Below are 72,089 nucleotides of genomic sequence, written 5' to 3' on the forward strand. Positions count from 1 at the left end.
ACAGTGACCCAAGTTGCTTTCTTATATAACTTGTGATGGAGTTAAACATTTTTGTATGTATCTTGGACAGTCAGATTCACCGCTGTATTAGGCATATTTTTGGTTGATTTGTCTTCCTGGCTTTAAAGTTTCTAATCAGTTTTTATTCAATATACTTTGATAATAGTAGTTAGCTTGGAGGCTCTGAGATGAAACATCAGCGTTTCCATTTATTCATAAAATCTCCATGTGTGCTTACTGATCAGTCTGTCTGAGGCCCACGTGGAGTCTGAGTCAGGGTGTCAAGATCTCGAAGGAGTCTTCTTCTATTCAACTCGAAACATTAAGTCTGCTCCTCTTGATTGGTGCTGTCAGACCGGCTGGATATTTCCAGAATTTTCTGTTCTTTACTTTTCTTTGTGTTCTTTTGCCAATTATCTTAAATCTGTGAGCTCTGTTTGTCAAACCTCCTGTCAATGGAAACAGTTTAATATATTATCTTGTACCCAGTCATGCAGAAATAAAGTTGGATGTCTGGTGGGAGATTTTATCTTAATTACCCCCATCCTTTCAGAATATAAAACCTCCCATTCAGTAACCACCATACAAATATCACCCTCCTTGATTTCATCACTGACTGACGTGTAGCTCAGTAATATGTTTAGAAAAAAAACAGTTTGTGCGCTGTGTGAAATTCAGAGAATGAATGAGAATACACAGAGTCAATATTCTAATATTAACACTTTAATGTCTGCAGCAACTTGCACCAAAAATATTGGAAATTTTGACGAGCTATCCACCAAACTGAATTGAGCTACATTAGAGAAGAAAAGGCCGAGATTCAGACCTTGTGAACATACATATCAACAGACAATCGAATTGACATTTTTGACTTTGAAGCTAAAGGATGAAAATGCAAAGTTCAACATGTCAAGGTGAGACTAGAGGTTAGAGGCAAGTACTCCCCATGTCAGACTCACCCATACTCATACATCAAGCTGCACACATGTAAATTATAATCACAGCATCAGCCACAAATCATTAAATCATTGAAAAGAATAAATGCCCCCCGAGTCTGATGATACTAAGATGAAACATACTTGGAGATAGAGATGAAGATGTTGGGCAGGACCTACTGGACGTGTTGCGCCTGAAAGACAGCGTAGATGCTGGGAGCGCCCACTTACGGGATCTACCCAACTCGCCAGGCCTCGCAAGATCTAACCTGAGATTGCGGACATCGTTTTTCTGCAAAACTGCATATTAGAGTCAGACAGCTAATCTCACTCTAATATATGTTCACAGATCTAAGAAAGGCGTTGGGATCTAACTCCCTCGCCTTGGACACCTTGGACCAATGCCGTTCAGTACTGGTCTTCACAAATGGGGACGAGGCGGAAAGGCACTCATAGGGATCTCGCAGGGGATTGGAGGCCCCCAGATGCATGCCCTCTAGGTAGGCTGGCACCCTGGCACTGCTGGTGCTGCCTGGGTGCCAGATTGACACTGAGGACCCCCTTATGGTGAGTTGGGGCTTGGGAGGCGTTCGGTTGTCACGTCTGGGGATTGAGAGATCGGGATGCCAGTTAATCATAGAAAGTACAGTGCAGAAGGAGGCCATTCGGCCCATTGAGGCTGCACTGGCTCTTGGAAACGGCTCCCTAACTAAGCCCACACCTCCACCCTATCCCCTTAACCCAGTAACTCTACCTAACCTTTTTTAAACACTAAGGGCAATTTAACATGGCCAATCCACCTAAGCCGCACATGTTTGGACTATGGAAGGAAACCAGAGCTCCCGGAGGAAACCCACGCAGACATGGAGAGAATGTGCAGACAGTGACCCATGATGGGAATCGAACCTGGGACCCTGGAGCTGTGAAGCAACTGTGTTAACCACTGTGCTACCGTGCCGCATTGGCGTCCCGATCTCTCCCTGCACTGAGGGGTTCCGGCGAGTGGAGGTCCTTAGTAAAGGTAATGGGGCTAAGTGCCGCCTCAGCCGCGCATTTCCCGCCGAGGCCCCCAATCAACCAGATGGCCGTTAGATAACGGGAACATCTGGGAAACATCCGGTTGATTGCACTACAGGACTCTGTCCCCATTCAAGTAGATCGCGCCTGTGGTTTATGGATCATGATTGTGCTTAAACTAGTAAACTCATAGTGCAGTAAGTAACCCTCGCAGCAAGAAAGTTGAAAAGCAGTCTGTGAATTCTGGAGATTTCCATTGAACAGAAACTGAACTAGACTAGCCATATCAATACAGTGACGACAAGAGCAGGTCAAAGACTAGGGTTCCTATGGCGAGTAACTCACCTCTTAAACCCCCAAAGTCTGTCCACCATCTACAAGGCACAAGTCAGGAGCATAATGGAATACTCTCCACTTGCCTGGATGAGTGCAGCTCCAACAACACTCAAGAAGCTCAACACCATCCAGGACAAAGCAGCCTGCTTGATTGCTACCCCTTCCACAAACATTCCAACCCCCCACCACCGCCAAACAGTGGGAGCCATGTGTACCATCTACAAAATACATTGCAGGATCTCACCAAGATTCCTTAGACAGCACCTTCCAAACCCACAACCATTACCATCTAGAAGGACAAGAGCAGCAGATACCTGGGACCACCACCAGTGTATTGGTTCTACTGTAACACTCCAAGTCACTCACCATCCTGACTTGGAAATATATTGCCGTTCCTTCAATGTCGCTCAGTCTAATTCATGGAATACTCTCCCTTTTAAAAATTGTTTTTAGAGTACCTAATTCTTTTTTCCAATTAAGGGGCAATTTTGCGTGGTCAATCCACCTACCCTGCACATCTTTAGGCTGTTGGGGTGAAACTCATGCAGACATGGGGAGAATGTGCAAACTGCACAAGGACAGTGACCTGAGGCTGGGACCGAACCCGGGTTTTCGGCATCGTGTGGCAGCATTCCCTCCCTAACAGCACTGTGGGTGTGCCTAAACTTCAGGGACTGCAGGGAACGCAGCTCACCACCACCTTCTGAAGAGCAACTAAGAATTGGCAATAAATGCTGGCCTAGTCAGCGATGCCCACATCCCGTAAATTAATTTTTAAGAAGATTGCGTTTGGAAAGCAGGGACAAACTTTATATACCTTTCCCGTTGGTCAAAGAGGTTGAGTAGTGCCCATGATTAATGAGCCAAGTTTTATCTTCTCATTCTATGCTTTTTACGTGCTCATAGTTAGGTGGCAGGGGTTTACTTCATTGAAATAACTTTGTGAATGCAAAAATGATCTCCAGCTGAACACCTTTACTCAATGTTGTGACATTCCAACGAATAAAAATTAGTTGTGTTCCAGAGGCGCCACTGTTTCTTTGACATGATTTTGTTTGTTTCATATGTTGAAAAATATTGCATGAAAAACTAATGGGTGTCAACATTCAATACGTTTGGCAAGGGGTAGTTCTAATATAGGGGCTGGTTTAGCTCAGTGGGCTCGACAGCTGGTTTATGACGCAGAACAAGGCCAGCAGTGCAGGTTCAATTCCTGTACCAGCTTACCTGAACAAGTGCCGGAATGTGGCGACTAGGGGCTTTTCACAGTAACTTCATCCTTGTGATAATAAAAGATTATTAATATTATATAGTAAAATGAATGGTCCATAGATTATTATACTGGCAATGATTGGCATGCATTAAAACTGCTGACTTAAAGTTCCACATTTTAGTTTTCGACAGAAAAATCATCCTTTTTGGTTTCTAAATGGACATTATTCAACTGTTTATTAAGACTCAGTTATAACACTCTTTTCTTGTCTGCTAACTGAACCTTCAAACATTTTAAACAAATTACTCATGGAGATCTTAAGTAATGGAGTTATTATTTTATTGAAAGTAATTGGTCAAAGTTGCAAAGTGCTCAGAGTAAATGTTTTGAAGCTGTGCCAGTTCTGAAGTAATTGTACATGCACAAGGTAAAATCCATGTTCAGCACAGTACAGAACAAAGCATTATGTACTGACCTTCCCTTATACACAGGAAACCAAGGGAAGGTGACATGCTACTGTCTGATTTGGCCTCTTGCCTAAGTTACATTTTACCAGCATAATATTTTAAGGTGCAGCTATTTAAAGCATCACCCACTAGCCAGTTTCTAACATGCTTGGGATAAAATAGGTTGTGGAACATTTGAATCTCAACAGCCTTGTGGTAATGGTGGAATGGTAGATTTTGTTACCGTATTGTATTAAACTGGATGATATTTGCTTATACACCTAAGGCAAAAAAGTGAGATTTATTCTTGTTCATGTCTGAGGGGCAGGCATGAAGCATTTAATATTACCTTTTAAACATTATCAAAACAGCATAACACCTTTTTCATCCAGATGGATTAACAATGGTTTATTGCTTAGATGTGGAATAACAAGATAACATTTGAAATTCTCCGGCCATTGGGATTCCCTGTTCCCGCTGGTCGCGCTCCCCCGACCTGTGGGTTTCCCGACGGTGTGGGGTAGCTTCTATGGGAAATTCCATTGACAAGTGACAAAAATACAGAATTCCTCCGCCAGTGAATGGCATGCTGCCGAGAAACACGCACTGGAGAATCCAGCCTCAGTTTGCTGATAATAAACCCAGATTTGCCAAAAGGCAAGACCCTCTCTTTTTTCCATAATTTTGTTACTAAATCGAAGAGTGAGGCCTTTCTTAGAACCTCTAAAAGGTCACACTACAACAATGGTTTGTCGGGACAAAATGTTTACCTTTGGAACTTGGATTTAGATGAATGAGTGGAGATCAAATTGAGGTATATAAGATAATAAAAGTAATATGGATAAAGTAGATGTGGAGCGGATACTTCCTCTTGTGGGGCATTCTAAAACGAGAGGTCATAGTCTCAAGACAAGAGATGAGGAGAAATTACTTCACCCAAAGGGTCGTGTATCTGTGGAATTTGCTATTCCAGCATACAGTGGATGCTGGAATTTGGTATTTTGGTAATTTGGTAATTTGGTGCAGTGAGGTCATCTGGAAAGGTAAGAGGCAAATCTAATTCTGCTGTTTTTCAGTTAAAAGTGCAGTGTGTAGATTAGTGTCTGATTGGCTGAAGCTGCCCCCACCCTAATTGCTGAGAGGCAGTTATCTGTCAGTCACCTGAGGCCAGTTTAGGGACACAAAGGTGCACATTGTATTCTTCTCCTTGAAGCTTAAGTAGTGTGAGTCACCCTGGTTAGCTGAGGTCTGTATAAAAGACAGACAGAATGTGCACTCAGTAAGCTTTGCGCAAGTCGAGGAGACACAACCAGAGTGGGAATTTGGAACTTGGTAATTTGGTTCAGTGAGGTAATTCGGTGCAGAGTGGGAGAAGGTGCTTTGCCCTACTGTTTTGTTTTCTCTCTTTCTTCTGGCCTGCAACTTTTAATCTGCAGGGAGAGAACCAGAGAGCATCTGAGACCCTGGGTGAGTTCTCCCAGTGAGCCAGAGAAGACACAGCCAGAGTGAGGCACAACCAAGAGTGAGTTTGGGAATTTGAAGCTGGGTGGGAATTTGAAGCTGGGTGGGGAGGAGGTGCTTTTTTAACCTGGTAAGTGACTGGTAATTAGTTTTTCTTTCCATTGTCTAATTTATTTATTTTTTCTTGTTTTTTGTAATTGTACTTGTATACGTTTACCTAAGGTTTAAGACATGGCAGGAGATCCCAGACCCATGTCATGCTCCTCGTGTGTGACGTCCACTGTCCCTGGCTCCTTCACGTGCAAGAAGTGTGTTCAGTTGCAGCCCCTGTTAGACCGCTTGATGGCTCTGCAGCTGTGGATGGACTCACTTTGGAGCATCTGCGACACTGAGGATGTCGTGGATAGCACATTTAGCGAGTTGGTCACACCGCAGGTGAAGGTTACTGAGGGAGATAGAAAATGGGTGACCAAAAGACAGAGCAAGAGTAGGAAGACAGTGTAGGTGTCCCCTGCGGTCATCTCCCTGCAAAACAGATATACCGCTTTAGAGGCTGTTGAGGGAGATGGCTCACCAGGGGAAGGAAGCGGCAGCCAGGTTCATGGCACCGTGGCTGGCTCTGCTGCGCAGTAGGGCAGGAAGAAGAATGGCAGGACTATAGTGATAGGGGACTCAATCGTAAGGGGAATAGACAGGCGGTTCTGCAGGCGCAATCGAGACTCCAGGACGGTATGTTGCCTCCCTGGTGCAAGGGTCAAGGATGTCTCGGAGCGGCTGCAGGACATTCTGGGGGGGGGGGGGGGTGAACAGCCAACTGTCGTGGTGCACATAGGCACTAACGATATAGGTAAAAAATGGGACGAGGTCCTGCAAGCTGAATTCAGGGAGTTAGGAGTTAAACTAAAAAGTAGAACCTCAAAGGTACTGTTCTCAGGATTGATACCTGTACCACGAGCTAGTCAGAGTAGGAATGCCTGGATAGATAGGATGAATGCATGGCTTGAGAGATGGTGCAAGAGGGAGGGATTCAAATTCCTGGGGCATTGGAACCGGTTCTGGGGGAGATGGGACCAGTACAGTACGGACGGTCTGCACCTGGACTGGACTGGAACCGATGTCCAAGGGGGGGGTGTTTGCTAGAGCTGTTGGGGAGGGTTTAAACTAATGTGGCAGGGGGATGGGAACCGATGCAGGAAGTTGGAAGGTAGTAAAACAGGGACAGAGCAAAAGGATGTAAGGGGGAAAGTGTAAGGCAGAGAAGCCATAGTCAAAAATCAAAAAGGGCGACAGTACAAGGTACAGTGACTGAGGGGAGCTCAGTGAATAGGCCCAGTATTACAAAAAGGAATAAAACAGGAAGTAAAAACATTAATGGTAAGTGACACGGCAAGGTGTCATGAAGGTGTCATGTTACATGAAGATATGGGTTCAACGACAAGGAAAATTAGGAGAAAAGTTGAGAGGAAATATAACTTAGGAGAGGTTACTGATCAAGGTTTTAAGTTTCAAAACAGAGGTATAAAAGCCAACATAAGTGTACTTTACCTGAATGCTCGTAATATTCGGAATAAGGTAAATGAGTTGATGGTGCAAATCATCGTGAATGACAATGATTTAGTGGCCATTACTGAAACATGGTTAAAGGATGGTCACGACTAGGAGTTAAATTTCCGAGGGTATCAAACTATTTGGAAGGACAGAGTGGATGGTAAGGGAGGTGGTGTAGCTCTGCTATTTAAGGATGACGTCCGGGCAATAGTAAGGGATGACTTCGGTGCTATGGAGGCTAAGGTTGAATCCATTTGGGTGGAAATCAGGAATAGTAAGGCGAAAAAGTCACTGATAGTAGTCTATAGGCCACCAAATAGTAACATTATGGTGGGGCAGGCAATAAACAAAGGAATAACTGATGCATGTATAAATGGTACAGCAGTTATCATGAGGGATTTTAATCTACATGTCAATTGGTTTAACCAGGTCGGTCAAGGCACCTTGAGGAGGAGTTTATAGAATGTATCCACGATAGTTTCCTAGAACAGTATGTAATGGAACCTATGAGGGAACAAGCAGTCCTAGATCTTGTCCTGTGTAATGAGACAGGATTTATTCATGATCTCCTAGTTAGGGATCCTCTCGGAAGGAGCGATCGCAATATGGTGTAATTTAAAATGCAAATGGAGGGTGAGAAGATAAAATCAAATACTCATGCTTTGTGCCTAAACAAAGGAGATTACAATGGGATGAGAGATGAACTAGCTAAGGTAGACTGGGAGCAAAGACTTTGTGGTGGAACAGTTGAGAAACAGTGGAGAATCTTCCAAGCGATTTTTCACAGTGCTCAGCAAAGGTTTATACCAACAAAAAGGAAGGACGGTAGAAAGAGGGAAAATCAACCAATGGATATCTAAGGAAATAAGGGAGAGTATCAAATTGAAGGAAAAAGCATACAAAGTGGCAAAGATTAGTGGGAGACGAGAGAACTGGGAAATCTTTAGAGGGCAGCAGAAAGCTGCGAAAAAAGCTATAAAGAGTAAGATAGAGTATGAGAGTAAACTTGCTCAGAATATAAAAACAGATAGTAAAAGTTTCTACAAACATATATAAAACAAAAAGAGTGGCTAAGGTAAATATTTAGAAGATGAGAAGGGAGTTTTAATAATGGGAGATGAGGAAATGGCTGAGGAACTGAAAAGGTTTTTGGGTCGGTCTTCACAGTGGAAGACACAAATAACATGCCAGCGACTGATAGATATGAGGCTATAACAGTTGAGGACCTTGAGAGGATTGCTATCACTAAGGAGGTAGTGATGGGCAAGCTAATGGGGCTAAAGGTAGACAAATCTCCTGGCACGTGATGGAATGCATCCCAGAGTGCTAAAAGAGATGGCTAGGGAAATTGCAAATGGACTAGTGATAATTTACCAAAATTCACTAGACTCTGGCGTGGTCCCGGCGGATTGGAAACTAGCAAACGTGACACCACTGTTTAAAAAAGGAGGTAGTCAGAGAGTGGGTATGAGATACCCTCAATTATGACACATGAGAGAAGATAGGTAATTCAAAGGCTTTAATCATCTGAGAACTGAACAGCAGCCGAGAAGTGTGCTCATTACATGCTGCCGAGTGAGCCTCATTTTATATACTGTTTCCTGGGGACGAAGCCAGAGGCGGAGACCCCAGGGTTCCAAGCCCGGTCTTAAAGGGCCAATGCATTAAAGGTAAGGTACCGTGACAGCAGCTACTGATAACATTCATCACATTCACCCCCTGTTTAAAAAAACACATAGTCCGTCGGGGGTGAAGTGGAGTTATATGTTCAGTCTTGTGGGTGGTTTGACCGTCCGTGCTGACTTTCTCCGCTCCGGTGGTGGTGCCGTGGGATACAGTCAGTTTTGATGGTGGTATATCCGGGAGCACGGTTGACTGAGCCTTTGCCCGCCTTGGAGCGGGGGGGGGGGGGTAATCCGGGGTGACTAAGGTGATCGGTGCCAGTGCCAGCTGGGGGGCAGGGGGCACTATGGGGATCGCTGTCGGGGTCGGCAGTCGGTGCGGGGAGGGGAGCGTCAGTAGGGGGGGTCGGTGGGGGAAGCGTTGGGGTTGGTGGGTGAGCCAGCGGGTGCCAGATCTCGCAGGGAGACGGTATCCTGCCTTCCGTCGGGGTGCTCGACGTAGGCGTATTGAGGGTTCACGTGTAGCAGTTTGACCCTCTCGACTATGGCTCCTCACCTGTCTCCGGAGTAGGACTGGTCCCGGAGTCATCAGCTAACGTGGAAGCAAGACCCCAGAGGTGGACTTCCTGGGGAAGACAAACAAACGATTGTGAGGGGTCTCGTTCGTGGCCGTACAGAGGAGCGACCTAATGGAATGTAGGGCATCGGGTAGGACCGCCTGCCAGCGGGCGATTGGGAGACTCCTTGACCGTAGGGCTAGGAGGACAGCCTTCCAAACTGTCGCGTTCTCCCTCTCCACTTGCCCGTTTCCCCGCGGAGTATAGCTCGTCGTTCTGCTCAAGGCGATGCCCTTGCTGAGCAGGTACCGACGCAGCTCATCGCTCATGAACAATGTACCCCGGTCGCTATGGACATAAGCGGGGAAACCAAACAGTGTGAAGATGCTGTGCAGTGCCTTGATCACGGAGGCCGAGATCATATCGGGGCAGGGGACAGCAAAAGGGAAGCGGGAGAACTCATCGATCACAGTGAGGAAATAGATGTTGCGGCTGGTGGAAGGGAGGGGCCCTTTGAAGTCCAGACTTAGTCGTTCAAAGGGCCCAGAGGCCTTTATCAGGCGGGCCCTGTCTGGTCGATAGAATTGCAGTTTGCATTCCGCACAGATCTGGCATGCCTTAGTCATGGCCTTGACCTCCTCTGTGGAGTAGGGTAGGTTGCGGGATTTGATGAAGTGGACAAGCCAGGTGACCCCCAGGGTGGCAGAGGTCATCGTGGATGGCTCTCAGCCGGTCATTTTGCGCGTTGGCGCACGTGCCGCAGAACAGGGCATCTGGGGGCTCGTTGAGCTTCCCCGGGCGATATTTAAAATCGTACGTATAGGTGGAGAGCTCTATCCTCCACCTCAGAATTTTGTCATTCTTTATTTTGCCCCGTTGTGCGTTATCGAACATAAAGGCGACCGACCGTTGGCCGGTGACGGGGGTGAACCTCCTACCGGCTAGGTAGTGCCTCCAGTGCCGCACGGCCTCCACTATGGCTTGTGCCTCCTTCTTGACTGCAGAGTGCCGAATTTCCGAGGCGGTGAGGGTTCGGGAGAAGAACGCTACTGGTCTGCCCGCCTGGTGAGGGTAGCAGCCAGGGCGACGTCTGATACGTCGCTTTCTACTTGGAAGGGAATGACTTCGTTCACCGCGTGAATGGCGGCCTTGATGATGCCGGCCTTGATACGGCTGAAAGCCGACTGGGCCTCAGCCGTCAGGGGAAAAACCGTGGTCTTATTGAGTGGTCGGGCTTTGTCCGCATATCTGGGGACCCACTGGGCATAATAGGAGAAAAGCCCCAAGCACCGTTTGAGTGCCTTGAGGCTACGGGGGAGGGGGAGTTCCTTAAGGGGACGCATGCGATTGGGGTCCGGGCCTAGGACCCCGTTTTCCACAACGTAGCCGAGGATGGCGAGCCGGGTTGTGTGGAACACGCATTTCTCTTTGTTGTACGTGAGGTTGAGGGCTCGGGCAGTCTGGAGGAACTTCCTCAGGTTTGCGTCGTGGTCCTGCTGGTCATGGCCGCAGATGGCGACGTTGTCCAAGTACGGGAAGGTAGCCCGTAAGCCGTACTGGTCCACCATTTGATCCATCGCCCTCTGGAAAACGAAGACTCCGTTTGTGACACCAAAAGGGACCCTGAGGAAGTGAAACAGCCGACCGGCTGCTTCAAAAGCCGTGTAGGGGCGGTCCTCTGGGCGGATAGGGAGTTGATGATAGGCCGATTTTAGGTCGACCGTTGAGAATACCCGATACTGGGCGATTTGAGTCACCATTTCTGCTAGGCGGGGAAGTGGGTAAGCATCGAGTTGCGTAAAGCGGTTTATGGTCTGGCTATAATCCACTACCATTCGTTGTTTTTCTCTGGAGCGGACTACCAAGACTTGAGCCCTCCAAGGGCTGTTGCTGGCCTCTATGACCCCCTCTTTTAGTAGCCGCTGAACCTCTGACTTGATAAAAGTCATGTCTTGGGTACTGTACCGCCGACTCCTGGTGGCGACGGGCTTACAGTCGGGAGTGAGGTTCGCGAAGAGGGAGGGTGGCGTAACTTTGAGTGTCGCCAGGCTACATACCATGAGCGGGGGCAGGGATCCGCCGAACGTCAGTGTCAGGCTCCGATGGCTGCACTGAAAGTCCAGACTGAGCAGCAGCAGGGGCGCAGAGTTGAGGAAAGATGTAAAGTTTAAAACGGGTGTATTCAGCGCCTTGAATTGCGAGGTCAGTGACACAATACGCCGTGATTTGAACCGAAAAGGACCCAGAGGCGAGGGCGATGGTTTGGGAGGCGGGGTGGGTGCGCAGAGAGCAGCGCCTTACCGTGCCTGGATGGATAAAGCTCTCCGTGCTCCAGGAGTCGAATAGGCAGGGAGTGTCGTGGCCATTGATTCGCACCCGCATCATTGAGTTCCGCAGGTGTTTCAGCCGTGATTGATCGAGTGTGATCGCTCCTAGTTGCGGATAGTCAGAGTCCTCGGTTAAGTCGGACTCACAAAATGGCCGCCGCCGTCGGTCGCATGTGTCGGGGTTCGAAGATGGCCGCCGCCAAGATGGCCGCTCCCATGAGTCGCACGAGGTCGATGGCGCGTCGGAAGTGGGCGTGTCCCGCCACCGAGCGGCCGCTTTGCGGGGCCTGTGATGCCGGGAGCTTGATTTCTGGGCCTGGTGAGGCTTTTGTTTGTGGCCTTTGGGGCCAGCCAGGCAGACGTTAGCGAAGTGCCCTTTCTTCCTGAAGTCGTTGCAGATCGCGGGCCTGGCCGTTAAAAACGTTGCCGTGGGTGCTGACCTTGCCCACAGAAATAGCACGGGGACCCCCCGGAGTGAGCGGATCGCTGCGTGGCGCAGGGCTGTAGCGTGGCCGAGTCTGGAGGGGATCGAGAGGGGTTTGCAAGGTCCGCGGAGTATGTCCAGAGGTTACGGTGGGCCGTTTCTAGGGAAGAGGCGAGCGTTACCGTGCCTTGGAGTTCCTTTGCCCCGTCTTCTAGGAGCCGAACCCCGACACATGCGACCGACGGCGGCGGCCATTTTGTGAGTCCGACTTAACCGAGGACTCTGACTATCCGCAACTAGGAGTGATCACACTCGATCAATCACGGCCGAAACACCTGCGGAACTCAATGATGCGGGTGCGAATCAATGGCCACGACACTCCCTGCCTATTCGACTCCGGGAGCACGGAGAGCTTTATCCATCCAGACACGGTAAGGCGCTGCTCTCTGTGCACCCACCCCGCCTCCCAAACCATCGCCCTCGCCTCTGGGTCCTTTTCGGTTCAAATCACGGCGTATTGTGTCGCTGACCTCGCAATTCAAGGCGCTGAATACACCCGTTTTAAACTTTACATCTTTCCTCAACTCTGCGCCCCCCCCTGCTGCTGCCAGATGATGCACGAGGACCTGATACCGGACACAAAGGCATCGCGAATATGAAAGTTCATGTGGGCTTCTGCCGTCACTGCTTTATGGTTGCAGTTCCTTGCGAGCACAGTGAGTCTCTCCACGTACTCGTCCAGAGTTTCCCCGGAATGCTGGCTGCAGGTTGAGAACAAATGTCTGGCCTATACCTCATTAATTGGCTTCACGAAGCGTTTCGTCAATATCTCAACTGCAGCTTCGCAATTTGCAGCATTCTCGATCATGTCGGAGAGTCGGTGGCCCACCCGGGCATATAGTAAATGCAGCTTGCGAGCGCCGTCGACATCAGTCGCTGAGGAGTCAATATAGTCCTCAAAGCACCGGAGCCAATATTTAAAAATTTCCGGGGCTTCCGGGACCAAGCGTCCAGGTTGAGTTTCTCCGGCTTTAGAGCGCTGTCCATCTTGATGTGTCAGATGATTAAATTGAGATACCTTAAATCACGACACAGGAGAGAAGATAGGTAATTCAAAGGCTTTAATCATCTAAGAACTGAACAGCAGCCGATAAGTGTGCTCATCACATGCTGCCGAGTGAGCCTCATCTTATATACCGTTTCCTGGGGGCGGAGCCAGAGGCAGAGTCCCCCAGGGTTCCAAGCCCGATCTTAAAGGGCCAATGCATTAAAGGTAAGGTACCGTTACAGCAGCTACTGATAACATTCATCACAGGGTAATTACAGGCCAGTGAGTAGTAGGGAAGATCATCTATTATCAAGGAAAAATAACGAGGCATCTGGATAGAAATTGTCCCATTGGGCAGACGCAGCATGGGTTCATAAAGGGCAGATCGTGTCTAACTAAATTAGTGGAATTTTTTGAGGACATTACCAGTACAGTAGATAACGGGTAGCCAATGGATGTGGTATATCTGGATTTCCAGAAAGCCTTTGACAAGGTGCCACACAAAAGGTTGCTTCATAAGATAAAGATGCATGGCATTAAGGGTAAAGTAGTAGCATGGATAGAGGATTGGTTAATTAATAGAAAGCAAAGAGTGGGGATTAATGGGTGTTTCTCTGGTTGGCAATCAGTAGCTAGTGGTGTCCCTCAGGGATCAGTGTTTGGCCCATAATTGTTCACAATTTACATAAATGATTTGGAGTTGGGGACCAAGGGCAATGTGCCCAAGTTTGCAGACGACACAAAGATGAGTGGTAAAGCAAAAAGTGCAGAGGATACTGGAAGTCTGCAGAGGGATTTGGATAGGTTAAGTGAATGGGCTTGGGTCTGGCAGATGGAATACAATGTTGACAAATGTGAGGTTATCCATTTTGGTAGGAATAACAGCAAACGGGACTATTATTTAAATGCTAAAATATTAAAGCATGCTGCTGTGCAGAGAGACCTGGGTGTGCTAGTTCATGAGTCACAAAAAGTTGGTTTACAGGTGCAACAGGTGATTAAGAAGGCAAATGGAATTTTGTCCTTCATTGCTAGAGGGATGGAGTTTAAGACTAGGGAGGTTATGCTGCAATTGTATAAGGTGTTAGTGAGGCCACACCTGGAGTATTGTGTTCAGTTTTGGTCTCCTTACTTGAGAAAGGACGTACTGGCACTGGAGGGTGTGCAGAGGAGATTCACTAGGTTAATCCCAGAGCTGAAGGGGTTGGATTATGAGGAGAGGTTGAGTACACTGGGACTGTACTCGTTGGAATTTAGAAGGATGAGGGGGGATCTTATAGAAACATTTAAAATTATGAAGGGAATAGATAGGAAATTAAATGAAAATGAAAATTGCTTATTGTCACGAGTAGGCTTCAATAAAGTTACTATGAAAAGCACCTAGTCGCCACATTCCGGCGCCTGTCCGGGGAGGCTGGTACGGGAATCGAACCGAGCTGCTGGCTTGCTTGGTCTGCTTTAAAAGCCAGTGATTTAGCCTGAATTTAGATGAGCTGAAGGGGTTGGATTACGAGGAAAGGTTGAGTAGACTGGGACTGTACTCGTTGGAATTTAGAAGGATGATGGGGATTCTTATAGAAACATATACAATTATGAAGGGAATAGATATGATAGATGCGGGCAGGTTGTTCCCACTGGTGGGTGAAAGCAGAACTAGGGGGCGTAGCCTCAAAATAAGGGGAAGTACATAGAACATAGAACATAGAACACTACAGCGCAGTACGGGCCCTTCGGCCCTCGATGTTGCGCCGACCTGTGAAACCATCTGAAGCCTATCTGACCTACACTATTCCATTTTCATCCATATGTCTATCCAGTGACCACTTAAATGCCCTTAAAGTTGGCGAGTCTACTACTGTTGCAGGCAGGGCGTTCCACACCCCTACTACTCTCTGAGTAAAGAAACTGCCTCTGACATCTGTCCTATATCTATCACCCCTCAATTTAAAGCTATGTCCCCTCGTGTTGGTCATCACCATCCGAGGAAAAAGACTCTCACTGTCCACCCTATCTAACCCTCTGACTATCTTATATGTCTCTATTAAGTCACCTCTCAGCCTTCTCCTCTCTAACGAAAACAACCTCAATTCCCTGAGCCTTTCCTCGTAAGACCTTCCCTCCATACCAGGCAACATCCTAGTAAATCATCTAGGACTGAGTTTCGGAAGAACTTCTTCACCCAAAGGGTTGTGAATCTATGGAGTTCCTTGCCCAGTGAAGCAGTAGAGGCTCCTTCATTACATGTCTTTAAGATAAAGATAGATATTTTTTGAAGAATAAAGGAATTAAGGGTTATCGTGTTCAGGCCGGAAAGTGGAGCTGAGTCCACAAAAGATCAGCCATGATCTCATTGAATGGCGGAGCAGGCTCGAGGTGCCAGATGGCCTACTCCTGCTCCTAGTTCTTATGTTCTTATGTTCTATGTAAAGGTCGGATGATCCTAGGTGGGAATTTCCGGTCACTGGGAAGGTGCAGCTGAAGAATCCCACCTAGGGTCGTCAGGCAAGATTGGGAAGGAGGTAAAAGAGGAGGGGTGTCACAATTTTGATCATGGAATAAATTACAGCAATAAGGAGGGATGACATGTTAGCAGGCTCTTCAACTGAAGCCATATGGATGGTATTTAAAAACCAAAAAGGAGCAATCATATTGCTGGGAGGTTTATATAGGCCCCCCAACAGCCAAGAGAAATAGAAAAGCAAATATGTAGGCAAATTTCAGAAGGTTAAAGGTTATAGGGTAGTGATAGTGGAGCATTTCAACTTCCCAAATATCAACTCGAGTAGCCATAGAGTGAAAGTTTAGAGGGAGCGGAAATCTTAAAAGAAATCTTAAAAGGGAGAGCTTTTTAAACCAGTACGTAGAGGGACCTAAAAGAGAGGAGCGGTTTTGCACTTAATTTTAGGTGAGGTATCAGTGGGAGAACATTTTGCAGACAGTGACTATGACTCCATTAGATTCAAGGTTATTATGGAAAAGGACAAGGATGGGCCTGCAATCAAAGTTCTGAACTGGGAAAGGCCGATTTTAATAAGATCAGAGTGGACTGCAAGCAGACACCTTTAGGTAAATCTGTGACATAACAGTGGGATACATTCAAGAAGGAAATAGGGAGAGTACAGGGCCAACATGTTCCAATCAAGAAAGTGTCGAACCAAAAAATGCAGTGAACCCTGCATATCAAGGGATATACTGCATTGGATCAGGAGAAAAAGGGAGGCTTATGGCAGAAAGCGAGGGTTCAAACAGCACAAGCCCTGTGGGGTATAGAATGTGCAGGAGGAAACTTAAAAGGAAATTAGGAGACCAAAAAGGGGACGGTAAAATAAAGGAAAATCCTAAGTTGTTTTCTAAGTATATTAAGGGTGATGCACGATCAATAATTCTCGAAGCGAGATTGTAGGACAATTGAAGGCTTTATTGAACTAGATGTTTCCCCCAGCAGCGCAGGAACAGAATGCAGCAGCTAGGGAAACACAAACTCTTATACTTCGCCTTACTGGGCGGAACCAGCAGGTAGGCTTCACCAATCATCTTACTGTCTCAGGTACCTCCAACACCAATGATCTTGCAGCATCAGGTACCTCCAACCTAGGTACCATAATACCCCTAATACCAATGACCACAAAGGGTAAAATGATAACTAGGGAAAGAGTAGAGCCCATTAACGGCCACAGTAGTCATTTGTGTATGGAGCTGGAGGGTGTAGGTAGGGTTCTAAATTAATACTTTGTGTCAGTGTTCATTTGTGAGAGGTACAGTGTCGGTATAGAAATCAGGGAGAAGGACTGTGATAAAATTGAAGAGGTTAACAAATACAGAGAGTAGGTTCTGAGTGGTCTGAATGGCTTAAAAGTAGACAAATCTTCAGAGCCAGATTAATTGTATCCCAGGCTGCTGAGGCAAGGGAAGAAATAGCAGGGGCATTGGCAATCATTTTCAATTCCCCTCTGGTCACAGGAGAGGCGCTGGATGACTGGAGGATAGCCAATGTGGTAACATTATTCAAGAAGGGAGGAAGGGATAAACAGGAAACTACAGGCCAGTCATTCTAAGTGGGGAAACTATTGGAAACAATTATGTTTTTAAATTATAAATTTAGAGTACCCAATTATTTTTTCCAATTAAGGGGCAATTTAGCGTGGCCAATCCACCTATCCTGCACATCTTTGGGTTGTGGGGGTGAAACCCATGCAGACACGGGGAGAATGTGCAAACTCCACATGGACAGTGACCCAGGGTTGGGATTCGAACCTGGGTCCTCAGCGCCGTAGGCAGCAATGCTAACCACTGCGCCACCGTGCTGCCCATATTGGAAACAATTATGAGACAGAATTAATCTGCATTTAGAGAGGCAGTGATTAATCAAGAAAAGTCAGCATGGTTTTAAGGGGAAGTCATGTCCGACCAACTTGATTGAATTTTTCGAGGAGGTGACCAGGTGTGTAGATCAGGGCAATGCATTTGACATAGTCTACTTGGACTTCAGCTAGGTAGACTGAGAGTGAAGGTGAGAACCCATGGGACTTGAGGAAATTTAGCAAATTGGATCCAGAATTGGCTTTGTGGCAGGAAGTAGAGGGTGATGGCCGTGGTCTGTTTTTCTGGCTGGAAGCCTGTGTCCAGTGGGGTCCCATAGGGATCTATGTTGGGGACCTTGCTGTTTGTGGTTCATATAAATGGCTTAGGTATGAATGACAGAGGGTTGATCGGTAAGTTTGCGGATGATACAAAAATTGGTGGGGTGATAAGTAGTGAGCAGAATAGCCTTCGATAACAAGAGGTTATAGGTGGGCTGGTCAGATGGGCTGATCAGTGGCAAATAGAATTTAATCTGGACAAGTGTGAGGTGATGCACTTGGGCAGGACTACAACGCAAAGAAATACATGAATAATGGCAGGACCCTGAGAAGCATCGAGGATCAAAGGGATAATGGTGTGAATCTGCACCGGTCCTATAAGGTAGCAGAGCAGATGGATACAGTGATTAAGAAGGCCTTTGTTAGCCGAGCTATAGAGTTTAAGAGCGGGGAGGTTTGTGCTGGAACTGTATAAAACATTGATTAGGACACACCTAGAGTATTGTGTGCAGTTCTAGAATCCATATTGTCGGAGGAATGTGATAGCACTGGAAAGGGTGCAGAGGACATTTACCAGGATGTTGCCTGGTCTGGAGAGATTTAGTTATGAAGAGAGATTGGATAGACTGAGGTTGTTTTCCTTGGAGCAGAGGAGACTGAGGGGGGGGGGGGGGGGGCGGGGGGGGGGGGGGGGGGGGGGGACATGATTGAGATGTATAAAATTATGAGGGGAATAGAGTAGACTGGAAGAAATATTTCCCCTTGGTGGAGGGTTCAATGACCAGGGGGCATAGATTTAAAGTAAGGGGCAGGAGGTTTAGAGGGGAGGTGAGGTATAATTATTTCACCCAGAGGGTGTTGGGAATTTGGAATTTGCTGCCTGAAAGAATGGTGGAGGCAGAGACCCTCATAACATTTAAGAAGTATTTAGATGTGCACTTGAGATCCCAAGCCATACAAGGCCAAGTACTGGAAAATGGGATTGGAATAGTTAGGTGGTTGTTTTTGACCGGCACAAATGCGATTGGTTGAAGGGTCTTTTTTATCCTGTCTGACTCGACTCTATGATGTCATTGCTGGGTGGAGCTAAGGGATTCAGAGACATTTTGAGAAATCTTTGGAGAAGAATTGAAGTCTGATCTGGCAATTCTTGTTTGACCACAAGTAAAGGCAGTTTTCTCTCCCTGTAGGATCATTATAAGAAGAGTAACAATATTTAAAGCAGAGCAGTCTTGTCTGAGAACAAAGAGGAAGAGGAAACACGGCAGGTGAACCAGCTTTTTGAAGACATCCAACCAGAGTCTGACGAGGTTCTGACAGGAGCCAAATCTGTTTTGTAAAGCAAGTATTACTCTGTGTCATGCTGATGTTAAGATGGATTGAGAGTTATGTTTCTTTTCTTGTTGTTTAATGGGGAATTGAGTAGTAGTGTTTAAGGGGGAATTGTAAGTTGTTTTTTTTTCAGGTGTGAAGTTAAAGAGTTTATTGTATTCCTAATAAAGTTTTGTTTTAAAAATAGCAAATCTCTATTTCTTCATGCCATTACTCCTGGAGCGAATCATTCTTTCCATACAGTCTTACAAAATAAACTAAAATATTAGAGTTTCGGTCCACTATCCTAGCCACTGTTGGGGTCTGGTCTGGGATTGTAATAAATAGAAAATGCTAGATATCTACATCAGGTGAGTCTGTATTTGAAAAAGAAAGTTAAGTCAGAATTTAGAAAGCCAGTACTATGTTTCAAAATATGTTAGCTTTGAGCATCATCTCCTGTTCTAGATCTACATGCAGCATGGTTTTACTATGGTGGTGCGTTGTCTCCTGTGTGCTATTGTTGTGTTGCACAGTTCATTAGAAGAGCTCAAAGATACTGATGACAGATATAACATTAAAAGATGTTCCAACTTTTTAACTATGGCAGTGGATGGGAGTTTTGGAAGTGGCCAATGTTTGATTGGACTTTATTCTTGGGGCTGTGCTGGAAAGAGCCAGAGGGCACTTTGACCATTATCCAATCAGACAGATTTCCAGTGCAGATTTAGCTTGTGGTCCAAAGGAAGGCTTCCAAAGAGTCCAACATGATGCTAATTCCAAAATGAATGTGATAATGAGAACAATCTGCAATGGAACTTCTGTCTGACTTCAGACTTCTTTGACCCACTCTCATACTGTCGCCTCCCTAACCTTTATTAACAAACAAGACATGTCTCTCCTAAACTTTGCCATGAATATGTAACCTGAGGATCATACTCTGACCATTTCGTAGAATCCCTACAGTGCAGAAGGAGGCCATTTGGCCCATCGAGTCTGCACAAACCCCCTGAAAGAACACTCTGTCCCCGTAACCGTACATATTTGAGTGCACATTTGGCTGTTTCTTTTAACCTCCTTTTTCTTCTTTTATCTTTTGTGTTTTTCTGTTCTCCCCTTCCTGTCACTGAGTCATGCCACTATTTATTTCTCCTCTGTTGGCCACTTTGCTCGCCTAATCCCTAACCTCAGCCCATCACTACATCTACTGCCTTATATTCCTTGGTCAACTGAGATCTACCTTCTGAACCTATCTCAACATTCACTAAAAGAAGCAGCGAAGCACACATCTCTACATTCACATGAGCAACCCCAGAAGCCTCACATTCCTCTCGCCAAACTTCTCACGACAGCATCTACCACCCCACCTCTCTGACCCACCTATCCACCGATTCCTCCATTCCCAAGGATTTGCTAAACTTTCATACATATGGTCAATTCTGGGCAGCAATTACAAAGGAATGCAAGTAATTTAAAGGTTTATTTAAATTCCAATTAATGTTGAATGTCTAATAAAGGGATAGCAGATTATGTCTGAAAGCAAACAAGACTTACAACATGAAAGTAACTTCCTGCAGATGCTGAATAACTGATATAACAGAAAACGCTGGAAATACAGGTTAGACATTATCCGTGGAACGAAACAGTGGTCATGATGACCCCCTTCATCAAATTGTCTTTGCTCAGTTCTGCTGAAGGATGATCACAATCTGAAACATGGGATTCTACAGGGTTAACACATCATAAGACACCAACAAATTCTACATTTAGAGATTCACATTCAACCAATGCCGAGTGGTGGAAATTATTCACTGAGAGTTTTATCCTATTAGAACATAGAACATAGAACAGTACAGCACAGAACAGGCCCTTCGGCCCTCGATGTTGTGCCGAGCAATGATCACCCTACTTAAACCCACGTAACCCGTATACCCGTAACCCAACAATCCCCCCATTAACATTACACTACGGGCAATTTAGCATGGCCAATCCACCTAACCTGCACATCTTTGGACTGTGGGAGGAAACCGGAGCACCCGGAGGAAACCCACGCACACACATAGAACGATACAGCGCAGTACAGGCCCTTCGGCCCTCAATGTTGCACCGACATGGAAAAAAAAAAAAAAAACGAAAGGCCATCTAACCTACACTATGCCCTTATCATCCATATGCTTATCCAATAAACTTTTAAATGCCCTCAATGTTGGCGAGTTCACTACCGTTGCAGGTAGGGCATTCCACGGCCTCACCACTCTTTGCGTAAAAAACCCACCTCTGACCTCTGTCCTATATCTATTACCCCTCAGTTTAAGGCTATGTCCCCTCGTGCTAGCCACCTCCATCCGCGGGAGAAGGCTCTCGCTGTCCACCCTATCTAACCCTCTGATCATTTTGTATGCGCAGGGAGGACGTGCAGACTCCACACAGACAGTGACCCAGCCGGGAATCGAACCTGGGACCCTGGAGCTGTGAAGCATTGATGCTAACCACCATGCTACCGTGAGGCCCCTCCTTTTCTTTTTCATTATAATCCAGCTGGAGGGGCAGATTGGTGTCATTTCCATAACCCATTACTCCACTCCCTGCAATGAGTAGTTCCTTGATTAATAAACCTACTGGACTAGAACATTAAGTTGGCCAACGTTGTGCAAACTGTTTTGTTCACCACCTTGGCAGCTCCTCACTAGCGATGAGGAGCAATTCTTAAACCGGTCCCGCAGAGCAAATCCCAGACATCACGCAGCCATGCTACCACGCAGACCGGCTCCGCGATTCAGAAATGCCAACCTGGCCAGACTGATGGACGCGGTGGAGTCCAGATGGGGCACCCTGTTCCCCCAAAGGGGTTGGAGGGTCAGCCACAGATTGGCCAGTGCAGGGCAGGCAGTGGCAGCAGCCATCAGCTTGGGGAGTGTCGCCAGGAGGACCGCCATCCAGTGCTGCAAGAAGCTCCACAATCCCCACTGGGCTGCACCACCAACAGCCCTGATCCTAGCACCTCAACCCCTCCAGCTAAGGCCATAACGTACGCCAGCACACCCTTGCACCCACCAGCACACCACACCCATGCCCAGGAGTGATGCACCTGCTTGTCCTCCGCCATGCCCCACCCTCCCCCACCCCCGCAATGCATGAAACTCACAATGCCCCATTTGAGTCCCTGCAGGAGACGTTGGCCCACGGAAATGGACCAAACAGGCGACAGATTGCCGAACCGAACAGTCACCCTACGGGGAATGGGCCCTGGATGTCTGCGGGGTGCACGTGGGCAGATCAATCACCGATGTCAAGATCAGCCTGTGCCGCAGAGGTGAATATCCATCGGCCTACACCCAGATGACCTGTCAGGGCATGATGATCCTCCCCTCCAACTAACCACATGTCCTTCCTCCCACAGCATCTCCATCCGATGGAGCCGGCCCAACTGAGGTGCCCCCCTCCCCTGCCATCCAAGAGAAGACCTCAGATTGGTGATCCGAGAGTCGCTGGGTGTGACTATACTTTCTTGTTTCCCCGCGTCTTCCCCCTCTCTCCTATTACATCGTGGCTACCTTGTTCCAGCTCCTGACTACTTAGTTGTTGGCCACAAAAGTCCCAGAACAATCGGGTGAATGGCTCCCATGTTTTGTGGAAGCCATCTTGTGACCCACCGATGGTGAATTTGGAGAAATTCTGATAGGTCGGGCAGCCAGTCTGTAGCTTTAGGTAGTGCAGCTGATTGCCAGCCTAGCAGAATTCTACAGCGGTCAATCAGGGAGGCAAAGGCAAGGGCACTTGCCCTCCTCCCCATGAACATTTCTGGCTGGTCTGATATCCTGAAGACTGCCACTCTTTCGGGCATTGCTCCACCCTCATCCCCACCACTTTGGATATTGCCTCGAAGAAGGCTGTCCATTACCCAGCACGTCTGGGGCATGACCAGAACATGTGGGCGTGGTTGGCTGGGCCTCTTTGTCAGCGTTCACATCGGTCCTCCACCTCTGGGAAGAACCTACTCATTCGGGTTCTAGTCAAGCGGGCTCTATTTAGCACTTTTAGTTGCGTTAGGTTGAGGCTTGCACATGTGGAGGTGGAGTTGACCCTGTGTAGTGCTTTGCTCCAGAGTCCACACCCTATTTCAAACCCCAAGTCTTCCTCCCACTTCCTCCTCATTGCGTCCCATTTGGCGTCAGCCCTCTCTATCAGTCGTCCGTACATGCCACTACAATTCCCTCTGCCTAAAATGCCTGCGCGCAGTAGTTCTTCTAATAGTGTCAGTCGCAGTGATCATGGTTATGTCCTTGTTTCCTTCTGTAGGAAATTTATAAGCTGCATGCGTTGCCCCCTGCTAATTGAAATCTTTCTGTCAGTTCATCCAGTGTTGTGACCCTACCGTTGGTGTATATGTCCCTGACTGTCAGTGTCCCCCGTCCTGTCTCCACCTTTTAAAGGTGGTGTCTGAGTGCTGGCGTGAACCTGTGCTTGTTGCAGTTGGGGCCTTATCAGACATTTTGGTTAGGCCGAATTGTTGTCATATCTGGTTCCAGGACTGGAGCGTAGCTACCATCACTGGGCTGCTTGAGTACTTCTTGGATGGGGATGGGAATGCCGCCACGGCGAGGGCTCGGAGGGAGTTCCCCTTGCAGTAGGCCTCCTCCACGCGCACCCACTCGGCTTCGGGCTCCTTTATCCACCCCATTACTCTTCTGCTGTTGCTACCCAGTGGTAGTACTGTAGGTTTGGGAGGGCTAGTCCCCCCCTGGATTTTGTTTTTTGTAGGACCTTCTTTCGGATCCTTGCATCCCCCCCGCCCTCCCACACGAACGCCATAATTAATTTGGGCAGCACGGTAGCACAAGTAAATAGCACTGTGGCTTCACAGCGCCAGGGTCCCAGGTTCAATTCCCCGCTGGGTCACTGTCTGTGCGGAGTCTGCACGTTCTCCCCGTGTCTGCGTGGATTTCCTCCGGGTGCTCCTGTTTCCACCCACAGTCCAAATATGTGCAGGTTAGGTGGATTGGCCATGATAAATTGCCGTTAGTGTCCAAAAAAAAAAGGTTGGGTGGGGTTACTGGGTTACGGGGATAGGATGGAAGCGTGAACTTAAGTACGGTGCACTTTCCAAGAGCTGGTGCAGACTCGATAGGCCGAATGGCCCCCTTCTGCACTGTAAATTCTTTGATTGGCCACTGAGAGTGGTTATCCTCCTCCTCCACATGATGCCAAGTTTGCAAGGATATAGCACAATGCCAGACTGTCCCCTTGTCGAGGTGAAGCCTCCTGCAGCACACGCTGTCCGCCATCTGGTCGAAAGACCAGCGACAACTGTACAACTTAGGCTCTCGCTATCCTCTCCCTCTGGGTCCCTCCCTGACCTGATGGGCGGCCGATTGCAGGGCAGGGCTCTGCATGGGTCACCGCCTTGAGTCTCTGTCAATGCTGCTGCTGCTGCCTTTTCTGGCATCTGGCGACTTGGCCTGCCTTGCCACCAAAGCAGCCTCCACGGGGCCAAGGATATCATCTACAGTGTGATACCTGTAAGGATTTGGAAAAGGTGTGAGACTGATGATCAGTTATGACTTCCACCTCAATACCCTTGGATTTCCCAAGCGTTCCCCACACTCACATCCTCTGCCATCCCTCAGGGTGCCGTCCAACATGCTCTGCCCACACACCCCGGTTGCAGCAGTGGCCCCTGGGTACCAGATCCCAGATCCTGTGCCCTTGACACCCGCTGGCAATGTAACCTTGACCGGGTGCTGGTTCCCTCCACGGTGCACACACCCACCCTCTGGTCACGAGGATGTCCCCATTGCTGAAGCCCAGATATTGGGTGTTCGTATGTTGGCTGCTGCTTCTGTGATGTTGATGCCTCCAGAGTTTGGAACAAGTGCCTGATTGGGATGCTAGGCAGTAACAACCGCTTGCACCATGGCACGCGTACACATGGGAACCCACTTGAGAGCTGTGCAGTGCTCACATTACTAGAATTGCCAATTCCCAATAGCCTTCAGCTATGTGGCTAGTGGCCGCCACGGTCAGTAGGAGTTAAAGTGACCTTCACCATATTACCACGGACAGGGCTCTGGCACGGGGGTGTTCGATGGGATGGACAAGTAGCAGCTGGTGGGGGGGGGGGGGGTGGCATGGCAAGCCCGCATGCGCTGTGCGCCCCCCCCCCCGACCAGGGACGACCCCACCAACAATGGTGGCCGACCCCAACCCCCCCCTGACCGAGCACTGGGGCAACGGCTCTAGCTCAGTTCGCTAGCTTCACATTTTTAAATAGGAAAGTGACGACTCGCTGGGGAGCCGGTTAGATTTGCGTTCGATGGGGGGGATCCTTCACATTAATGAGATGGAAATTGGCCTTTACTGGTTCCTTGCCATGCCGAGGCGTGATATACATCTTGCCAACGGTAGCAGGCCAATTAGAACAGAAACTGATCAGTGCCCGGCGTTGTTCCCGATTTCAGCCCTTCCCGCTATCTAACTGACACGCTAGTTTTCGAGCTCGCTGCGGGTATATTGCGCCCTTTATTTTTGTGGATTTCTCTTGACCACATTTAAACCCGTTGAAAGTTTCCCTGAGTGTCAGACATATGGCTGACAGAACAAATTTTTCTCCAGCTTGTATTTGGAATCAACATGGTGCCAGATTTGCCTTTATGATGCAAATTCGATATCGGGCATTACTTGACCACTGTGATGCGCCCAGCCTGAGTTTAGGCGTGCCAGCTAAGTGACAGGAAAGGCCAAAATCGAGATTTGCGCGAATCAGTTTGCTTTCTAACCAGTCCGCTCCGACGGCGAGTCCCAATTCACACTGAAATGTGGTGAGCATTTCATTAACCCTCATTTGCATTCTGTTCCATCTCATTAGCTAGCGGGAAGTTGAATGTAACGGTCTTGCGGGAATTAACCGGTTCCCCAGCGAGGAATTTACGGGTGTTGTTTAGTTCTCTGTTTTTTGAACGTGAAACTGGTGCAAAGACTGCTGTGGGGAACTGAAGAAGTGAGTAGCCATTTCCATTTATGGGTATGCAACTCTAGGGCACTGGAGCTGCTGCCCAAGTGCATGGGAGTGGGGACCCATCAGGAGTGTCGGGCTTTGTCGGGGATGGGGGGCGTTGAAGTTCTCCAGGTCAGAGACCCCCCTGGGTCGGGAGGTGGGGGGGGGGGGGGGTGAGGGCTTTTTGCCTGTGAGGCCTTCAAGCCATCTTTAAATATTGTGGAGACCCACAACAGGGGCAACTACAGCTCTACCTGTCTGTCCTACCGAACAGTTCAAGGTCACCACCCTGCTTTTCTTTCAATGCTGAAGGTCGCTTTAATTCCCTTTGACTGCGCGCAGCCTCTAGCTTCGTAGCTGAAAGTCATTGCTGATGAGTAATTGGCCTTGTTAGCTGTGAGAGCACTTCATAGTGTCCATCCCACCCCAACCCCCCCAACCCCCAGAGTGAGAGGCGGCCAAATACCTGACCAAGCATCAGTTCTTGGAGCTGCTCAACAACCTGACCAGCATATTGTTGTACCAGCAGCCGGTCAAGTCAGTGCAGTTTTTAATAGATCAACTGGAAATACTTTTTTTTTTAAATTTTCAATTTGGGGGCAATTTAGGCAATCCACCTAACCTGCACACCTTTGGGTTGTGGGGGTGAGACCCATACAGACACGGCGAGAATGAGCAAACGTCACACAGACAGTGACCCGGGGCCAGGATCGAACCCGGGTACCCGGTGCCGTGAAGCAGCAGTGCTAACCACTGCGCCGTTTTGCCGCCCTGATCATCTGGAAATACTGAAGGTAGCTAGGCAGGATAAAAAGGGCTAGCCACTGAGATCCTGGCTAATCACTCCATTGCGGAGACAGAGACCAAGGCGCAGACCTGATATAACGAGGCCCGTGCTGCCACCTGTGCTGTCATTGAGCTGTTCATCGGACTGCTGAAAATGCAGTTCTGATGTCTGGACTTCTCTCTCTGGTTGTGCACTTCTCAGAGAGTCTCCCACTTTGTGGTGGTCTTGTTGCTCTGTTTACTTGCTATAAATATAGCAGTCAATATGGTCGCCTTTCTTAATCCTAATTATGTTTACTTTCAGAGTCGCCAGGTATCTCTCGATACCACCACAAGGTTCAACCCGAATACCAATCAAAGAGCTAATACACCAGTTAGTTAGTTCAAAGTCAATACTATTTATTTACACACACTAAGATCTACTCATGCACAACAGTACTACAAACTAAACTATCTCTGACGCTAACGCCTATACTTAACTTTGGGTGCCCATTTAGTCAGAGGAACAATGGCCGTTGTTCGGATCTGAGGCTGTTGGGTTCGAAGAGATACAGCTAAGATCGTCCACCTGGTAGCGAGCGTTGACCTTGAACTTAATTGCTTCTGGTGTTGCTGGTGGAAGGGTCTCTCAGTTTGAGAGCCAAATCCAAGAGAGCAAATCTATCGTGGGGGTTCCTTCTTATACATGGAGGGGCTTTGCACGCTTTTACGCGGGCCTTAAACTTGGTCCCAATTAATTGGGCCGCTTCTTGATCATTGTTATCGATCTTAACCAATAAAGGGGTGAGTGCCATGATGGCTGGGCGTGTCCTAGGTGGCCGTTGGCCTTGCTTTGTTAGTGTCTTTCTGGCGCCGGGATGTCTGCGACAGTATCAACTACCTGAGCGTTAGTCCTTTGTTCCTCGGAGATGGGCCATCAATATTGTTAATCGACCCAGAGTTTCGATTCCGTCTGGTAACTGCTTCCCAAATATGCATTCAGACACTGTGCCTGCTTGCTGTCTAGCATGGTCCACATTTCCCTATATTTTTTGTGAGTGTCCATTTTGTGTTCTGGAAGTGACCATCCCAGATGGCTACAGTCTCCACAACCTGGCTCAGCAGGGGGCGACATGCTAGAAGAGAAGGAGTGGATGGAGGATCACTCCAGAGACAACCCACAGGAGGAACTGAAGGATGGGGGACAGGTGGTGGCAAGGGACTGGCATGTCCGGAAGACCAGGGAGGCCCTCATCCTCATTCGATTCTCAGAGGACGAGGTTTTGTCTGTCAGCTCACCCCTTCCCCAATCCCTCCTTCCCCCCAATCCCTTCACTCCCGCTGAATCCCCATTCCCCTCTTTCCCACCCATTTCCCTCCTTCTTCCCATTCCCCGCCACTCCCACACCTCATCCCTCCCCGACTACCCTTTTCCACCCAGTCACCCCAGGGTGACTGGCCTGTATTGTCATCGGGCCAATATACAAGGCAGGAGAGTGATGAATACTCACTTTGAGGAAAAGTCTGGTGCTCCTCAGTTTATGCCAAAGGCTGACTTTTCTCTTTCTGCTGACAGCGCGCTCACACCCATCCTCTGAACAGGGTCTGCATCGGGGGTGGTTGATTTTGGACCACTGTTCCCGGGGACAGGAGGTGGGGGGAGCGGTGGAGAACAGGGGGTGGGAGTGCAGGCAGGCCCCTCGTGAAGATTAATGTGACAGAGGCTTCACATGTATCGGGTGTAACATGTTTTGATTATGCACATTTGCTATTTCCATTCCCCCTGGCTATAGATAGTGCCACTCCCATGCCCCCCACCTCCGCGGCAGTGCCCACTCAGTGTTCCACAGTGTTCTTGATCTTTCATTGTCTAGTGCAACCTCTAGGTGTGTCTCCAGGATGCACATCAAAGGTGGAGGCAGCCAACTGCTTTCCATGCCCTGTAACCTTTACCGCCCTTGGTGGACGTCCTTTAGAATGCCTGGAACCAGGGGGCCCTGGTCGGCTTGCTGGTGTCGCTGGCATCCCTGTTCTGCCCGCTGCCCTTGAGATGCACCAGTGTCAGGATGGGGGGATTCGGAAGAACTGGAGACCACTGTCGTTTACTTGCTGGCACGTCTTTGGTTGGTGTCCAGCACTTCCCTCTCCCTGACGGTATGCATAGGGCCCTGGGAGAATCCATGAGAGTGAGGGGCAGCTGGAGTGAGCTCCAGAGGCCTCTGACCCATCTCGGCTTTGCCTTTGCCAGTCCTGGCAGCTCCCCATTGCCTACATCATGGTGTTGTTGCCCTGAGCGATGGACTGGGCCATGCTCTGCAGTGCCTCAGCGATGCCCACCTGTGTCTGGGACATGTCCCTCAGCGACTGGCATATGATATCGAGGCCCTCAGCCATGGTTGTCACAAACTGCGCCATGCCTTGCATTAGGTGAATTGCACATGCTAAATTGCTCCTTAGGGTGAGTTTCCAGGACGGGGGATAGGGCCTATGCCGAGTGGACTTTCAAAGGGTCAGTGCAGACTTGATGGGTCGAATGGCCTCTTTCTATACTGTAGGGATGTTATGATTCTAAGAACCTTTAGGACACTGAGACAATTTAGAATAGCCAATTTATCTAACCTGCACATCTTTAGACTGTGGGAGGAAACTGGAACATCTGGAGAAAAACCTCGCAAACACCTGGAGAAAGTGCAAACTCCACACAGACAGTAATCCCAAGGCTGGAATTGAACCCGAGTCTCTGGGGATGTGAAGTAGCAGTGCTAACCACAGTGCCACCATGTCGCCCATTGGTGGTCTTCTTCTGACATTGTTCAGCGGTCCTCCTTGTCGTGCTGCCCGCACTGACAGCCACTCCCGCTGCCACCGCTTCCCAGGCAGCATTGCTGACCCTGCTGCTGGTCCTCCGACACCCTCTGATTAACAGGATGTCACGTCTCGCATCGACAACGTCGAGAATTCTGTCCGGTCGGCATCCCCAATACGGGGAGCAGGTCTGCGCACTGCTATGCTTGTGTTTTGACTGGGAGTGAGTGGAGAGGAAGCGTTTTAAAGCAGTTCCCACTTGTTAGCGGCGAGATGCTGCGGCGCGGGTCTGGTGAATCAGATGGCGAGACAACCAGTTATGGCAAGTATCTCGTGGGGGCTCATTTTTGGCACTAAGTAGCACTAAGTAGCATTGTGGATAGCACGATTGCTTCACAGCTCCAGGGTCCCAAGTTCGATTCCGGCTTGGGTCACTGTCTGTGCGGAGTCTGCACGTCCTCCCTGTGTCTGCGTGGGTTTCCTCCGGGTACTCCGGTTTCCTCCCACAGTCCAAAGATGTGCCGGTTAGGTGGATTGGCCATGATAAATTGCCCTTAGTGTCCAACATTGCCCTTAGTGTTGGGTGGGGTTACTGGGTTATGGGAATAGGGTGGAGGTGTTGACCTTGGGTAGGGTGCTCTTTCCAAGAGCCGGTGCAGACTCGATGGGCCGAATGGCCTCCTTCTGCATTGTAAATTCCATGATTTAAGACGAGCTGCAATCCGCCGAAGTGGCCGTCGAGAAACACCCCGTCAATCGCTCCCACAATGACACCTAGAAATGTTTCTGTTAAATCGTGCCAATATATTGATATATTCTCAAAGCCAATACACTCCACATTCACATTTTGTGTCCACATTCCCACAACCCTCCCAGACATTTGGAGTGTCTCCATTGTTTTCAAAGAATTAAATAGCATGTTGATCCAGAGTTATGGGTCAAATTGTATCGATGTTGGAATATGAATGAGGAAACTGATTCCTCGATCTTTAAACATAATATAGTGAGTAGGATTAGAAAAATATGGGGATGACTCATATAATTAGGTATCAATATCAAATTGAGTGTAAATTGCCTTCTGGAGTATCGTCAACCATGATTTTCTTTTTTCCTTGATCACGAGCCCACACTTACAGACCACACCTTGCACATTTGCCTGTTAGTGGTTTAACATTGTGGGTGTAGTGATGTCTGTTGTCTGAGATATTAAAAAAAAACATCTCTGCACTTTCTTATCTTGTAAAGAACATTATTTTCCTGCTTATAATTTATTTTAAATGTGTCCGTCGCATTCTTGAATCCTGAGAACCAGTGACAGAATTTTTCTTTAAGTTAATACGCAGGGAAAAGAATACCTCACAGTGGGTGCAATGTCCAAATTTGTTTTTCTGCACAGTTCTGAAGTTAAATTAACAAATTAAATATTTCTGAATTGGTAGAATCTATGGATTAATGCAGAAAAATGTATTTGCTTTTGATCATTTTTCTAGAAACGTTATTCCAAATCACAATTGGTTCTGTCTCTCCAATTTCTAAACATATAAGAAATGAAAACAGTGATTCGCTGGACTGTAAACAAACTGTTGGTTTGCTATTGACCATTTTTGCATGACTGTTGAAGCTGAACTTCACCTCAGTTTTCAGAATTAAAATGCAAAATTTAAAATACTTTCACAATTAAAGGTTTTGTGTTGAGTATTTGATAAATTCCAGAGCTCTACAGTTCTCCTTATACAGTCGATAGGAAAACAATGGTGCGATTTAGCTAAATGGGAACAAAGTCCCACAGCGAGTGTGTTGATTCACGTGTTTCCCGACGGAAACACATGGCTATAAAATGGGACTCATATTTTATAAGGGGCCTCAACAGGGAACACGTGGCCGACGCCGTACATAGCCTCATTGTTTACACTGCGGAGCTCAACTTGCCGGTAAACCTCGATATAGCTAGAGCCCCTGAAGCGACTCGCGATCCCCCCCCCAACACACTATGGGAGAGCCACCTGCCCCCACCACACCCCCCAACACTCATGCAGGGCACAGTGGCCCGATTGCACCTGCACAGAAAATGCCAGCTTGGCACCCTGGCAGTAGTACCAGCATACCAGCCTGCCCAAAAGGGATGCACCTGGAGGCCTTCGATCCCCTGGGAGACCCCCCCCCGAGTGCTGGTCCGCCTGGTTCCTGATTTTGGAGACCAGTGCTGAACAGCAGTCGCCTGAGGTCTCCAAGGTGAGGAAGATTGATCCCACTCCTCAGGTACCCCGGGTATGTGCACATTAAAGTGAGACTAACTGTCTCGCTCTAATATGCAGATTTGCTAAAAAGTGATCTTGCGCACAATGAGCGGGATTTATATTGCAACGTCTCGCAAGGTCACGTTAGATCGCGCATGGCGTTGCAAGCCGGGCAGAGCCCGGGAGTGGGCCATTAAATTGCATCCATTGTCGCTGCTGAGCTTAGGCGTTCACATTGTTTAATGTAGGTTGAGATGTTGCAGTTCAAGAAGGCCTAACTCTTCTTTGAAGCATCTTGACATATTGTGGCTATTGTTAGCAACAAAGCAGCCAAACTTTGGATAGGTACATAGAATTTAACAAACATATCAATCTTGAACCAGTTATATACCTTGAAACAAATATTGACTTTCAATGCGTAAAACACATTGTAACATCCCTCCTAATTTTAATTTGCAATTTGCTTTCATTGTTGACTCATGTAATTATCCTCACGAAGTCCATAAGGACACCCTAATCGATCTAGTGGGCGGAGGCCAGCTGGAGCTTAGAGCTGTCTGTGTAAAAGCCGGTCCATACAGGGACCAGCATCTTGGTAGTCCTGACAGGGACTTATAGTGTGTGTGTATGCCGTCATAGCGGCTATTTCCTTTGGCCTTGAATAAACCACCATTTACTCAACTAGTCAGCATCCTGGGTCTTCATATCCCTGATTGACATGATCACACCAAGTCAAAAATCTACAGCCTTTTCTTTCAGAGTTTGGAGGATGGGAATTTTCTGGATCTTAGATGCTGAAGTTATCTTGTGAATGAAGAAATCCAATGTTATGTGGATGTGATATATCTAGACTTCCAGAAGTCTTTTGACAAGGTGCCACATAAAAGACTGATCCAGAAGGCAAGATTGCAGGGGATTGGGGGTAGAGTACGAGATTGCATTGAGGATTGGCTGACTGACAGAAAGCAGAGGGTCAGGATAAATAGGTCCTTCTCTGACTGGTAAACTGTAACAAACGGGGTGCTGCAGGGGTCAGTCCACAGATCTCAACTGTTTACAATCTGTATAAATGATCAACAAGCAGGGACAGAGTGTAACATAATAAAATTTGCCCATGATACTAAAATAGGTGGGAAAGCAGGCAGTGAAGAGGAGATAAAGATTTTTCAGACGGATACTGTTCTATATTCTATATTCTATATTCTATATAGATAGGCTAGGAGATTGGGCCAAGTTGGCAGATGGAGTTTAATGTGGATTAGTGTGAGGTTATCCACACATATGAGGCCGAAAAAATGATTATCTAAATTTAAAGCAGATTCAAAATGTGTCTGGGCAGAGGGATCTGGGGGTCTTTGTTCATGAATCGCAGGAAGTCAGTATGCAGGTACAGCATGTAATTAAAAAGGCAAATGATATGTTAGCTTTTATTGCAAAGGGACTGAAGTATAAAAGTAGAGTAGTATTGTTACAATTGTATAGGGTATTGGTGAGACAACATCTGGAGTATTGTTGAGGCACAATCAATTACGACGAGACGAGAGAAGAGTGAAATCGAGGCTTTATTACGCAAAGATGTGTAGCCTCCCGCAGCTGCTGCCGAAATGGCTGCAGCTCGGAGAGCCCACACATTTATACTCCGCCTACTGGGCGGAGCCAGCAGTCAGGGATCTACCCCCGTACCTGTACTACAGGGCCTTACTGGTACATGCCTCATATGCGGTACATACAATACAACAGTGGTGACTACCACAATTGTGTCCAGTTTTGGTCTCCTTATTTGTGGAAGCATGTGGTGGCATTGGAGACAGTTTAGAGGAGGTTCACCAGATTAATCCTGAGGATGAAAGGGTTGACGTATGCAGAGAGATTAAACCGTTTGGGTTGGAGTTTAGAAGAATGAGTGGTGATCTGATTGAGGTATGTAAAATATAAAAATACAAAAAGGGATTGATAAAGTAAACATAGACCAAATGTTCCCTCTTGTGGGGCAATTTAGAATGAGAGGTCACAGCTGTAAGTGGAGAGGAGGTAGATTTAGAACTGAGATGAGGAGGAACTACGTCTCACAGAGGGTGGTGAATTTACGGAACTCGCTGCCCCATAGTGCAGTAGAGTCTGAGTCATCAAATGGTTTCAAGAAGAAGATAGATATATTTCTAATTTTAAAAACTGGTTTAGGGTATATTTGGAAGAGGTAGGGAGGTGGATTTGAGACCAGGTAGAGATCAGCCATGATCTGATTGAACGGCGGAGCAGGCTCGAGGGCTGAAATGCCGACTTCTACTCCTAATTCCTATGTCATGTGTTTTTGTAAAAGTTAAACTTTGATATTCTCTGGATAACGTATATCCCAAAAAGTGAAGGATAAATACACCTTGATTGACAGTTAACAATTACAGGGGTAATTGTGTTTTTTCTGCATGAAAAACAAGGTTTAAAAAACACCAACTTTATTTAGGATGCAACATCTCGTATCTGATTAACACCCACATTATGTGCGCTGCTATTAGTCTATGCAATGTCACAGGCATTTCTTCTGTTAATGTCTGATGTAGGACCTATCAATAAGATGTGATTAATATTATTAATAATAATCTTTATTGTCACAAGTAGGCTTACATTAACACTATAATGAAGTTACTGTGAAAAGCCCCTGGTCGCCACATTCCGGCTCATGTTCGGGTACACAGACGGAGAATTCAGAATGTCCAATTCACCTAACAACACGTATTTCGGGACTTTTAGGAGGAAACTGGAGCACCCGGAGGAAACCCACGCAGACACGGGGAGAACATGCAGACTCGACACAGACAGTGACCCAAGCAGGGAATCGAACCTGGGACCCTGGAGCTGTGAAGCAACAGTGCTACCCACTGTGCTCCATAAATGGGGGGCATGTCCTGTTCAGAATTCTTCTACAACCCCACTGTCCGGTAATGAATGACACATCTTTAACGATTTGATTTAATAATCAGATTCCTGTGGAGTGCTTCCCCTCAACTCACAATCATATATCTTTTAAAATTGTTCTTTCACAGGATATGGGCATCGTTGGCTGGGCTAGAATTTATTACCCATCCCTAATTGACCTTGAGGTGGTGGTGAGCTGCCTTCATGAACAGCTGCAGGCCATATGGTGTAGGTACATCCACAGTGCTGTTAGGTGATGAATTCCAGGATTTTGACCCAGCGACAGTGAAGGAATGGTAATGTATTTTCAAGTCAGGCTGGCGAGTGACTTGGAGGGGAACTTCCAGGTGGTGATGTTCCCATGCACCTGCTGCCCTAGTCCTTCTAGGTGGTAGGTGTTGTACGTTTGGAAGGTGCTGTTGAAGGAGCCTTGATGAGTTGAGGCAGTGCATCCTGTAGATGGTACAGACTGAGTGCTGGCACTGAGTGTCAGGGTTGGAGGGAGTGGATGTCGAAGATGGTGGTTTCGGTGTCAATCGAAAAGGTTGCTTTTTCCTGGATGGTGTCAAGCTTCTTTTTTTTTTTTTTTTAAATTTAGAGTACCCAATCATTTTTCCAATTAAGGGGCAATTTAGAGTGGCCAATCCACCTAGCTTGCACATTTTTGGGTTGTGGGGGCGAAACCCACGCAGACACGGGGAGAATGTGCAAACTCCACACAGACAGTGACCCAGAGCCGGGATCGAACCTGGGACCTCAGCGCCGTGAGGCCGCAGTGCTAACCCACTGCGCCACCGTGCTGCCCCTTGGTGTCAAGCTTCTTGAGTGTTGTTGGAATTGCACTCATACAGGCAAGTGGAGAGTATCCCGTTACATTTCTGACTTGTGCCCTTGGACATTGTGGGGTCAGGAGTTGAGTTATTCACTGGAGCAGTTCCAGCCTATGACCTTCTCTTGTTGCCACATTTATATATGGCTGGTCCAATTCAGCGTCTGGTCAATGGTAACCCCTGGGATGTTGATTATGGGGGATTTAGCGATGGTAATACCATTGAATGTCGAGGGAGATGGTTAGATTGTCTCTTGTTGGAGATGCACATTGCCTGGCATGTGTGTGGCATAAATGTTACTTACCGCTTATCAGCCCAAAAGTCTGAATGTTGTCCGTGTTATGTTCTAGTGCATGGGTAATGATTAAGTCAGTGCACCAAAGAACATATAGTTCTACACTAGTAACATTTATTATTTTATAATAAAACATGGGTTGGATACTAAAAGTAACAACTGGGACAATCACAAAACGCAACTAACTACGACGACCTCTTCTACAGAATCGCCCCTAGGTTTCAGTGTCACATGGTATACCTTTCCTGCCACCTAGTGGTTGGAGGTCAAACATATTTACTTGTACATTTGCTTATGCATATCATTACAGTCCGGTCTGACTGGATATGGGCAAGGATTGCATCCGTATCTGAGGAATTGTTAGTGGCACTAAACATTGTTCAATCATCCCCACTTCTGACATTATGGTGAAGCGAAGGTCGTTGATGATTTGGCCTGGGACACTACCCTCAAGAACTCCTGCAGTGATGTCCTGGAACTGAGGTGATTGGATTGGATTGGATTGGATTTGTTTATTGTCACGTGTACCGAGGCACAGTGAAAAGTATTTTTCTGCAAGCAGCTCAACAGATCATTCAGTACATGGGAAGAAAAGGGAATTAAACAGAATTCAAGAAAATACATGAGAATACATAATAGGACAACACAATATATACAATGTACTACATAAGCATTGGCATCGGATGAAGCAGACATGGGTGTAGTGTTAATGAGGTCAGTCCATAAGAGGGTCATTTAGGAGTCTGGTGACAGTGGGGAAGAAGCTGGTTTTGAGTCTGTTCGTCCGTGTTCTCAGACTTCTGAATCTCCTGCCCGATGGAAGAAGTTGGAAAAGTGAGTAAGCCGGGTGGGAGGGATCCTTGATTATGCTGCCTGCTTTCCCCCGGCAGCGGGAGGTGTAGATGGAATCAATGGATGGGAGGCAGGTTCGTGTGATGGACTGGGCGGTATTCACGACTCTCTGAAGTTCCTTGCGGTCCTGGGCCGAGCAGTTGCCATACCAGGCTGTGATGCAGCCCGATAGGATGCTCTCTATAGTGCATCTGTAAAAGTTGGTAAGGGTTAATGTGGACATGCCGAATTTCCTTAGTTTCCTGAGGAAGTAAAGGCGCTGTTGTGCTTTCTTGGTGATAGCGTCGACATGAGTGGACCAGGATAGATTTTTGGTGATGTGCACCCCTAGGAATTTGAAACTGCTCACCGTCTCTACCTCGGCTCCGTTGATGCTGACAGGGGTGTGTACAGTACTTTGCTTCCTGACGTCGATGACCAGCTTTTTAGTTTTGCTGGCATTAAGGGAGAGATTGTTGTCGCTGCACCACTCCACTAGGTTCTCTATCTCCCTCCTTTATTCGGACTCGTCGTTATTCGAGATCCAGTCCACTATGGTCGTATCGTCAGCAAACTTGTAGATGGCGTTGGAACCAAGTTTTGCCATGCAGTCGTGTGTGTACAGGGTCTCCAACAAACAACCTTTGTGTTTCCTTTGTCCTAGGTATGGCTCTAATCATTGGAGAGTTTTCCCCAGATTCCTATTGACTTCAATTTTGCTAGGGCTTGTTGATGCCGCACTCAATCAAATGTTGCCTTGAAATCAAGGGCAGTCATTCTCACCTCATAATCATGTGTTCCAAACCCCCGCAACCTGCCAATTGTCAACGCACATTCTTTCAGCCTGCTGCCAGCTAAGCAAGCAGACCACAGCACTTAGCACCGGCACTGTGTGATCTCCCTGTGAAGGTGTGACAGGTAGTGACACCTCACAAGTAAATTGTTAATGAACACTGAGGCCCAATTTCAATTGAAGTTCCTGGTGAGGTGTGCATTGCCTCTACACATTTCTGTCCCAGGTCATCATTGGACATACTCTCATCTGGGAGATTTACTGTCCTTGATTCCAGGAATTTGCAGTGAAACTCCACCAATAAATGATAATGTAATTCCAATGGCTGCAGCTCAATAGTAGATAACATACATAAAATTGTACATTGGTGATAGCTATATATATTTAGGAATTTATTTGGTAGAACTTGGAATGAATTGTGTGAATAAAATTTTATTATTTTTAAAATGAAGGAATTACAAGAAACAACATTACAAAATGTTGTGGTCACAATTAATCTAGGACGATACACAAAATACAGACATCAAATGGTGAATTTACGTTGAGGTTTTTCCTGCTGATTTGGTGTGACATTGGCGGAAGAAGCAAGGAAATCCTGGACGAATAGCCGGTGAGCCGGATAAATATCAACAATTTGCACCGTTAATATAAGGGTGATTAGAAAAAAACGTATTGAATGAAAGAAGGCGTTTAGGAGAAGTTGTTTGGTTAAACTTGGTCAAAGAGCATGCTGTTTAAGTGGGTCTTAAAGCAGAATAAAAGAAATGAAGAGGCAGAGAGCTGTAGGAAGGGAAAGGTTATAAGAAATGTAAATGAAGATAACAGAAGAGGCCTGTTTGTAGATTCCCGCGATGAAAGAATGTTTCCTTAAACTAATAATCACTATTGAATAAGTGGAGAACAGTGGGATTACTGAGTTAAGGGATAGGGTGGAGGTGTGGGTTTGGGTAAGGTGCTCTTTCCAAGCGCCGGTGCAGACTCGATGGGCCGAATGGCCTCCTTCTGCACTGTAAATCTTATGTTTCTACAAACATTGCCAACACAAATACAGTCAAATAAAGTGGAAAGATTGTTTTTGGAAAAGATTGTTTCAAAATTGTAAAATCAATAAAAGGTAAGCCAGAACCAAAATTCGTCAATTCAGGCACAATTATCTTGTAGGGTGGGAGTGGAAATGGAATTTGGACTAGAATCGGATGTGCTTTTGTTGCCTGATCAAACATTCTATAGGTTTTGTGAATAGGCTCGTAATGTGCTTACCTATATGTGATGGGTGTATTATGACTCCATGTAAATGAGGAAAATAAAACATAATTTCTTAATTTACAATATTCACTGAGCAACATTAAATACATGGATTATACGGATCCGAGCACACAGCCTTGCTCTGAAACCAGTGATATTTAAATGTTTAAAAGGCCTCAGTTTCCCCCCCAGCTATTCGGTGGCCACAGTCAATTACTAAACAGAAATGCTGCCTCTCAAAAAGAAGGCCAAATTTCACTTTTAGTTCTTGCAGGCAACGTTATTATACCATCCCTTCGCTCTAGCAACAACTTTCCTGAGGTGGGAACTCCAGTTTTGCTGTTAATGGTTCAGCTCACCTATCTGGGTTTCTATCTGATGCAGAATGAAAACTTGCAAAACATTTTTTGAAATAATTTCATTAGCTTTGAGGAATTTTTTTGAAGTTTACTAAGTACACTAAAGTCAGTTCGCCAATGGCAGTGCAGTGCCCAACTATATTTATTAGTACTTGACCTTACATAACCTTATTTCTAACCAAAAGTGGGAGGGAAATGAAGAAAAATGTAATTATCTCTGCTAATGACAGTGGGTGGTTTAGGATCATTGCCTATGTACTGAATATTCTGCAAGATTTAGGTGATTGTTTTGTATATGCATTGATGATGATGATGATGGCCCATAGAAATTGAATTACGCCCCACCACCACCCACATTACTAATGACATCAAATGTTCCCCAGTGAGGCATAACAAATACAATGGAAAACTCCATCAACATTACCCTGATAACATATCTCTTCTGAGGTTGCATCAAACAACCACACTGCATGTGACCCATGGGACTATCCAAATTCACGTACTGGGACTTTTCTGAGCTGAGCTGCAAGCTGACTACAGCAATGATTAAGAGGCGATGTTGTGACGCACAGTCCCCTCACAGTGAGATCAAATTTTGTTTAATTATTCGCCGAAAGATGAATTGGTACTGTGTTAGATCAGGAGAGGGAGAACCTTCTGGAATTAATGTTCATTTTAGTCACTCCTATGTGTTTGAGTGGTGTGGAAAGACTGAAAACAGCCTTCAGGGGAATATCCAGGAGTAAATCTGACTCCTCTTCACATTCCTCCAGTCCGTATGTCACATCATCCAACATCTCCTTGTGCTGATGGCACATCTGCTCCACCTTTAACCTGTGAATCTCTCTCCTCAGGCAAATGAGCTTTCGGGCCAGCTGGTGATCTAACGACTGCATCTCTCTCTGGAAGAAAAAAGTAGATCGATCAATAATTACCAAAAATAAATGTGCCTATCTTTGAGACAAAGTTAAACTGACCAAATAACAGGTTAAGATTGGGGGCAGCAGGGTAGCATGGTGGTTAGCATAAATGCTTCACAGCTCCAGGGTCCCAGGTTCGATTCCCGGCTGGGTCACTGTCTGTGTGGAGTCTGCACGTCCTCCCCCTGTGTGCGTGGGTTTCCTCCGGGTGCTCCGGTTTCCTCCCACAGTCCAAAGATGTGCGGGTTAGGTGGATTGGCCATGCTAAATTGCCCGTAGTGTCCTAATAAAAGTAAGGTTAAGGGGGGAGGTTGTTGGGTTACGGGTATAGGGTGGATACGTGGGTTTGAGTAGGGTGATCATGGCTCGGCACAACATTGAGGGCCGAAAGGCCTGTTCTGTGCTGTACTGTTCTATGTTCTATGTTCTAAGATTATTTAATTTGGAAGATGTATGCACGAACTGCTTAATTTGTCAGTATTACAACTTCAGTCAAGCAAAATTTGATTTATTGTTTTGGAAATCAAAAGTACAGATCACCAGACCTGTGATCTGCAATTAGAATCACTGGATTTTAAACATGGAAGATTGTTTGGTTCAATTACACCTGCGCTGTCTCTCTGAAAGTGCTGATTATTTAGTCGCACACTCCTGCTCTTTCCCCAAATCCTTTCAAATGTTGATGTTTTTAATATTTATCCACTTTCCTTCAAAAAGCCATTAGAGTTCCTACAACAAATAGTATTTCTGCTAGGGCAACAAATCTGCTTAAAGAAAACATTTGGGGAACAACAATAATGCCAACTTACATTTATATAGTGCCCTTAACATAAAGGCTCACCCCCACAGCCAAAAGATGTGCAGGTAGGTGGAGTGGCCACGCTAAATTGCCCCTTAATTTGGAAAATAAATTAATTGGATACTTGAAATTAAAAAAAAGAAATGTCCCAATGCGCTTCATAGGAACATCGCAAATAGGGGCAGGAGTAGGCCATTCATCCTCTCGACCCTGCTCCATCAACAACAGCATCATGGCTGATCTGATCCTGGCCTTAACTCCACTTTCCTGCCTGTTCCCCGTCATCCATGACTCGCCTATTCAGAAACCTGGCTATCTTGAATTGACGGGAGGGGATGAGTTTAGGTACCTACAGGCGTGGGACTTCCTACGCAGGCAGGTCTCAACCTTCCCGCTCCCACCATCAAGGGGATACAGGACTGGGTAGTTTCCAGAGTATGGGTGGGAGAGGGGAGGGTTTCGGACATCTATAAAGAACTCATGGGGTCAGAGGAAACGCAGACTGAGGAGCTGAAACGCAAATGGGAAGAAGGGTTAGGAGGCGAGATAGAGGATGGTCTCTGAGCGGATGCGTTGAGTACAGTCAACGCATCCACATCATGCGCCAGGCTCAGCCTGATACAATTTAAGGCCATTCACCGGGCTCACATGACAGTGGCCTGGGTGAGCAGGTTCTTTGGGGTAGATGACAGGTGTGCAAGATGTGCGGGAGGACCAGCGAACCATGTTCATATGTTCTGGGCATGCCCGAAGCCTAGGGGATTCTGGCAGGGGTTTGCGGATGTCATGTCCAAGGTGTTAAAAACAAAGGTGGAACCGAGTCCAGAGGTGACGATTTTCAGAGTGTCGGTAGATCCGGGAATCCAGGAGGAGAAAGAGGCAGACGTTCTGGCCTTTGCCTCCCTGGTAGCCCGGAGACGGATATTATTAGCTTGGAGGGACTCAAAGCCCCCGAAGCCGGAGACCTGGCTAACTGACATGGCTAGCTTTCTCTGTCTGGAGAAAATCAAGTTCGCCCTGAAAGGGTCAATGTTAGGATTCATCCGGAGGTGGCAGCCATTCGTCGACATCTTTAAAGAAAATTAACCATCAGCAGAGAAGGGGGAGGGAGGGGGGTGGGGGGCTTAGCTTAGATTAGTGTGCAAGAAAGGTGGGACCTGTGAGGCAGGAAGACGGCCTTTGCACAATGTTTATATTTGCATGTACACTGTTTCTTCTGTTATTGTTACAAAATCACAAATACCTCAATAAAATTTTTGATAAAAATAAAAAAAGAAACCTGGCTATCTTGGCCTTGAAGAGAGTTACAAGAGCACTGGCGGGTGAAAGCAAAACTTGGGGGCATTGCCTCAAATTAAGGGGAAGTAGATTTAGGACTGAGCTTTGGAGGAACTTCTTCACCCAAAGGGTTGTGAATCTATGGAATTCCATGCCCAGTGAAGCAGTTGAGACTCCTTCATTAAATGTTTTCAAGATAAAGATAGATAGTTTTTTGAAGAATAAAGGGTTATGGTGTCCGGGCGAGAATGTGGAGCTGAGTGCACAAAAGATCAGCCATGATCTCATTGAATGGCAGAGCAAGCACGAGAGGCCAGATGACCTAGGTCTTATGTTCTGATAACTAGACAACTTTTTGTCATAGGCAAAATAAGGAGACATTAGGACAGGACAGGGTCACCAAAGCTGGGTGAAAGGGGTTGGTTTTAAAGAGTGTCTTAAAGTGGGTGGGAGATGAGGAGAGGCCAAGCCAGCTGAAGGCATAGCCTCCAATGGTGACAGGTTACAAGTCAAAGGTAGGGAGGAGTGAGGTCAGAGGCTTTTTTCCAGGTTAGAGGGGTCAATTACTAGGGGCAGAGGTTTAAGGTGCGAGGGGCAAGGTTTAGAGGAGATGTACGAGGCAAGTTTTTTTACACAGAGGGTAGTGGGTGCATTGAACTCGCTGCCGGAGGAGGTGGTGGAAGCAGGGACGACAGTGACATTTACGGGGCATCTTGACAAATACATGAATAGGATGGGAATAGAGGGATATGGACCCAGGAAGTGTAGAAGGTTTTAGTTTAGACGGGCAGCATGGTCGGTGCAGGCTTGGAGGGCCAAAAGGCCTGTTCCTGTGCTGTACTTTTCTTTCTTCTTTGTACATTAACACTGCAATGAAGCTACTGTGAAAATTCCGCAGTCGTCCCACTCCGACACCTGTTCGAGTACACAGATGGAGAATTCAGAATGTCCAATTACCTAACATGCACATCTGTCGGGACTTGTGGGAGGAAACTAGAGCAACCAGAGGAAACCCACGCAGACATGTGGAGAACGTGCAGACTCCACACAGACCATAGATCATAGAACATACACTGCAGAAGGAGGCCATTTGGCCCATCGAGTCTGCACTGACCAACTTAAGCCCTCACTTCCACCCTATCCCTGTATTCCAATAACCCCTCCTAACCTTTTTGGACACAAAGGGCAATTTTGCATGGCCAATCCATCTAACCTGCACGTCTTTGGTCTGTGGGAGGAAACCGGAGGACCCGGAGGAAACTTACGCAGACACGGGGTGAACGTGCAGACTCCGCACAGACAGTGACCCAAGTGGGAATCGAACCCGGGACCCTGGTGTTATGAAGCAACAGTGCTGACCACTGTGCTAACTGTGCCGCCCATACTACGAAGGCAGGCCGTATCCAGCGAAATATTGAAGATACGGACTGGGGGAGGGGATGTGGTGTCAGAGCCGGGGAAGATAAATGACGGGCTTAGGGATTACTATAAGGAGATGTACAGGGCAAACCCGGGGTTGGGGGTGGGGGGGGGGGGGGGGGGGGGGGTAAAGAGGGGGACACGGGATGTTTCTTAGATAAACTGGAGTGAAATCAAGAAGCATTTCTTCACAAAAAGGTAACAGAAATTAGGAATTTTATTCCAAAAGGCTATGGAATGCTAGGATAATTGCACTTTTCGAGACATGACTTTTGTTACATTAAGGTGTCAAAGAATATACGACAAAAGGTAGGAAAATGGAGTTGAGGGGGAGAATAGCCTTCTCCCCTTCCTCATGTTATTGTGTGCATAAACCTCTGAGTCATTCTGCGATTCTATTAATTTTAAAGTGTTACCACTTGGAGTTAATTTCCCCTTCATATTGTTCCTCTGAAAATATATCACCTTAAATGTCTCCGCAATAAACTTTATTCAGCATCAGTCGACCCCCATCTGCCAAGCAATGTCCACCACAAACCATTTTAGTTCTCAGGATACTTAACCGTGCTTCCTCTTTCTATATCTTCAAGTTTTGAGATTGTAACCCACATCATATTTTAATGTATTGAGTAGATCAATGATCCCTGGGGACATCTTGCTTATAAACCTGCAGCCCAGAAGACATCTTTTAACCATTCTATCAGCATTGGTAGCTCTTTTGCCTCTGAGTCAGAGGTTGTGGGCTCATGTTCCATTCCAGAAACTCGAGAACAACATCAAGACTAACACTCTAGTCCTATATTGAGGGAGTGCTGCACTGTTGGAGGTGTTGTTTTTCGTATGAGACATAAAACTGAGGCTCTGCTGCCCTGACAGGTGGAGTAGGAAGTTATCTTTGGTATCCTGGGGTTGATATATTTATCCCTTAACAAATGTCGCTGAAATAAGTTATCTGGTCATTAACCTGTTGCTTTCTGTGGCACCTTGCTTTGTGAATGTGACCACTGTTTCCGCCATCACAACATTGACACTTCAAAATTCCAAGAGATAAAGGAATCCCCAGGGGGGCGCGAGAATCACGGCACGCCGCCCCAACTTGCCGATTTTCCGGCGCCGATTCTCAGGTGCCCACGGGATCGCCGCCACGCTGGTCGGGGGCCGTTGAAAGTGCCCCCCCCCCGGCGATTCTCCAGGCCTCGACGGGCCGGGTGCCCGCCGAGTGCGGCCGAGTCCCGCCAGTGTGGGTTACTCTGGTCCCACCCAGCGGGGCGTGGGTGTTCTGTCTGCAGGGGCTGTCCTGGAGGGGGGTGCGGGGGGGATCCAATCCTGGGTGGGTTCTCGGTGGTGGCTTGGCCCGCGATTGGGGCCTACCGATCGGCGGGTGGGCTGGTTCCGTGGGGCCTATGTTTCTCCATGCCGGATCCCTGTAAGGCTCCGCCATATTGCCCTGGGGCCAGCGCGGAGACGGGAACCCACACGCATGCGCGAACCCGCGCCGGCCATGGCGTGCTTGTGCTGGCTCGCGCCGGCTGTGCTGCGCCGGCTGGAGCAGCAGAGACCACTCAAGCACTGACCTAGCCCCCTATAAAGGGGTGAATATCTGATAATCGAGGACCGTTGATGCCAGAGTGGTTCGCGCTGCTTTTCACGCCGGCATCAGAACTTGGGCGCGGGATTGGAGAATCCTGGCCCCAATGTTGGCTGAACCTTGCCAGAAACAGGGTTCAGCTATGATTGCTCAGTTTCTCCTGGTTCCAGATATTTGGAAATCAATATTATATGGGAAGACCACAATGGGAAATCCCATTGGTAGGTGGTGGTAACGGAGAATTCTACTACAGGCGAGCGTGCGCCATCCAGGAAAACATGGCTGACGGACCAGAGAATCTTGCTCCTTAACTTTAAACAGCACTTTGCATCGACCTGGTGCAGATATGAACTGTCTATATGTCCCATCTATTTGAACTGTTAAAAGTGCAGCTTTTTATTGCATTGGCTGTGAATATTTGTTCTAATTTAATAACTGGAGTGTAAATAAATTTAAGATCATTATATATCTGGAACCAGGAGAAACGGAGCGATCATAGCTGAACCCTGTTTCTGGTTTAATGCAGAATTATTTTCCTAAGATTCAATGTTTCTTTCCATTCCCCATACTGTTGCTGCTTTTCTGACCATGAAAAACAAATCATTGTCGTTAATAAAATAATGCTGATTTTTCTTGGGTAATTCCACATGATTATTAATAATTATCAGAAATGTGTCAGCAGAAAGTTGACTAAACAAAAGCAAGCTGATAATAAAATAAGACTTGCAATTCCTATTGTACCTTTCAGCCAACATTGGGGCCGGGATTCTCCAATCCCGCGCCCAGGTTCTGACTCTGGCGTGAAAAGCGGCACGATCCACTCTGGCAGCGACGGTCCTCAATTATCAGGTATTCACCTCTTCATAGGGGGCTAGGTCAGCGCCGGAGTGGTCTCTGCTGCTCCAGCTGGAAACCCCGTGGGACGTCAATGCGCTGCCGGTGGAACGGAGAATCCCGCTGGCGGAAAATCCCGTCAAAATCTATTTAATATAGGGCAGCACTGTGGTGCAGTGGTTAGCACTGCTGCCTCATTGCACTGAGGTCTCAGGTTCGATCCCGGCCCTGGGTCACTGTCTGTGTGGAGTTTGCACATTCTCCCCATGCTTGCATGGGTTTCACCCCCACAACCCAAAGATGTGCAGGCTAGGTGGATTGGCCACGCTAAATTGCACCTTAATTGAAAAAAATGAATTGGTACTCTAAATTATTTTTAGAGTGCATAAGATATACATGTGAATGTACAACTGGTAATAATAAAAACAATATTAAAAACAGTAATAACTAACAATAGTAATTATTGATAGTTTTGCAAATCTTACATGAACCTCATCTGACTCGAAATGTTGCCTGGATCTGCTATGTGCCCCTTGTGTACTCAGGCCAAGCTATAGCACTTCCGTATCCATTTACACACTAAGCATTATATTAAAGCAATGAACCCTGTGGTGACAGGAGGATGTGTCCAAAAACAACTTTCAACAAATTAAGTGATAACTTTTCACTTTCTTAAAAACACATCCTTTTACATTAACTCAATAAAAGTGTCAATCATCCAATAGCAGAAACTACAAGCAATTGAAACCTCTCAACCTTGTGAAAATAAACATTGGGCGTGATTCTCCATCCCGGTTCACCCGGATCGCGTTTCCCGATGGACAGAGAATCGGGGATCCAGGGAAAATCGGGATCGACACTGGGTGCCGACCTGATCGTGATGCTCTGACCTCCCGCTGATGGCGTGAACGAGGTCCACGACTGCAAATGAATGCAAATAGGACTTAAAGACACTCTTGAATATATTTAGCGGTCAGCTCCCTATGCTCTGGCCCTCTGTGACTCTCTGGTCCCTAGGGCCAGGAATCACGTGGGCGCAGATCACTTGTGGTCACTACCAGTATGGCCTTAAGGGAGTTGCCCCCAAAACCCATCTGAGGTCTACCCCCATATGATGCACAGCCTGCCCACCACTCCTCTACCAGCCCCCCCCCCCCCTCGCCCAGGGACCCCTGTAATACGGAGAGTCCCTCGGGACAGCTGCAATAGGGTGATTCCCCCAGGAACCCATATAATAGGGAGACTCTGCTGCACAGGACACCTGCAAAGGACACCTGCAAGGGACCCCTGTAATAAGGAAAATTAAATGAAAATGAAAATCGCTTATTGTCACGAGTAGGCTTCAATGAAGTTACTGTGAAAAGCCCCTAGTCGCCACATTCCAGCGGGCTGGTACGGGAATCGAACCGTGCTGCTGGCCTGCTTGGTCTGCTTTAAAAGCCAGCGATTTAGCCGAGTGAGCTAAACCAGCCCCTCAGCCGAGTGAGCTAAACCAGCCCCTATGGATAACTGCAGTAGGGAGACCCCGTCAGGGACAACTGAAATAGGCAGACGGTGCAGAGACCCCCCACAGAGACACCTTAACTAAAGGAACACCCCACAGTGACCCCCTGACTAAAGTAACTGCCTCCGTAGAGACCTCTAGCTAAAAGGACTCCACAGAGACCCCTTAACTAAAGGGACCCGCTTGAGTGATTGGAATGCACTTACCTCTTTTTGATGTAGTGAATATTGTAAACGTTGGCGTTTCACCATTTAGTCACTGATCCACTAAGGGAGATCAGTGAATCAATGTTGCAGGTGGTCAATGGAAGCTGTGGGATGTTGCTTTAGTTAAGGTGTCTCTGTGGGGGTCTCTGCGTGGTCTGCCTATTGCAGTTGTCCCTGAGGGAGTCTCCCTATTGCAGTTATCCCTATGGAAGCTGCCAATCACAGCCGACTACTAAGAAATTATGAATGGCTTGCACATAATGGATCTTTGGGGTCTAGTCACAGGTTACAGCTGCTCTCCTTCCAGGAATGAAATGCGGAGCTTCAAGGCAAGTGTTACATCTGTAATTCTTTTCACTGCTGTTGGCTGGACTGCCCTCTAGCTTCCAGGCAGGAGTCTTCTTTCTGGGGGGGGTTGGGGTCAGTGGGGGGGTCCCTTTAGTCAAGGCATCCCTGTGAGGGTCCCTTTAGTCAAGGGGTCTCTGGGGGGGGAGGGGCCGTTCCTTTAGTCAGGGGGCCCCTGTGGGGGGCCTCCGTATTACAGGGGGGTCCCTGGAGGGTGGGGGCAGGTTAAGCCATCCCCATACTTGCGGGAAAGTGGGCAGTATAAGGGGAGCAGGATGGAGAAGGGATGAATGGAGAGCGAAAAGCAGCAGAATAGAAACTGAGAGTTGTGTTTTGGGGTGGGTGGGGAAGAAGAGTGTAAATAGGGAGAAGAAAAGTGTTAACATGGTGATGAAAGCAAATTACTGCAGATGCCAGAATCTGAACTAAAACAGAAAATACTGGACACTCTCAGCAGGTCTGACAGCATCTGAGGAGTGAGAAGGCAGCTAATGTTTCGAGTCTGGATGACTCTTTGTCAAAGCTGGGACAGACTCGAAATGTTAGCTTTGTTTCCTCTCCACAGATGCTGTCAGACCTGTTGCGATTGTCCAGTGCTTTCTGATTTTGTTAATATGGTGACGTTTGAGGAACAGCTGACTGATGAGAACAGGAAATGGAAAGAGCTTGATCTGAGAGAAGGAAACGAGTGCAGACTTGAGCTGGGTGGAAAAGGTCACAAACATCAAGCTGAGTAAAAGAAGATTGCCAGTTTGCCTCCTGTTACATGCTCTAATACCCAGCCTGATGTAAAGTGCCCATTAAATACCCTAATATTCAAATTCATTTCACCTTCTCTTAAGGATATTGGAGTCGGAGTCAAGAAACTGTATAACTAGCAGCTGATCTGCTACATGTCTACAAAACACCAAAGTTAAATTGTATCTCAATGCTTTCTTGTATTGGAAGACGAGAGATAGGATTCAGTGGTAATTGATATTTTACCCCCTGAGATGTTAAATTGTGTTAGTTGTTTTAAAGGATTTATATTTGTATTGGCAAACATTAGAAATAAGAAAAAGTTTTAAGTGCATTTAATTTAATGTTTCTGTGCCTGGAAGGGTAAAACCTAGTTAGATTAATGCTAGACAATGGTGTTTGTATGTGTGGGAGTTGATGTGTTATATATGTTGGATCAACATGAACTGCAACTCGAAGCAGTATCACTTGAAAACAGGCTTCCAACGATGTAGATGGTTCAACACTGCTTTATTGAACTTGCCGAGTAATGTACACAGTTCGCTGTGGGTCGGCACTCTATTAATCTAAGCTTGCTAACCTTGGTCTGGCTTGCCCAGACTTGCTCTGTGCCATGTGTTGTAGGTGCTGATTGTACATTGCACCCTGACTGTTACTACAGCTATCACCAGTACAAAGAGGTCGAGCCTTCCTACCTCGTGTGTTTTATACTGGTAATGTACCCTGTAGTGTCCTGCCTGGTGATTGGTTGTTCTGTATTCTGTGTGGTTACTGGTTCCTGTGTGTGTCCATCACTGCCTGTCTATATCTCATTATGAACATGAGTGCATATTATGAGAGGGGTTGGTTAAATTCCAACTGTGATTTCACTGTGCTTAGAGAGGGCTACTGGCTGTTGTTTAGAAACTGGAGGTCTTTGTAAGGAAAACATTTTTAAGGTTTAGTTTTAGCTGGATTTGTGGGAAGTTGGGGACAGGATCCTGGGGAGGGAACATCTTTCAACTCTGCCAGAAGAAAGACTGGACAGAATGGGACCTGCAAAGAGACAGGCTTCCTGAAGAACAAGTTACTGTCCAGATAAGCAGGGAATTGGGACAGAAAGAATGTTTAAGACACCTGAAGTTAAGAGAGCAGAGACCAAGGTATTGTTCAGAAGAATTTAAGGAAGAGTAAACAAATTGTGCTGAGTTAAAAAGACAATTACAGTAACCAGATTTAAAGTGGGGAAGGCAGATTTCAGAGGTAGATGAAACATGTGATAGGTGGAGTGGTCATGCAAAATTGCCCTGTAGTGTTCAAACGTTAGGTGGGGTTGTGGTGGAGGTATGGGCTTAGGTAGAATCATAGACTTTACAGTGCAGAAGGAGGCAGATCAAGTCTTCTCCGGCCCCTGGAAAGAGCACCCTACTAAGCCCATACCCCACCCTATCCCCGTAACCCAGTATCCCCATCTAACCATATTTGGACACTAAGGACAATTTAGCATGGCCAATCCATCTAACCTGCACATCTTTTGACTGTGGGAGGAAACCGGAGCACCCGGAGGAACCCCACGCAGACACAGGGAGGACGTGCAGACTCTGCACAGTGACCCAAGCCGGGAATCGAACCTGGGACCCTGGAGATGTGAAGCAACTGTACTAACCACTGTGCTACCGTGCCACCCAGGTACGGCAGGGCACTCTTTCAGGGGCCGGTGTAGACTCGATGGGTCGAATGGCCTCCTTCTGCACTGTAATTTCAATGATTCTATGATTATGAGAGAAGAATTTAAAGTGTGTTTTTGGGCGTGGAATTTGGAAATTCTCATATGACAATCATCTGGGGGATTCTGAGGAGAAAACCACAGATAGATACTAACTTGGGTTCAGAGCAGAGTGTGAATCTGTGTGCTGAGAAGGGACTTTTTATAAGACCATTGTAGGTTAAGATGTACTTTGTAATCTATGTTGATCTTTAAATATGTATGTATTTGTTAAGCTTCGGGGGGAGTAAAGGAATAGTGTATCATGATTGAATTTTTCAAATTTAAAAAATGTTTTTCTTGTCAATAAAATTAATGAGCTGTCCCGTGACTCTGTTTCTCTGTGTTTTATTAAAAAGTAAAAATTACAGTCCTTTGAGCAAAGGTATCACTCTCGGATCTTCCCAGAACATCAACTGGGACCTTACAATTGATTGATTGCAACCAGTCAGAATTGGATTAGGAGTCTGTCCAACCCTAATCTGAGACCAAACACCGCTTTAGCGACTACGGAAATGAAACAAAATGAAAATCGCTTATTGTCACAAGTAGGCTTCAAATGAAATTACTGTCAAAGGCCCCTAGTCGCCACATTCCGGCGCCTGTTCGGGGAGGCTGGTACGGGAATTGAACTGTGCTGCTGGCCTGCCTTGGTCTGCTTTCAAAGATGTGGAGATGCCGGCGTTGGACTGGGGTGAGCACAGTAAGAAGTCTTACAACACCAGGTTAAAGTCCAACAGGTTTGATTCAAACACGAGCTTTCGGAGCGCAGCTCCTTCATTCACCTGAGGAAGGAGCTGCGCTCTGAAAGCTCGTGTTTGAATCAAACCTGTTGGACTTTAACCTGGTGTTGTAAGACTTCTTACTGTGCTTTCAAAGGGCTATTTAACCCTGTGCTAAACCACCCCCTTCAGATGGAGACTCCAGACTTCACTCAATCCCAAATCCTCTGAACCTGAAGAAACAATCATCAACATCACTTCCCCTCCTCTCACAGCGACACCTTCTCTGCAAATTTTAATGAGCTGCGGTCAGGTTCACCGTCCGCTGGTCCCTGTTGGAGTGGGTCAGCGCGAGGACTCGAGGGTTCAAACAAGAATCAAAATAAGCAGCAAAGCAGCCCTGAACAATCGCCGGAAGGAATAAAGGATTAACAATAATAAAAAGTGACGCTGAGGTGAAAGCAGTTTGCAAGCGTCGAGTGCAATGACTCACAGCGGGTCCGCGTAGTCATAAAAAAAACCCCGGAGTGACAGTATAACTCGGGTTCAAACCCCATTGTGACTCAGGAAGCTACCTGACCCTTCATCAAACACATATATATTCAATGTGTTGACTGCGAAAATTCCTGACTGCGGGTCTCAAACACTTTGAAACCTCAGTGAGCTTGTGGCAATGTGTGTGTGTGTGTGAGGAACTTTCTCCTGACTCATCCTGCAAAGCACAATGGAACTGGCAGTGAGATTAGACAGTAGGTGCAGCCTGTGAATAGGCGTATAAAAACAAGATTTACCAATCATAAGGATTTGTCTAGGTGGGGAGTCACACTGCTGTTGGAACATGTATAGGTGCCGCAAAAGGGTAAAATAACTGAAAAGATTTCGCTCCTAAATTTATAACAAAACTCTCGAACGCCTTCAAATAAAGACTATTATAAGATTCCACCTTAGAAAAGCACAGAACCATTTTTTAAAGAAGAATGCTTTGAAGATATTTGCCAAAGGCAGACCAGTGCTAAGTTATTGCGTTACTTACTAGTTCTTTTCTAAGCCAGTCTAAAGCTTCGCCAATGTTTGCAAAGCCACAGATATTCACGAGAGAGATGTCGCGCTGTCCCGATGACAGGTTCATCTTTGGGTCACTTTCTGCTCCCGGCTGAGTCTCTCCTGTTTTCCAGGGCTGACTCTCCAGCTTTTCCTTCCATTCCGCGAACGAAGGTCTCCGAGTTTGGAGTTTTAATTTTGCCGTGAGTGCTTTCACTCGGCTAAGGTCATCGTCCGGCTCCAAATCAGCCTCATCGCTTCCCGCAGGTTCAGGATTCAGTGAGAGGGACATCTGCCTCCGGGAAGAGGCTGTTAGAGAAAAACAGAGTGATTGATCAGAAAGCTGAGAGCGGACTACACTTTATAGCTGTCTGTTACTGTTTAACAGAACCGCCCAGTCTTCTTAAAGGGACCACACAGAGCCCTGAGTGATAGCTAACCTGCACCAACTAGACATTCAACAGAAATCATTTCACCTTTCAATTTCAACATTAACTCTATCACCTCGGTGTTGGTTTCAAAAACAATCTCTACCTCCCTCCTTTCTCTCTTAATCTTTCCGTCTGTTTTTCACCCAAGTTTCAAACCATTTATCCCCTCCCCTTGCTTAAACACATTGCTGTACTTTTGGTGAAATATTGAATATTTTAGTCTAATTTATGTAATTTTCTTCCATAATAAGTTGTATCAAATAATGTAGGAAAAGTTCAATAACTCCTTCAAATGTTTTGTTTCATGGGCAGCACGGTAGCATAGTGGTTGGCAATATGGCTTCACAGCAAAGGGTCCCAGATTCGATTCCCATCTTGGGCCACTGTGCGGAGCCTGCATATTCTCCCCGTGTCTGCGTGGGTTTCCTCCGGGTGCTCTGGTTTCCTCCCACAGTCCAAAGATGTGCATGTTAGGTGGATTGGCCATGCTAAATGCCCTTAGTGTCCAAAAAATAAAGGTTAGGAGGGGTTACGGGGATAGGATGAAAGTGTAGCCTTAAGTGGAGTGATCTTTCCAATAGTTGGTGCAGACTCGATGGGCCAAATGGCCTCCTTCTGCACTGTAAATTCTATGCTCTAATTATCCAGTTGGTGTTTTATCTGATTTTGTGAGTTGTCAGGTGAGGCCTCTCTCATCTTCCCACAAAGGTTACAGCCTACCTCACCTAGTCAGCATACGGAGATTCATTCCAGGGTGTGGGGATCAGTCACAGGGCCAGCATCTGTTACCCATTGTTGATTGCCCTAAGATAAGTGCTGTTGAACCGCTGCAGTCGGTGTGGTGTAGGTGCACCCACAGTGCTGTTCCAGAGTGAGTTCCAGGAACTTGACCCAGCCACAGTGAGGGAACGGTGATATCTTTCCAAGTCATGATGGAGGAGAACTTCCAGGTGGTGGTGTTCCCATGTGTCTGCTGCCCTTGTCCTAGGTGTTAAAGTTTGTGAGTTTGAACGTTGCTTTCGAAGGAGCCCTGGCAAATTGCTGCAGTGCATTTTGAAGATTGCACACACTGCTGCTAATGTGCTTTGGCACTGGAGACAGTGAATGTTTAAGGTGATGGATGGGGTACCAATCAAGCAGGCAACTTTGAGTTGGATGGGGTGGCGCTCCTTTCCTGCTGCTGGAGCTGTGGATGTGCAGAGAGAAAATAAAAGAAAAATAACAGCACATGAACTTCTCAGGAATCGGGACCTAAATCAAACTATTTTTGGTTTATCACTGAATAATGGAATAAAGTTTAACACCTTTCATAAAACTATGTGAGATGAACCTGGCACAAGAAACACACACCAGGCAGTGCAGTTGCTCCCTGAGCTATTAGAGGACCATAAACTCATAAGAAATATGAACAGTAGGCCATTCAGACCATCAAGCCTGCTTCACCATTCAATAGGACTGAGGCTGAATATACAGTGGCCTTAACTCCAATTTTTTGCCTGACTATAGCAGGCAAATTGATTTTCCTCAGAGAACATTAGCTTTTCTGAAGCCCTGGAAAATTGCCAGTGTTGTCCGATTCCGAGCAATGGCTTTAGATCCAGATTTAAAACAGTGCTAAAGTTGACCGTTTCCACTTGAAGAACCTTCACTCACTGGCAACTTCACAGCTAATTCTGCAGAAGAGTAGGTTGCAGTTAAAATTGATTAAAATGAGACAGTAATTGAAAGTGATCTCAGCCAAGGTGATTATTGGGACATTAACATTGGACTCTGTGCCCAGGACTAGCGAGGAGAGCAAAAATCTGCTGAATGTTCCTGTTCATACTGCCAACATTTTCTAATTTCACATGACAATCTCAACGAGCAGAAAATTCCCTGGAATGTATGCTTGTGACGAGAGAACATTCTGTTTCTATGGCAACTCTCCTTTGATCCTGGGATTATACAAATGTTACAGTGGTTGTCTGAAGCACTCATATCCATATTGATAATGCTTCCTTAAAATGATAACAGAATATTGAAATAATGGAATAATGCAAAACATTTGAGAGAGAACAACTGTTTGTTTCCAAATTTATATCAGCGTAAAGATCTCTATGTATAATGACAATTGCACAGTTTTTATTACAAATTTCTTGTTACGAAAATATACTTTTGGTATATTTCTCTCTGTCTGTCTAACAGACGCATCTTTAATTTAATCATCTTTATTGTCACAAGTAGGCTTACATTAACACTGCAATGAAGTTAATGTGAAAAGCCCCCAGTTGCCACATTCCGGTGCCTGTTCGGGTAAATAGGGAGAATTCAGAATGTCCAAATTACCTAACAGCACATCTTTTGAGACTTGTGGGAGGAAACCGGAGCACTCGGAGGAAACTCACGCAGTCACTGAGAGAACATGCAGACTTCACACAGTCAGTGACCCAAGCCGGGAATCGAACCTGGGACCCTGGAGCTGTGAAGCAACAGTGCTACCCACTGTGCTACCGTGCCGCCCGGATTAGAATGGGGAGATTAATGTGGTACACACTACCACTTTTGTGAAACTCAGCAAAACCATGCCAGTGTTTCAAAAGGAAGGTGACCACTCCCAACCCACGGACGCTGATCACACACAGCAGCCAGACCATGGACACTGACCACAGATAATGATCATGGACACTGACCACAGAGACTGACTATGAACACTGACCAAAGAGACTGACTATGAACACTGACCACAGAGACTGACCATGCACACTGACTATGGAGACTACAACTGTATTTTTTACCACCACACTGTCAGTGCCTAAATCAAAATACTATCCCACACCCTGCAACATTGTAATAACAAGCACAGCAAAGTATTATGGAAACACACCAACATCACAGAATCCAGATGTCATCCAGACAAAGTTTAATAATAATTTATGTTTGAATTACATTTGCACAATTCTTCTTCTCCACGTGCCATGTTTTAAAATGCCAGCTATTGCAGCTCTCCAACTTCCACTGTTCTCAATAACAGCCAACATCTTGATGTTGTTGTCAAATCTAGGAACTGGTCTATTTCTTAATCTGTCAGTGTATTTCCTCCTTTGGCTCTCTCTAGCTCGACTGCCCTCAGTTTTCCCAGTCACTACCAGATATTTTCGTTTCTCTCTCCTGAATACATCCACAATTCTGCTGATCATCGGCAAAACAAAAAACCTTTTGTGCCTACCTTCCTCATTTATTGTGTACATTTCCCAACTCATCCTCATCATAAGTCTCAGATCCTTTTTGTCTTTAACTTATCGTCCAATGTCTTCCTTGAACTCCAACTTTTGCACCCATTTAGGAACATTGACCAGATGCACCAATTTAATCATTCTCATCTGCTTTCTTTCGAGATATTCTTATTTCTAAAGAGAACTGACATTTTTGTGAATATTGCACTATAATTTAATCAAATTTAGGAAAGTGTTGCTGCTCTCTGTTATCTGTAAATAATAGAAGCAGGATGTGCTATTCTCCTGTAATATGCAATGAAATAAACCAAACGCTACTGTTCAAATGAGAAGGTCTGGTTAGTGTAGCAGTCGGTCAAAATCTGGAAGTAAATCCAGTGCTGCAAAAAACAAACACCTTGCTCAACCAGAACAAAACAAACTGAATTGCGCTTTTTCATAGCATAAAGCGCTTCATATTGGAGAATTTTGTTACTCTAGTTTTTTAAAAATATAAATTTAGAGTACCCAATTATTATTTTTTCCAATTAAGGGGCAATTTAGTGTGGCCAATCCACCTAACCTGCACATCTTTGGATTGTGGGGGTGAAACCCACCACACAGACACAGGAAGAATGTGCAAACTCCACACGGACAGTGACCAGGATCGAACCCGGGTCCTCAGCGCTGTAGGAAGCCGTGCTAACCACTGCACCACCGTACCGCCCCATTTTGGTGCTCTAGAACAAAGAACAAAGAAAAATACAGCACAGGAACAGGCCCTTCGGCCCGCCAATCCTGCGCCGACAATACTGCCCGTCTGAACTAAAATCTTCTACATTTCCGGGGTCAGTATCCCTCTATTCCCATCCTATTCATGTATTTGTCAAGATGCGCCTTCAACGTCACTATCGTTCTTGCTTCCACCACCTCCTCCAGCAGCAAGTTCCAGGCACCCACTACCCTCTGTGTAAAATGCTTGCCTCATTCATCTCCTCTAAACCTTGCCCCTCGCACCTTAAACCTATGGGAAAAAGCCTCTGACTATCCACTCTGTCTATGCTCCTCATAATTTTGTAGACCTCTATCAGATCGCCCCTCAACCTCCTTCAGTCCAGTGAGAACAAACAAAGTTTATTTAACCTCTCCCCATAGCTAATGCATTTCATACCAGGCAACATCCTGGTAAATCTCTTCTGCACCCTCTCTAATGCCTCCACATCCTTCTGGTAGTGTGGCGACCAGAATTGAACACTATACTCCAAGTGTGGCCTAACTAAGGTTCTATAAGCTGCAACATGACTTGCCAATTTTTATACTCAATGCCCCGGCAAATGAAGGCAAGCATGCTGTATGCCTTTCTGACTACCTTTTCCACCTGTGTTGCCCCTTTCAGTGACTTGTGGACCTGCACATCTAGATTTCTCTGACTGTCAATACTCTTGAGGTTCTACCATTCACTGTATATTCCCTACCTGTATTAGACCTTCCAAAATGCATGACCTCACATTTGTCTGGATTAAACTCCATCTGCCATTTCTCTACCCAAGTCTCCATATGATCTAAATCCTGCTGTATCCTCTGACAGTCCTCACTGCTATCCGCAATTCCACCAACCTTTGTGTCGTCCGCAAATTTACTAATCAGAACAGTTACATTTTCCTCCAAATCATTTATATATACTACGAACAGCAAAGGTCCCAGCACTGAACCTTGTGGAACACCACTAGTCATAGCCCTCCAATCAGAAAAGCACCCTTCCATTGCTACTCTCTACCTTCTATGACCTAGCCAGTTCTGTATCCATCTTGCCAGCTCACCGCTGATCCCGTGTGATTTCACCTTTTGTACCAGTCTACCATGAGGGACCTTGTCAAAGGCCTTACTGAAATCCATATAGACAACATCCACTGCCCTACCTGCATCAATCATCTTTGTGACCTCCACGAGAAACTTGAGCAAGTTAGTGAGACACAACCTCCCCTTCACAAAACCGTGCCACCTCTCGCTAATACGTCCACTTGCTTCCAAATGGGAGGAGATCCTGTCTTGAATAATTCTCTCTAGTATTTTCCCTACCACTGACGTAAGGCTCACTGGCCTGTAGTTCCCTGGATTAACCTTCCTACCCTTCTTAAACAAAGGAACAACATTGGCTATTCTCCAGTCCTCCGGGACATCACCTGAAGACAGTGAGGATCCAAAGATTTCTGTCAAGGTCTCAGCAATCTCCTCTCTTGCCTCCTTTAGTATTCTGGGGTAGATCCCATCAGTCCCTGGGGACTTATTCACCTTAATATTTCTTAAGACGCCCAACACCTCGTGTTTTTGGAACTCAATGTGACCCAGGCTATCTACACACCCTTCTCCAGACTCAACATCCACCAATTCCTTCTCTTTGGTGAATACTGATGCAAAGTATTGATTTAGTACCTCGCCCATTTCCTCTGGCTCCACACACAGATTCACTCACCTGTCCTTCGGTGGGTCAACCCTTTCCCTGGCTACACTCTTGCTTTTTATGCACGTGTAAAAAGCCTTGGGATTTTCCTTAACCCTATTTGCCAATGACCTTTTGTGATCCCTTTTAGCCCTCCTGACTCCTTGTTTAAGTTCCTTCCTACTTGCCTTATATTCCACACAGGCTTCATCTGTTCCCAGCCTCCTAGCCCAGACAAATGCCTCCTTTTTCTTTTTGACGAGGCCTACAATATCTCTCATTATCCAAGGTTCCTGAAATTTGCTATATTTATTCTTCTTCCTCACAGAAACATGCTGGTCCTGAATTCCTTTCAAGTGACATTTGAAAGCCTTCCACATGTCAGATGTTGATTTATCCTCAAACATCCACTCCCAAACTAGGTTCTTCAGTTCCTGCCTAATATTGTTATAATAAATCTAGTTGTGGTATGTACAGCATTCTGCTTTATTACGGAATGCAGAATATTAATTTTTCTTGCCTCCATTAATGCCATATATCACTAGCAAAATTCTGTGGATGCTTCATTGCTGAAATAATGCTAGAAATACCCAGCCGGTCAGGCATCTATGAAGAGAGAAATAGAGTTAGCCTTTCAGGTCGATGAACTTTTCAGGTTGTGGTGACAGGTCACTCACCTGAAACATTTCTTCCTCCACAAATGCTGCCTAACCTGCTGATTACTTTCAGTATTTTCAATTTCTATGTCATAAGTTATTTTCTGGTTGAAAAGGCCTGAATTGGTACGGCTAGTGGATATCAACTCATTTATTAAAATGTTCCTGTGATCATTGCATCCTATTCCTGGACACCTCCACCTGATGCCACAGCCTCTATGGGTACTCATTGTTTATTGGAATATTATGGGCATCAATCTGTCCATAGCACATTACTTCAGCAACTTACTGTGCCACCCTCAAATTCTAATATTTAAATTATTTCATGGGACCATGAAGGAAATTGAACCACAAATCATTCATTATTTCAAAATACTGTGTGATTCACCTCCAGAAATGGGGTACAGTAGCATCATGGTTATGTTACGGGGCTAGTAATCCAGTGATGGACGAATGAACTCCAGACATGTGCTGAATGCCCACCAGTTATTTAAATACATTTTGAATTAAAAACTAGTCTCAGTAATGGTGACCATGAAATTACTGGAAATCTACCAACCTTACCTGGTCTGGTCTACAGCATAAAATCAGGCCATTTGGCCCTTGCGTCTGTACTGGATCAGAGCAACTCAACTAAAGCTATGCCCCAGCTCTTTCCCTGTAGGTTTTTAAATTCCTTCCTCTTCTGCTGATTATCGAATTCCCTGCGGAAAGCCATGATTGAATCTGTCTCCCTCACAGGCTATGCATTCTGGGTCCGAACCGCTCGCTGCGTGTAAAAGCTTTACCCTCCATGTCACCAGTTGTTTTGTCAATCTGCTTATATAAAAGCATAGAATGGTTACAGCACAGAAGGAGGCCATTCGGCCTGTTTTGTCTGTGCCAGCTCTCTGCAAAAGCAACTCACCTAGCCCTGCTTCCCTACCTTTTCACCATAGTTCTGCAAATCGTCTTTTCAGTTACGGATGGGCAACAAATGCTGGCCCAGTCAACTATGTTTACATCCAGTAACTTAATAAGATTTAGATAATTACCCAATTCCCTTCTGAAAGCCACGATTGAATCTGCCTCCACCAAAGGCAGTGCAGATCTTAATCACCTGCTGCCTAAAACTTTCCTCTTGTTACCTTTGGTTCATTTGCCAATCACTTTAAACTAGAGTCCATTGGTTCTCGACCCTCTGCCAATGAGAACAGTTTTTCCCTCTGTGCCTCTTGATGTTGAACATTTCTGTTAAATCTTCTCTCAATCTTCTCTTCTTCAAGGAGAACAACCTCAGCTTCTCAAATCTATCCAAGTTACTGAACTTCTTCATCCTTGGAACAATGCTCAGAAATCTTTTCTACAAATTCTCTAAAACCTTCACATCCTCCCTACAGTGTGGTGACCAGAATTGGACAGAGTATGCCAGTTGAGGCTGAACACTGTTTTATAAAGGTTCATCATAACTGCCTTGCTTTTGTATTCTATGCCTCTATTTATAAAGTCCAGGATCACATATGCCTTTTAATCTGTGGCAGTCCTGCCACCTTCAATGATTTGTCCACATATGGAACCTCAGCTCCTGCAACCGGTTTAGAATTGTACTCTTTATTTTATGTTGTTTTCCCTTTTTCCACCTACCAAAAATAATCGCTTCACACTTCCCTGAATTTAATTTCATCCACAGTGTGTTTGCCCATTCCACTAACCTGTCTACATCCCCCTGAAGTACACATGGACTGCAGCCGTTCAAGAATGTTTCTCATTACCACCTGCTCAAGGGCAATTAGGACTGAGAAATAAATGCTGGCTTTCTCAGAGATGCTCACATCCTAAGGAATTGCATTTTCACAAGTTTAATCGGGCATTGTCTTCATGAAAAGGTATTTGGCAAATATTTTCTCACGAAGGTTCTGCAGAATGGGAAGAAGAGTGGGATATCATGTTATGAAAACATAAAGTGCAGTGATGTAATGATGTTATTGGATGGAATTTATGTCATCATGTCACATGTCTGTAAACAAATATTTGTCCAACACTTGGAAATAGACAGAGCCTTTAATAAGAACATAATCAATAGGAACAGGAGTAGGCCATTCAGTCCCTCAGAAGAGAGAGGCCAAAGTGAACAAGCCCCTTGGAGAATGAGACTGGGGAAACTATAATGGGGGACCAGGAAATGGCAGAGCTATTAAACACATACTTTTAACCAGTCTTCATGTTGGAAGACACAAATAACATTCCAAATATACTAAATAATCAAAGGACAGAAAGGGGAGGGGGGGGGGGGGGATAAATACAATAACAATCATGAGGGATAAAGCACTGACAAAACTAATGGGGCTAAAGGACAATAAGTCCCCTGGACCTAATGGTTTGCATCCCACGATAATAAAGGAAGTAGCCACAGAGATAGTTGTTGCACTGGTAACCTTCCAAGAATCCTTAAATTCTGGAATAGTCCTGGAGGATTGAAAAACAGCCAATGCAACAACCTTATTCAAAGAGGGAGGGAGACAAAAACAGTTAACTAGAGGCCAGTTAGCTTATCGTCTGTCATTGGGAAAGTTTTAGAGTTCATTATAAAGGATATAATAGCAGAGCATTTAGAAATACAAAATATAATCAAGCAGAGTCAGCATGGCTTCATGAAGGGGCAATCATGCCTGACAAATTTATTAGAATTCTTTGAGGTGCTAATAAACCCAATTGATGAATGGAGATGAAGGGGAACCAGTAGATGGAATATACTTGGCTTTCCAAAAAAATGTTTGATAAGGTTCTACACAAAAGGCTACTTAACAAGATAGGAGCCCATAATTTTGGGTTTAGTATATTAGCATGGATAGAGGATTGATAATTGATAGGAGACAGAGGGTTTGGATAAGAGGGTCAGTTCCAGGATGACAACCTGTAATAGTGGAGTGCCACAGGGATCCGTGCTGGGTTCACAATTATTTACAATGTATATTAATGACTTGGATGAAGGAAATGAATGTACTATTGCCAAGTTTGCGGAAGACACAAAAATAGGTGGGAAAGCGAGTGTTGAGGATAACACAAAGATCTACAGAGGAATAAAGGCAGGTTAGGTGAGCAGGCAAAAACTTGGCAGATGGAATCATAGCATCATAGAACTTACAGTGCATAAGGAGGCTATTTGGCCCATTGAGTCTGCACCCGCCCTTAGAAATAGCACCCCACTTAAGCCCTCACCGCCACCCTATCCCCATAACCCAATACCCCACCTAAGCTTGTGGAGATGCCGGACTGGGGTGAGCACAGTAAGAAGTCTTACAACACCAGGTTAAAGACAAACATGTTTGTTTCGAATCACTAGGAAGGAGCTGTGCTCTGAAAGCTAGTGATTCGAAACAAACCTGTTGGACTTTAACCTGGTGTTGTAAGACTTCTTACTGTGCTAACCTTTGTGGACACCAAGGGGCAATTTATCATGGCCAATCCACCTAACCTACACATCTTTGGACTGTGCAAACTCCACACAGACGGTCACTTGAAGCCAGAATTGAACCCGGATCCCTGATGCTGTGAGGCAGCAGTGCTAACCACTGTGCCACCATGCCGCCCATACAATGGAGGAAAATGTGAAGTTACGCACTTTGGGAGGGAGAATCAAGAAGCTGAATATTATTTAAATTGAAAGACTGCAGAAAACTGCAGCACAGAGAGATTTGGGATCCTTGTGCATAAATCACAAAAATCTAGCATGCAAGTTCAGCAAGTAATTGGGAAGGCAAATGGAATCTTGGCCTTTATTTCAAAGGGAATGGAATATAAAAGTAGGGATGGCCTGTTAAAACTATAAAAGGCACCTGGAATACTCTGAATAATTTTGGTCCCCTTAACTAAGGAAAGATAGTATGGCATTGGAGGCAGTCCAGAGAAGGTTCGCTAGGTTGTTCCCGGGTATGGAAGGATTTTCTGATGAGGAGAGGTTAAGTAGGGTCTGCACTCATTTGGAGTTTCGAAGAATGAGAGGTGACCTTATTGAGACATATATTATTCTCAGGGGGCTTAACAGGGTGATGCTGAGAGGATGTTTCCTCTTGTGAGAGAGCTTAGGGCATAATCTCAGAGTAAGGGATCTCCCATTTAAGACAGAGATGAGAAAGAATTTCTTCTCTCAGAGGTAGTGAATTTGTGGAATTCTTTACTGCAGAGAGCTGTAGAGGCTGAGTCTTAAGTATGTTCAAGGCTGAGATAGATCTTTAATCGATAAGGAAATCAATGGTTATGGGAATAAGGCGGGAAAGTTTTGAGGACTACATCAGATCAGTCATGATCTCATTGATTGGCGGCAGACTCGATGAGCCAAGTCGTCTTCCTCTGTTCCTATGTGTTATGTGCTTATGGTCCCTTGGGTCTGCTCTATCATTCAATAAGATTATGACTGATCTTCTACCTTAACTTCACTTTCTCACTCTATTGCCAATCCCTAGATTCCCCTCATACCCCAAAACCTATTGATCTCAGGATTGACTACTCAACGGTTAAGTATCCTCAGCCCTCCGGGGTAGAAAATTCCAACAAATCACAACTGTAAAATGAAGACATTTCTCCTCAACTCCCAGCATAATGTCCAGCACCTTGAAGAAAAATGATTCTGAATTCTAGACTCTCCAGCCAGAGGAAAACACCTGTGGTGAATGAGATTCACACGGTATTATAAGTTACCAATGTCACTCTGTTCCCATTGTATATACGTACCGATATTGTAAGTGCAGTTGCACTACCTGACCACCAGGGGGAATAGCTCTGGGAGTACTCGAGAGTTTGTACTGGGCTCCCCCCTTGGCTCCGCCCAGAACTCCTCCCCCTGGAGCTGCTGTATAAAGATCCGTGTCACAGAGCCAGCCGGCCAGTTCATCGAAAGTTCAACGGTGAACAGGCTGGCTCTGTTGTAAGTATATTAAAACCGCTATTCTAATCCTACAAGCACGTGGCCGTAGAATTGATGGTTCCATCAATACCCTTGAGCATCGACCTTGAAATACCTCTGTATCTCTAACCTCAAAGAAGAAAAGGGAAAATTCAGGGTAATCGGCAGAGACAACATGGTTTTGTGAAAAGAAAATCAAATTTAACCAATTTATTGGAGTACTTTGAAGAAGTAATATGTGCTGTGGATAAAGAGGAACTGGTAGATGTGCTGTACTTGGATTTTCAGAATGTATTAAGACAAGGTACCATTTCAAAGATTATTGCAAAATGTTAAAACACATGGGGGGTAACATATTGGCATGGATAGAAGATTCGCTAACTACCAGGAAACAGAGGGTTCGCATAAATGCTTTTTTTCTGGTTGATGAGATGTAATGAGTGGTCAGCTACAGGGATCAGTGCTTGAATATCAACTTTTTAGCATTTAGATGAATGATTGGAATAAGAGACCAAAGTGTGGTTGATAAATTTGCTGATGGCAAAAATAAAGGTGGGAACGTAAGATATGAAGAGAATTCAAGGAAGCACAAGTCAGGAATGTAATGGAATACTCCCCACTTCCCTGGATGAGTGGAACCCCAACAAAACTCAAGAAACTTGACACCATCCAAGACAAAGCAGCCCACTTGATTGGCAACCCTTCTACAAACATTCACTCCCTCCACCTCTGATGAATAGTGGCAGCCATGTGTACCATCTACACACCAAGGAACACACCTTGCTCCTTAGGCAGCACCTTCCAAACCCACGACCACCTACATCTAGAAGGACAGGAGCTGAAGATACCTGGGAACCCCAACACCTGGAAGATCTCCTCTAAGTTACTCACCATCCTGATTTGGAAATATATCGCTGTTTCTTCACTGTCACTGAGTCAAAATCCTGGAACTCCCTCCCTTACAGCCCTATGGGTGTACCTACCTCAGGACTACAGCGGTTCAGGGAGGCAGCTAACCACCACCTTCTCAAGGGCAACATGGGATGGACAATAAATGTTGTACCTAGCCAGCGGCACCCACATCCCATCAATGTTTTTTTTAAACTTGATTGAAACATATAAGATCCTGAGGGGTAATGACAGGGTGGATGTGAAGAGGATGTTTCCTTTTGTGGTAGGATCTAGCACCAAGGGCCATTGTTTAAAAACAAGGTGACACCCATTTAAGACAGAAAAGAGGATTTTTTTCTCTCAGAGGGTCATGAGTTTTTAAAACTCTGTTCTTCAAAAGGCAGTGGAAGCAGAATCTTTGAATATTTTTATGGCATTAAGATTCCTGATTAACAAGGAGGTGAAAGGTTATTGGGGAGAGCCAGGAATGTGGGGTTGAAGTTACTATCAGATCAGCCTTGATCTTATTAAATAGTGGAACGTTTGTGTGGATCAGTGCTGAACGGTGCCCGGCAGAAGCCGGATAATTGAGGGAGGCCGGTGGATGCCAGGTAAGTTCACCGAAGCCGGTTTAAAACTGGCTTCAGCACGCGTCATTTGGTCCTTCCCCTTGTGGGTGGGTTTCAGACTCTGACACCTCGTGGGGCTTGGGTGAATCCAGTTAGGTGTGAAGACTGTCGGGAAGCCCACGAGAGGGCTCTTCCGGCATTCACCGGCCGCACCGTGCTCAAGGGTGAGCCCAACGTGGCCTATGTCTGGTTTTGGGAGCGCCGCAAAGAAACATCCCGCTATTCAATGGCACTTTGCCGTTCTTTTTGGACGTTTCTCTCTGCTGAGGCCACACTTACGTCATTCCCTGCTGGCGAGCCCAGCAGGAAAGGCTTCTTGCAGATCGGTGTGCTATTTTGTCTGGCTGCCCCATTCTTTTACCACCCTCCACCTTTCAGCACCCACCCCCTATTTTTAACCCTCGTTCTCCCCCACCACCCTTGGGGAGACCCTCGTGAATATTACCTCACCCCTCTTATCTGGTATGGTACCCTGCCTGATCCCTGGCAGTGCCAACCTGGCACTCAGGCACCCTGGCACTGCCAGCCGGGCACCCTGGTAGTGCCAAGGTGCTTTGGTGCCAGAGGGAGTGCCAGAATGCCACCCTGCCCCGTCCACGATCACCCGGGGGTCTCCAATGCCCTGGGAAACAACCCCCCCCCCAGGTGCCATTACAAGTGGCCCACATCTGTGGAAACTAGTACCAAACGGCGCGCTGGTGAGGTCTCCCAGGAGCAGTCATTAATTCCCAGATGCCAGGAAAATCCTGTGAATGCAAACATACAGATCTGAATCACGCCTAGTGAGGGCGAAATCCAAATCGTGATGTCTCACGAGATTTCCTTAAATCTCATGAGACGGTTTGAGCATCACAAATCTCACGAGAATAACCTCGTCCTGACGCCACATTGGGGACGACAAGGCCACTATATAGCGCTCAAGATTTATTTAAAAAGTTTTATTTTTGTTACAGTTACCTTTAAGGGGCTATCACTTTATTAATTTGTTCATTTTATTATTTCATTCTTTTTTAAAAGAGCATTGAAATGGGGATAGCTGAGACACTGGGCGTGATTCTCCGCAAATGCGGAGAGTCGTGAAGGCTGCCGTGAAACTGGCCGTGTTTCACGGCAGCCTCCGCGCCCCCTCACGGGACCCGATTCTGCTCCCCGGTCGGGGCTAGCAGCGGGGCCCCGTGAACCTCGGTATCGCAGGCTTAGCGAACTTCGCTAAGCCCGCGCGCCAAGGTTAACGGCGGCTGACGCAAACAATGACGTCAGCCGTGCATGCGCGGATTGGACGGCTCCAATCCGCGCATGCGCGGATGACGTCATCACGCATATGCGTGAAACCCACGCATGCGCGGCCCGTTATGCCCCTCAGCGCCCCGCGGACTAATCCAGCGGGGCGGCGGAGGAACAAAAAGTGCGCGGGGTTCGGACCCGCTGCCCGTGATCGGTGCCCACCGATCGCGGGCCCATGCCACCCTTGGCACGGCCGTGGTGCGGCCGTGCCAATCGGTGGCATGGTTCTCCAGAACGGCACTTTGCGGCCGTTTTCACGAACTGTGAGAGCAGGTGTGCTGGAGTTCGTGAAAACGGCCGTAAAGGCCTGGGAAATCGGCCCATCAGCTAGGGGAGAATCGCTGCTCGCCGTAAAAAAACGGGCCAAATGGCCAAAGGGCCAAATGGCCTCCTCCTGCTTCTATTTTTTATATTTGCGGATTCCTTATATGTTCTTCACAACTTACTTTACTACCTATCTTTGCATCAACAATTTAGCAACCCTATATCTCGTCCCTTCATCCAAGTAATTGATATAAATTGTAAATAGTTGAAGCGCAAACACAGATCCCGTTTTCAAATCTTGTTAACTCAAGAATTACCTATTTGTGCATACTCTCTATTTCCTGTTTGCTAATTAATCCCTCTGTCCATAATAATAACTTACCCCTCCACCATGAGTTCTTAATACTCAAAACTACCAAGTACATGAAATGAAATGAAATGAAAATCACTTATTGGCACGAGTAGGCTTCAAATGAAGTTACCGTGAAAAGCCCCTAGTCGCCACATTCCGGCGCCTGTACGGGGAGGCTGTTACGGGAATCGAACCGTGCTGCTGGCTTGCTTGGTCTGCTTTCAAAGCCAGCGATTTAGCCCTGTGCTAAACATAAAGTGAAGCAGAGATTAATATCCAAATATGTATGATTTCTAAATGCCTCACTTGATTAGTAGTGCATATAATGAGGCTATTTTGCAAAGGAAAACAAAAGAACAGAGCATTACTTAAATGGGGAAAACTGCAAAAAGTTGCAACACAAAAGGACTTGGGGGTAATTGTGCACAAAACACAGAAAGCTAGCACATAGGCGCAGCAGGTAATCAGGAAGGCTAATGGAATGTTGGCCTTTATTTCAAGGGGGTGAAGTATAGGAGTGGGGAGGTCTTGCCACAACTGTACAAGGTATTGGTGAGACCAACAGCATAAAAGCAAATTACTGTCAATGCTGAAATCTGAAACAAAAGCAGAAGATACTGGACAATCTCAGCAGGTCTGACAGCATCTGTGGAGAGAAAAGGCAGGGAGCGTATGTTTTAAGTCTGGATGACTCTTTGTCAAAGAGCACATGTTGGAGGGGAGAGACTACATCTGGAGTACAGTGAGCAGTTTTGGTCTCCTTATTTAAGGAAAGATATTGGGTTCTCCTGGGCTGCCGGCAGGATGCTCCGTTTTGCCAGCAGCCCGGGGGTGTCCCGACGGCGTGGGGTTGCCCCACAATCGGAAACCCCATTCACTAGCCGGCGTAATGGAGCATCCCGTTGATAGGATGAAACAGAAATGTGGTGCGGCGGGGCGGAGAATCCAGCCTTTTTTGGAGGCGGTTCAGAGAAGGCTCTCTCGGATGATTCCCAGATGATCCCTGGTATGGAAGGATTGTCTTATGAGTAAAGGTTAAACAGGTTGGAACTCTATTCTTTAAAATTTAGAAGATTGAGAGGTGATCTCATTGAAACATACAGGATTCTTAAAGGGTTTCACAGGGTAAATGCTGAGAGGATGTTTCCCCTCATGGGAGAGTCTTGGACCAGAGGGCAGAGTCTCAGAATAAAGGGGTGCCAGTTTAAGACTGAGATAAGGAGGAATTTCTTCTCTCAGAGGATTGTGAGTCTTTGGAACTCCTTGTCACTGCTCTGGGGTCAGGGTCCGTGTGTATATTTAAGGCTGAGATAGATAGGCTCTTGATTGGCTTGGATTGGATTGGATTTGTTTATTGTCACATGTTCTGAGGTACAGTGAAAAGTATCGTTCTGCGTACAGTTCAGACAGATCATTCCGAACATGAAAAGAAAATACATAGGGCAAATGTAAAATAAACAATGTAAATGCATAGACACAGGCATCGGGAGAAGCATCCAGGAGTGTAGTAGTACTCAGTAGAGAAGATGTGTGCAGAGATCAGACAGGAGATGTAGGAAGACGATCTGTGTGAGAGACCTTGCAGAGAGTCGCCACGCTCCTGCATCACCTTGCTTAAAGTAAGGGTATCAAGGTTACAGGGAAAGGACAGGAAAGTGGACGTGAGGAATGTCGGATCAGCCAAGATCCTATTGAATGGTGGAGCAGGCTCGAGGGGCAGAATGGCCTGCTCCTGTTCCTATTTCTTATGGTCTTATGCGTCTTACTTGGCTAGCTGGTTAACTGGAGGAGAGTTTGTTTTATGTTAACTATTTGGTCTGGTGCATTCATTTCAGGTTTTTGGGACGGTTAAATGATAAATTGGTAAACTTTGTGAAATTGTTTGGAAACAATTAACAAAATCAATAATTTGTTCTGACAAGTGTACAAATTTGAAAATCGAGAACATGTGGATTTGCAAAGGAGAGGAATTGAACAGGGCAAAATTTCCACAAAATTCATTTGGAATAATTTCTCACCGAACGCGTACCCTATCCTCTCTACGCTCACCTCCAACAAGTGCAAGAAGCACAAGGAGTATTTTGTCACTAAGGTGAATTCTGCTCCTTTCAGCTGCCTCTGCATAGGTTTGCACATGAGTATTTGCCGCACAGGACAACTTTCAAAAATAAATGCAGTAAAATCATCCCACCATCACTGATAATTGACAAATTCACAGGTGGTCTTTATCCATGGCCAGCTCCCAGCCCTTGCTCTGGCTTCAGTCTACTGAATCCCTTTCCACTGCTTTGCTTCCACAGCACCATCTTCTCACAACTACACTTAGAGTCCCAATCACCGCTCTAACACTTAGATACCCAACCCCACACCTAGATACCCACTCTCCACTCCCACACCTAGATACCTACTCTCCACTCTCACACCTAGATACCCACTCCCACACCTAGATACCTACTCTCCACTCCCACACCTAGATACCCACTCTCCACTTCCACACCTAGATACCCACTCTCCACTCCCACACCTAGATACCCACTCTCCACTTCCACACCTAGATACCCACTCTACACTCCTACACCTAGATTCCCACCCCACACCTCGATACCCACTCCCACACCTAGATACCCACTCTCCACTTCCACACCCAGATACCCACTCTCCACTCCGACACCTAGATACCCAATCCCACACCTCGATACTCACTCCCACACCTAGATACCCACTCTCCACTCCCACACCTAGATACCCACTCTCCACTTCCACACCTAGATACCCACTCTACACTTCTACACCTAGATTCCCACTCTCCACTCCGACACCTAGATACCCAATCCCACACCTCGATACCCACTCCCACACCTAGATACCCACTCTCCACTCCCACACCTAGATACCCACTCTCCACTTCCACACCTAGATACCCACTCTCCACTCCGACACCTAGATTCCCACTCTCCACTCCGACACCTAGATGCCCAATCCCACACCTCGATACCCACCCCCACACCTAGAGACCCACTCCCACACCCAGATACCCTACCCCACACCTAGATACCTACTCGCCACTCCTACACCCAGATACCCACTCTCCACTCCGAAACCTAGATACCCACTCCCACATCTAGATACCCACCCCCACACCCAGATACCTACTCTCCACTCCCACGCCTAGATACCCACTCTACACTCCCACACATAGATACCCACTCCCACACCTAGATACCCACCCCAACACCTAGATACCCACTCTCCACTCCCACACCTAGATACCCACTCTCCACTCCGACACCTAGATACCCACTCCCACACCTAGATACCCACCCCCACAGCTAGATACCTACTCTCCACTCCTACACCTAGATATCCACTCTTCACTCACACACCTAGATACCCACCCCCACTCCCACACCTAGATACCCAACCTCACTCCCACACCTAGATACCCACTCTCCATTCCAACACCTAGATACCTACTCTCCACTCCCACACCAAGATACCCACCCCCACTCCCACACCTAGATACCCACTCTCCACTCCCACACCTAGATACCTACTCTCCACTCCCACACCTAGATACCTACTCTCCACTCCCACACCTAGATACCCAACCTCACTCCCACACCTAGATACCCACTCTCCATTCCAACACCTAGATACCTACTCCCCACTCCCACACCAAGATACCCACCCCCACTCCCACACCTAGATACCGACTCTCCACTCCCACACCTAGATACCTACTCTCCACTCCCACACCTAGATACCAACTCTCCATTCCAACACCTAGATACCTACTCTCTACTCCCACACCTAGATACCCACTCTCCACTCCCACACCTAGATACCTACTCTCCACTCCCATACCTAGATACCCACTCTCCATTCCAACACCTAGATACCCACTCTCCACTCCCACACCTAGATACCGACTCTCCATTCCAACACCTAGATACCCACTCTCCATTCCAACACCTAGATACCCACTCTCCACTCCCACACCTAGATACCGACTCTCCATTCCAACACCTAGATACCTACACTCCACTCCAACACCTAGATATCCACTCTTCACTCACACACCTAGATACCCACCCCCACTCCCACACCTAGATACCCAACCTCACTCCCACACCTAGATACCCACTCTCCATTCCAACACCTAGGTACTTACTCTCCACTCCCACACCAAGATACCCACCCCTACTCCCACACCTAGATACCGACTCTCCACTCCCACACCTAGATACCGACTCTCCATTCCAACACCTAGATACCTACTCTCCACTCCCACACCTAGATACCCAACCTCACTCCCACACCTAGATACCCACTCTCCATTCCAACACCTAGATACCTACTCTCCACTCCCACACCTAGATACCTACTCTCCACTCCCACACGTAGATACCCACCCCCACTCCCACACCTAGATACCCACTCTCCACTCCAACACCTAGATACCCACTCTCCACCCCCATACCTAGATACCCAGTCTCCACTCCCACACCTAGATACCCACCCCCACTCCCACACCTAGATACCCACTCTCCACTCCCACACCTAGATACCAACCCCCACTCCCATACCTAGATACCCACTCTCCACTCCCACACCTAGATACCCACCCCCACTCCCACACCTAGATACCCAACCTCACTCCCACACCTAGATACCCACTTTCCACTCCCACACCTAGATACCCACTCTCCATTCCAACACCTAGATACCTACTCTCCACTCCCACACCTAGATACCTACTCTCCATTCCAACACCTAGATACCCACTCTCCACTCCCACACCTAGATACCTACTCTCCACTCCAACACCTAGATACCTACTCTCCACTACCACACCACGATACCACTCTACACTCTCACACCTAGATACGCATTCTCCACTCCCACACATAGATACCCACTCTCCACTCCCACACCTAGATACCAACCCCCACTTCCACACCTAGATACCCCCCACTCCCACACCTAGATACCCAACCTCACTCCCACACCTAGATACCCACTTTCCACTCCCACACCTA

The 72,089-nt window shown here is 46.5% G+C and overlaps 1 protein-coding gene across 1 annotated transcript; it reads right to left on the reverse strand.

Annotated features, from left to right (window-relative positions):
- Positions 1–37,700: 37,700 nt before the first annotated feature.
- fam167b (family with sequence similarity 167 member B) lies at positions 37,701–52,399 on the reverse strand. Its single transcript, XM_038794722.1, has 2 exons — positions 52,023–52,399; positions 37,701–39,794 (listed from the first exon to the last, which is right to left on the reverse strand). Exons 1-2 carry the CDS (start codon positions 52,320–52,322, stop codon positions 39,531–39,533), a joined length of 564 nt encoding a protein of 187 aa, XP_038650650.1. The 5' UTR covers positions 52,323–52,399; the 3' UTR covers positions 37,701–39,530.
- Positions 52,400–72,089: the final 19,690 nt, after the last annotated feature.

Source organism: Scyliorhinus canicula, chromosome 1 (assembly GCF_902713615.1).
Source record: "Scyliorhinus canicula chromosome 1, sScyCan1.1, whole genome shotgun sequence".
NCBI classification, from domain to species: domain Eukaryota; kingdom Metazoa; phylum Chordata; class Chondrichthyes; order Carcharhiniformes; family Scyliorhinidae; genus Scyliorhinus; species Scyliorhinus canicula.

What these genes read in the sequence shown, in the direction of transcription:
- fam167b (XM_038794722.1), bottom strand. Translation starts at nt 52,322, where the DNA reads ATGTCCCTCTCACTGAATCCTGAACCTGCGGGAAGCGATGAGGCTGAT. An exon ending in ACTGGCTTAGAAAAGAACTA is followed by an intron (nt 39,795 to 52,022) that starts GTAAGTAACGCA and finishes TTTTTCTTCCAG; the next exon opens with AGAGAGATGCAGTCGTTAGA.